We start from the raw sequence: 71,900 nt of genomic DNA on the forward strand, positions 1-71,900 counted from the left end.
GCATCGCAAAGAAAACTCACCATTATTCGTTCCGGCTGCGCCAATTTGTACAATCCGAACAATCAGGTATAACCTTCCGAACACAACTCTTAAACTTCAGTCTACTTAGACGCGCGAGTACTTACGTCCGATTGCCGTCGGTACCTCCACTCAACTGCCAACCAGCAATTCCCGCGCAGTTCATTCGCTCATTCGTGCACCGATTCTCCCAAACTCTCCACTTACACGCTTAACGCTATTTCACCAGTTTGCATCATTTCATAATCAATATAGAAACCTAGAGTAACATGTGGAATGGCCCTACCACATCTCTACACTAATTAGCCAATTTCATAATACAAATTTAATAATAATTAATATTTGAAATGAACAATAGCGTCGGCCATGTCCTTACAAAAATTGTAGTGATAAAAAAAGTTTATATAGTAGTCCATTGAAATGCTGACTTCAATCTGGCATCTCATATAAACTTTAGTCCACCGAAAATGCTTGTTTTTATCATAATTCACTATATAAATCAAATAGCCATCCGACGGATACAAGATGACTAAATGTGCTACAAATTTCGGATTCTTATATAATGGATTTTGATAGAGGCAAACTTTCTTGTGGTCGGTATGATTGAGAGTAAAGTTCTGTGCACTATTTTTGTTGACATTATGAAAAAAAAGAACGCAAGGCATAAGAAGTTTCATTGTTTTAGTAAATGGTAACGGAAATCTGCATTCTGCACATCGGTCAAGCGTAGTGCGAGTATGGGTTAACTACACTCGACTCACTAAAACCAAATCCCTTTGCACTAGTCGGTTTCCTAGCACTCAACCCAGTAATATTTCAGGCGGCAATGATTGATCCATGAGCACTGTGTGCACCTCGCACTTCGAGTGATAGCGTGGCCGAGTGGAAGCTGGTGGACCATTTGCGGCATGCCACCTTTGACACTCGATAGCAGTCAACCTACTGATGCTCGCTGCAGGGAGGGAAAACGCGCACTTGGAGTAAAAATGGTTCTCTACAACGATTTGACAGGCACAAGAAGGCGAGGTGTGCAGCGATCAAGGTGGATCGATCAGGTGGAAGAGGATTTACGAACCCTCCGTAGACTGCGTGACTGGTAACGTACAGCAGTGGACGGAGATGACTGTAATGTACCGTATAGGCCACTCCGGCCTTAGGCTGAAGAAATAATAATAAAACCACATGGGACGCATTACTCGCCTATCGAAGCAGCTAGATTTACACCAGCGATCTTGTGGGAACTTCACAAGAGCCACTTCTGATACTTCGCCATCAAAACAGAATACTCGAGAGTAGAAATTGGAAGTGTAAGTAAGTCTTGTGAGCATTGATCTATTGCAATCTATGCTACATCCATAGCCAATGAGTGAACTGCCTCACTCGGATGTATGCCAAACAACGAGTAGCAGCGATCGTTGCTGTGATAAACAATGAGCAACACCGTCTAACAAGCCAAGCCGTGGTGAGGTATCCATGTAAGCAACGATAAGATAGTCGAGAGAAAGTATCGACGCCTCCCATTCGGTGTACTAGAGTTCCAGACTCATAGATGTCTTCATTTTTAGAATGCTTGAATGGCTTCTGCTATCAGCGCACCGGAACGACGCTCATTGTTGTGTTACCAAGTGATTCGCTTCACTCAATAGGCTTCCATTGGTGAGTGTTAAAAACCATTAAACGGTAAATCATCTAACTCCAATTTCAAAGATCTAAGGAAGCTCATAACTTGCCCCGCGGAAAAGCATCAAGTTGGCTTAGATTAACCCGTTTTTTCTCATGATCTGATTTTTTTCAATGCCTGCTTGAGAGCCTTACAATTACATGTTACCAAACTCTTACCATTACTGTTGAACTGTAGGTAAGCATCCTGGAATCAAAAGGCTCGTTATGCAATTTACACATCAGGAAAATGGAAAAGCCAACAGTGTTCTGATGTTAATCGCTAGATAAATTTGTGTAAATTTTAAACAATAAGATTCTTTGAAATAAAATTGTTGCTTATTTTCTATATGGAAATTCAGCAGAAAGACAGATAAAATGACATTTTCTCGGCGCGTAATGAGCAAAACGACTTGATGGCTAAACAGCGCATTTAGAAAATCGAATGTGCCAATCACTAGCAATTAAACCTACTGGGATTGCTTGTTCCTGGATCACTCAAGCAGTATCGGTTGCATTGTGATGTAAACGGCGGGTTTCGCTTAATAGATGTTGTACTATGTACGGTGTGTACGGTGTGAGTCAGCTTATCGATTAAAAAAAAAATTAGTGAGATGCCAAAAAATACGACATTCTACGGTGGGCTGGTTAGATTAGGGTAGTGTGAATAGGGACAGGGAAAACGTGAATAAAAAGAGTAGAAAAGTTTCAATAGACTTTGTTTGCAATGAGCGGTAATACGAGTGGTAGTTCATTAATTCAGTGGAAGTGCCCACTATTCGTACAGAGCCCATAATACGCATATAAACCCTAATGACATTCACTTTCGGTTTTGTTTATCCTATTAGATATTAATAAAAAGGTTTTAGCTCTAAAAAGTAATAAAAAAATATATATATTCGAGGCTGTTGCCAAAATCGGGAAGAAAATGTTGCCAAAAACGGGTGTTGCCAAAATCGGGATGGGACTGTATAACGCTAAGCGAGAGAATGAATGAGTTGACACCTTAACATTATACACTTACCAATGAATCCCAAGACTTCGGGTCCGAGGAAGGCAGCCAAAGTCTATTAGGGAAGTGTTGGCGGGTCTTGATCTCGAATACATGTCCCTTGTCCACCAATGTTTGAAAGTTGCTGATGTTAGACTTTAGCTGTCGTAATCCCTTAAGAATGTCTTCCTCTTGTTGTGTACCGGTAAACCTCATTCGTATGTCTTCCTCTCGTTGCTGTCTCCCAAAAAACATTTGTCTCGTTACAGAAGTGAAACATCGCCAAGGATTTCAACTGTGTGAACATCAGCATTGTAATTAATTAGGCACCTAAATTCCCTTCCTTTCCTATTGTATAATTGTATTCCCTAACCTCGACCAAACCGCGAGTCTTTCGGTTCCCCAAAACTAACATTAGTGTATAATAATTATGAAAAACTGTATTCCGGCTCCGTAACGCTTCACGGCAAATGAGCCTTCCAAATAAATGATAGTTTAAAAATTAATCCTAAGCAGTAGCTGGTTTTCTACTCACTGCCAGCATTCAGGCGCCGTAGCCACGCAGGTGGTTTTGGTACAAAACCCCCCCCCCCAGAGACAAAATTTTTGGAAGAATTTTTTTTTTTCGAAAAAAAAATGTTCAGAAAACCCCCCCAGACCAATTTTCTGGCTACGCCACTGTTCAGGCGCTATCATATATACTTCGATTAATCGATTAATCGTTGAGATAATCGAATTATTTTGAATGGATTGCTTACCAACGGTTAATCGATTCAATAATCGACAAGAATCGAGAATAATTAATAAGTTACTAATCGATTGATCGGGAATAAACGACATCTCTATTAAGTCGCAAATTAATCGATTATTTCGATTAATCGATTTATCGTTGTGATAATCGATTAATTATAAATCGATTACTACCCAACAATGGATCGATTCAATAATCGACAAGAATAAAGAGTAATCGATTAGTTACTTATCGATTATTCGGGATTTTACGACATCTCTAGGAGCGTCAGATTTGCATTGTGTGAAATGATTGGATGAAGAGAACAAAAAAATAGGATCACGCTGCACTTCTTTTCACATCAACATTCAACAGCGTGGTATCAATCGAGTAACAATCGAGTCTATAATATCATTTGTTGTATTTAAATGGCTGAAAATATTTAGATTTATATCTATTTTTATTGATTTCAAAATATTAGTTTACATTAAATCCATATAAAATAATGTTTGTTGCAAAAATTCAATTTACAATAATAATTGTTAAAATAATAAAATTTATTTTTATTCCAAAAAAGTTTCTTTTTAATTTAACGTGTAGTTACCCTTGGTCACCATGGGCAAAAACCACATGTAACGTTGTATATCTTGGAGTAACACCTCAAGGAAAAACCCAGAATAATGCACCTACCGGTAATGGTGCCTTTCTTGTGTATTATAAAACAAGCAAACACATGACAGTAACTTGAAAATCACATAAGAAAGGTCAAAATTGAACTTTAGGAAGATGGATTCAGTTATTTCCATCAATTCACATTTATTTGCTTTCATTTGAATGCATCGCAGCAGCTCTTGAAAAAAAATTGAAGATGCATTCTACTGTGAGTGATCACAAATTGTTAATTCCTCAAAATAAGACACTCGATACTTCTTTCTTTTATTATAGCCCATATCTGATACCTAACGACTGCATGCATTCTGGACGGCCTACTAGAGTACGTCACAATTCGCTGGGTATTATGTACAGGGGTTGGACAGAATGATCGGGACAGGCAAAATTTTATCGAAATTCAAATGACCATAACTCTGTGAAAAATCAACCGATTTCTTTGGTTCTTACAGTGTTCGACAGGAAAAAAATCAAGTTTTGGAAAACTGCTTAAAATCCATATTCAGCTCCAACTAGAGCTCTTCCTGAGTTGATTGATATATTGATGTCACAGATCGGACACTGGTCAAGCAAGGGTTAACACGAGAGAGCGCAGAGGCAGAAATCTATTGATCCCTGTCTATCACGCGGTGTCAGTTAGCCTGTTTCGCTTTAAGATGCACATAGCAGGAGATAAGAGATAAGGGCAATTTGAGTTTTATCTGATATCTCAGTAGACAGCTGATCCCAATAAATAAATTGTAGTTAGTTACAACCAGACCGCCGGGAAATACACGTCGCTCGTATCCGAATAAAATTTGAAGTTTTTGCACGGAATAAAGTGTCGCGATTCAGTTAAGCGAGTGTTTAATTACAGCTTCTGGAAGTGTCCGAAATCGGATCCGTTTCCCGCGCGAGTACATTTTGGTCCTTAGAGCCGGATTGAGGACGGCCAGGATCGGTTTACGGACACTACGTGAGGACATTATAAGCAGACTTGAAGTGGAGTCATTGGCATTGACCGCACATTTTGATGCGAGAAGTGGACTACGGTCGTGTCATCCGTTCAAAAAGTGAACATTGTGAATTTCACGAAGAAAAGTGCTTGCCGTCGGTGAACAAAGGCCGACGAGAAAAACTGTGCCATAGTGGACGCGATCATTCGCCATCGCGAGTGGAATTGAGTTGCCACAATAGGGCACAAAGGAGAAGGCGCCATCGAAGACCTGCTAAAGGATCAATTCGCCATTGGAGGTTGGCGCCATCAAATTCAACGGAGGCAGAGTGACATAAAGGGAAAGTGATTGCATGTTACGGTGGCTTGATGCATGTGGCCAACTGATGAAAATTCAATAAATTCTTATAAATGCATGTGAGTCTTTATTTCTTGGTAAGGTGCATGAGTCGTGTTCGCTTTTCTGTTGGTCTCGGATTTTTCCCTTGGTTCTGCTGGTTGTTGCTTTCCCGTGGTTGATCTCCCCCTCGCTGCTGTTGATTGGGTTGTACAGTTCTAAATCTGTCTGTTTGAATCGCGTGCGTGGAACGTCGAGTAGATCTGTCACAGTGAGATTAAGAATCGGTGATTGTGATTAATTGCTGTAATTACTTTGACCGGTGCAGTGCAGTGATGAGTGATTTACGTGCTTTGATGAAGCGTGAGCGCATGCTTCAGCAAAAAGTGGCTACGGTGGCAAAGTTCGTCGAAGCTTTCGACAGGGATCGTGACGAGTGTCAAATTGAAGTGCGGTTGAAAAATATAGATGAAGTGTATTCAGATTTCTTTTTGCTGCGTGAGAAAATCGAGCTACTGATGGAGGATGCGAAAGGTACGGAAGAAGACGGAAGCGATTCCAAAAAGGATGAGAAAGAGAAGAAGGATGCTATTTCCCGCGAACAGGAAAATCTACGTGTCGTAGAGGAGTTTGAAAACCGCTACTGCATGGTGAAAGGATCTTTGCTGAAACTGCTTCCGGCAAAAGTTTCGGTTCAGCGAGTTGATGGGAATTCTGGTGGGCAATCCGCACAACACTCCAAGGTGAAATTGCCAGAAATCAGTTTGCCAACGTTCAGCGGCAAACTAGGAGATTGGGTGATGTTTCGGGACACTTTCCGCAGTCTGATCCATCAGAACGGTGAGCTGAACCCGATGGACAAGTTCACATACTTGAGGACGTCACTCAAGGGAGATGCTCTGATGGAAATCAACACCATTGAACTCTCGGCCGTCAACTACGAGGTTGCATGGCAGGTTCTCCAGGAGCGCTATGAGAACAAAAAGCTGATCGTCAAGGCATACTTGGATGCACTTTTTTCGATGGAGCCGCTCAGAAGAGAGTCGTACGACGGACTGAATCAGCTGGTCAGCGAATTTGAAAAGAACCTGCAGATGCTGGAAAAGATTGGTGAACAGACAGCACAGTGGAGCACTATACTGGCATACATGCTTTGTGGTCGGTTGGACACAGCGACACTACGTTTATGGGAGGCTCACCACAATTCCAAGGACGTTCCGAAGTATAAGGACCTGGTGAATTTCCTCCGCAATCAATGTTCAGTGTTGCAGTCAATAGCCCCATTGAAGGCAAGCAGCTTAGATCAACGTCAGTCGAAGGCGTCAATGTGTCATGCTGTGGTGAAGACGTCGAATAAATGCCCATTTTGCGGGGATTCTTGGCACACCCCATTCCATTGCCTCAAGTTCCAGAAAATGAAGATTGCGGAGCGTAACGAAGCGGTTATGAGAGGCAAACTTTGTCGCAACTGCCTGCACCCTGGTCATATCGCCAGAACATGTGACAAAGGTGTCTGCCATCACTGTCAGCAGAAACACCATAGCATGCTGCACGTCATTCCGGTAAGATCCTCCGTTCCACCCGCGTCGAGTAGAAACCAAGAAGCTAGCCCGCCACAACGCCAATTTCATCGGCAACCACATTCCAACCCACAGCAACCGAACCAACAAGCACACACTCAAGCGAACAATGCACCCACCAATACTGCCAACTCACATAGCACAAGACCACCACAGCCACAACCAAGCACAAGTCAAGCCAGCACAAGCCACACGTACATTGCATTACCCAAGACACCTACACAAAACATTCTTTTTGTCAACGGCACTCATTCGAGTTAAAGACCGTTTTGGAAACGTCATGCTAGCTCGAGCATTGTTGGATTCCTGTTCCCAACATTGCTTGATGACTAAGGAGTTCTCGAACAAGCTCAAGTTCCGAGTCTCACCCACATATCTGTCAGTTCATGGTATTGGTTCTGGGCAGTGTGTGTCAACAAAGTTAGTTAGTGCAGGAGTGTCACCGAGGTCACAGAAGATTTCTCCGTTCGAAGAAGAGATGCAGTTTTTCGTCCTTCCGAAGCTGACTTCCTCATTGCCGACCTCCAGCTTCAATCCATCGGAATGGAAACTTCCCAGGACAGCTCTTTTGGCAGATCCAAACTTCTACGAAGCCGGACCAGTAGATGTGATCATCGGAGCGGAACATTATTTGGATTTACTGGCAGATGGACAGTTGAAGGTGATGGATGAAGGGCCGACTTTGCAGAATACTGTGTTTGGATGGATTGTGTCAGGCCGTGTTCCGGATTCTTCACTCACCATACCTCGGTCATTGGCCCATGTGTGTTCTACTGCGGAGCTTCAGGATCAGCTAACCAAGTTCTGGGAAGTTGAAACCTGCCGTACAACCAGCTCACACTCCGTTGAAGAATCTACTTGCGAAGAGATTTTCGGGAAGACCACTGTACGCGACGATTCCGGAAGATTTGTTGTCACTCTTCCGAAGAAGGACTACCTCATCGAGAAGCTTGGCGAATCGAGGTCTACTGCAGTTCGACGACTGTGCAGTTTGCAGCGAAGACTCTCATTGAATCCTGAACTTCGGACCCAGTACTTCGAGTTCATTCAAGAATACCTGGACATGGGGCACATGGTGGAGATTCTCGATGAAAAGTGTGAAGGTACTACGTACTACCTGCCTCATCACGCAGTACTGAAGCCGGAGAGTACAACCACGAAGCTGCGAGTGGTATTTGATGCATCCTGCAAAACATCAACTGGAGTCTCGTTGAACGATGCCCTAATGGTCGGACCCGTCGTACAGGATGAATTGATCAACATCAATCTCCGGTTCCGTCTCCATCGTTACGCTGTCGTTGCGGATGTGGCGAAGATGTATCGCATGATAGCAGTCTCCAGTCCAGATCAGAAACTCCAGAGAATCGTGTGGACGGGCAAGACAGATCAAGACATTCGTACTTTCCAGCTGACTACCGTAACCTACGGAACCGCGTCTGCTCCGTATCTAGCTACCAGATGTTTGATGCAGCTAGCAGAAGAGGGGAAAGAAACCCATCCAACGGCCGCCGCCGTCCTGAAACAAAACTTCTACGTCGATGATATGTTGTCAGGCGTAGATGACATAGAAGAGGGCAAGCAGTTTGTCGAAGAAATGGTAGACTTAATGCAGTCCGGAGGTTTCACGCTAAGAAAGTGGAATTCCAATTGTGGCGAGATTTTGCGTCAGGTTCCAGAGCATTTACGAGACGATCGGTCCATTCTCACCCTTGATTCAGCAGACTCGACTGTTAAAACACTAGGTTTGCAGTGGGAACCACGAAGGGATGTTTATCGCTTCAGTACTCCAAGGTGGACACAATCTGGCGCGATTACCAAGCGCATAGTGTTATCGGACATTTCTCGACTGTTTGATCCGTTGGGCATAATCGGTCCAGTCATCGTTCAGGCTAAGCTGATCGTCCAGGAACTTTGGGAGCGTGAATGCAGCTGGGATGCACCGTTAAGTGAAGACATGACAGAGAAATGGCTAGAGTATCGCAGAAACATGATAGGGTTGGATGGTTTCACGGTTCCACGCTGGGTCGGAGTCACAAATTCAATGAAGTCTGTTCAACTACACGGCTTCTGCGATGCATCAAGGAAAGCATATGGTGCATGCATTTACGTTAGAACCGTGTCAGAGGATGGCGAAGTTGACGTACGGTTGTTCACAGCTAAGTCTCGAGTAGCTCCCCTCGAGAATCTCAAGAAGAAGAAGAAATGTCTCTCCATTCCTCGTCTCGAGCTTTCTTCAGCACTATTACTCGCCCATCTATATGAGAAGGTTGTCGAAAGCATCCATCTTACCGTGGAATCATATTTTTGGACTGATTCTACGATAGTAAAGTTCTGGCTAGCGTCTGTACCGTCAAGATGGAAGGAGTTTGTGAGCAATCGCGTGTCCGAAATCCAGCATGTCACCAAGGGCGGTTTGTGGAACCACGTTGCCGGAATGGAGAATCCGGCCGACATAATTTCGAGGGGAATGGCACCCCCACAGTTGCAGTATGAATCACTTTGGTGGCATGGACCTCCTTGGCTTCTTCAAGAGCCGACAAATTGGCCGATCTTTGAGCCAAGCGCTAACGAGTTACACCCGTCGATACTGGAGGAGAAGGGAGCTGTCGTTGCATTATTGCCAAGCATTGAGCCTGGTGAGATCTTCAGCCTACGGTCGTCATTGACAGAGCTCGTAAAGCTGGTAGCATACGCACAACGTTTCGGCTTCAACGCAAGAGTGCACAACCGCGAACATCGAAAGCACGGATTACTAACGCTCACTGAACGTGATGATGCTCTTCGTCTGCTAGTGCGTCTAGCTCAAAATGAATCGTTTCCGCAAGAATACTTGAGCTATTACATGGTCGTGATGTACAAGCATCCTCTCGAATTGCTGCACTGAACCCAGAAATGGTGGATGGCATTATTTGCGTTGGCGGCCGGTTACGAAACGCTAGAATCCCTACAAGTCGGAAGCATCCGTACATTTTGGACCACCGCCATCCATTCACTATGCTGGTCATGACTGAGTATCATCAGAACCTGTTTCATGCCGGGCAGCAACTATTAGTTTCTTCTGTACGAGGCAGATACTGGCCGACGAATGTTCGTAACCTAGCTCGGAAGGTAATCCACAGCTGCGTTCGCTGTTTCCGTGTCAAGCCGAAAGTTCACGAGCAGTTGATGGCGGATCTTCCTGCGGAGAGAGTTACACCATGCAGTCCCTTCCAACGCGTCGGCATAGATCTATGTGGTCCGTTCCTGGTTAAGTACCCCCAGCGTAAAGCTCGTCCGGTGAAGTGCTTCGTCGTCGTCTTCGTTTGTCTAGTCACCAAAGCCGTTCATTTGGAGTTAGTGGCTGACCAATCGACGCAAGCTTTTTTGGCATCCCTTCGGCGATTCACGTCTCGGCGTGGGAAACCGGAAATCATCATGTGCGACAACGGCAGAAACTTCGTCGGTGCAAACAGGGAATTAGCTGAGTTACGGAAGCTTTTCATCAATCAGCAGTTCCAAGAAAACGTGGTCCGTGAATCTTCAAACGACAGTATTGAATTCCGGTTCATACCAGCGCGCTCTCCAAATTTTGGTGGGCTGTGGGAGAGTGCAGTGAAATCGTTCAAAACACTGCTGAAGAGAACGATAGGAATAAGAAGCTTATTGTACGACGAGTTCCAGACACTCCTCACGCAAATCGAGGCAGTTCTGAATTCGCGACCACTGACACCAATCAGCAATGATCCTAGCGACTACGAAGTGTTAACGCCAGGACATTTTCTTGTACAACGTCCACTGACAGCGATTCCGGAGCCGAATCTGGAGGCTCTCCCGGAGAACCGATTGGCGGCTTGGCAGACAGTGCAACACTTTGTCCAGTACTTGTGGAAAAAGTGGTCAACTCAATACTTGTCTAATCTACAAAACCGTACAAGGTGGACCAAGAAACGAGACAACGTGAATGTTGGAACAATGGTGGTGCTGAAGGACGAGAACCTGCCACCGTTGAATTGGCTGCTTGGTCGGATTACCGACATACATGCTGGAGCAGACGGGAATATTCGGGTAGTTACTGTTCGAACGAAGGATGGCTACTACAAGCGAGCAATCTCAAAAATTTGCATTCTTCCAATCCGTGACAACACAGAGGAGAACTAGGACTCCTCCACCGGCGGAGGTCGAGAGACCTCCGCACACCAGTTAAGTTAGGTATTGTTTTGAAATTCAAAAAGTTAATCGGCTCATTTTTTATTCGTAGCCATACCCTGCCCTCGTTTCAAACCCAAGAAACGATGGAGGCACTATTTCGATCCTGTCTCTCCATTTCTCGAGGTAATCTGTTTTGTTCTGGTGGTGGTCAGTTTGCATGAACGGTGCATGGATGCAGTATGGTTGGGATCAATTCAGCCATTGTCATTTTTTCTGTGGCGCATGTCGCCAAAACAACCCCAAACTCCATTGTTGGAGCCCTCCTAAACACAATTCCACGCTTGGTATTTTGAGGTACTGACGCACTAGTGAACACCGGAGGAAGAAGAGCGCTATTCGTCCTCCAGGACTCCGCAACGAGGTCGTTAACGAGTATGGCCAACTCGGACAACGGTCTCAATACGATGAGAGTTCGATGGGAGTATGTACACCACTTGTCAACTAGTACCAATTATCGCCATCGGGATGTGTAGGATCGTTATCAGCGCCTGGGGCGCCACGGAGGCCAACCGGCCTCCGTCTCAGGCAAGTCTCTGTATGGTTCAATAATTCGGTTTAAAAAGCACCCGTTCATCTATTTTGTAGCACTGTATGCAGGGGCCAGAAGGCCCGTTCGGATTGTACCGCCACTGAGTCACCAACCAGGACAAAAACCACCAATCATCATCATCACCGTAGAACCATTTCAGTCAACCAATAACCAACCGTCTCACCAATGTGGAAGTTTCGATTGGACATCGTCAATGTCATCAGCATCACAAGCATTTTGTCGTAGAACATTCAACCGTACCCTGGAAGAAACAGTCAAGCATTAATTAATCGATCAAGTATGCGGAAAAGCGGCTTGTAGCAGCAAACGTCTTATGTATATCGTCAAGTACAAGAACAGAATCGTCCTCATCGCCGTCGTCAATCGTCCTCATCGCCGCAACAGAAGTCCAATGATTTCATCGTTTTGGAGCAAGGTATCGTCGTCGTCGTTGTCGTCGTCAGGCAAAGCAGCATAAACAGAACGTCTCGCAGTGAATAGCAGCAACCAAATATTTACTTCCGAAACTGGGTCAGCATCCATCCAACTCGATAGTGAAGAAACAATACGTCCAACAGTAATATTTCAATAGAAATTTCATCGGTCAACCGGCTACCGACTGTGCAAATTATATACTTAAGTTGAATATATTGAGCATATAGTTAAGTAAAATCAACAGAGAGTAGAAGTAGGTAGTTATATTGAAATCGCTGAGATTTCAAGGCGGCCGGTATGGTCAAGCAAGGGTTAACACGAGAGAGCGCAGAGGCAGAAATCTATTGATCCCTGTCTATCACGCGGTGTCAGTTAGCCTGTTTCGCTTTAAGATGCACATAGCAGGAGATAAGAGATAAGGGCAATTTGAGTTTTATCTGATATCTCAGTAGACAGCTGATCCCAATAAATAAATTGTAGTTAGTTACAACCAGACCGCCGGGAAATACACGTCGCTCGTATCCGAATAAAATTTGAAGTTTTTGCACGGAATAAAGTGTCGCGATTCAGTTAAGCGAGTGTTTAATTACAGCTTCTGGAAGTGTCCGAAATCGGATCCGTTTCCCGCGCGAGTACAGACACCAAAAACCTGAGATATGGCCGTTTCCGTGAAATTCGTGATACCGGTTCCACCCATTGTCGCATGCACGCTATTGTTCTAGTAGGCAGCGTTCTTGCACCAAATGGTATCCTGTGTTTCTGAGCAAATATTTAAATATCAATTGTCCTGGACTGCCGTCATACGAATATTTGTCCCATGTTTGCTGAGACTTCCTATGTACATGGAACAGTTATGCGTAGAACGGCAGTAGAGGTGAGCGCCGGTCCGAAAACCGTCGGTGGCGACGGCGCACAATGGTTGGATTCGTCAAATTTCACGACATAATTCGATAACTCGAAAACCATCATCGCTAAAGTTTTTACGTTTTCAGACGATAGATAATACAACAAAAGATCTATTTTTGGTGTAAGTTGTCATTAGGGTGGCCTTTTTGTGACAAATTTTGAAAAATGTATTTTAACCCGTAACGCTGGGTAGACACCTTTACATGGTGTGTTACGGGGTAAGATCTACCACGGTTACATTGCCAGCTAAAGGCAAATCCTGACCCAAAGAATACCTTCCTCATTATCCAACTACGTGGTATTTATGAGGGCGTCGCTAAGTCGGTGGCCTTTCGTTAAGTAAGTACCACATCAACACTTTCTTCCTCTCCCTAGTTACGGTGAAGATGGGCGTGGCCAGGAGTAGTAATCATCATGCTTTTGTTATTTTTTTTAAGCTTGAAATCAAGGACCACTTCCCTTCTTGATTTGTAATAGCATTCTAGATAAGGATCTCAAAAATAAAACATGAGTATCACTAGTGTCCAATCTACGAATTACACCGTAACAATGCTAATGCTAATGCAAATTTTGAAAAATGTATTTTTTAATCTTTCAAATTAGGGGGTCGTGCTGTTCTACAAAGTTGTAGAAAATTTAATTCCAAGCATTTTTGCTAAAATAATATTAATTTTATCTCATACAGGTAATGTTCATTCCATGTCGAGCTACCATGCGAGACAGTCATCAGTCTTATGCCTCCAGGTCCTTGTTCGGTTTTTTCCTCGTCGTTCTTTCGAGTTTTTACCGCTTGTGTCAAGTGAAGGATCTCTCTTAGCTGTGACGAGGAAGCGGAGCTTATTTGCGAAGCAATTAAGAATCCGTTAATTGAGTTTTCGCGCGTTTTCTTCAAAAAAAAATCGCGTGTTTGCAAAGCCAGCGTCATCGTGCGCATCAGCCAAGCCAAGCTTCATCGCTTCATCGCACGCCGTCGTCTTCCGTGGTAGGCAGGTAGACAGCAGCAAACGTCGATCGGATCATCGCCACCAGTGCAGCCCAAGCCATCCGTTCGCAGTGTGCGGTTGGTGAGAAGAAGACCAACACATACGCCTCGGGCGTCGTACCACGTGCTATCGTCTAGTGCGTACTGCAGCAATCGTATACAGCCGTCGACGCAGCAGTAGAAAGCTAACTGTTTGAAATTTCCCCTCGTTGTCTCCCTATTCTTCACCATCTTTAACGATAAGTTATTATAGTCTGTAGTTAGTTTTCGTTTCTTCCATTCCCCTCCCTGTTAGATAAATAGTTATTTTTGCGTTATTTTGATAAGTGTGATAAGTGTTCTTTGAATAAGTGTTTTTTTTTCTTCCTAAACAATGGAGGGGGAATCTGCTCGACAGACATCCTGGGTTGACCAGGAAGTGCTGGGTTAGGGGCCACCTCCAATGAGGGAGGCAGGACTGCATCCCCGACCAGCTAAACCGTTTCCATTGCCGCCAAGCCCATCGTCCCTTCGGTACAACCAGAAAGTAATGCTTCAAAGGGGGGGGCAGTGCATAACGCACCCTCGAGGTTAGCTGCGTGTCCTTGCAGCATCGAACATCGTGACTCGCTTTTTTAGAAGAACACCATGGTATCGTGCCAGCGCATTGCCGGCTTTCCAGGTGGCCTTACCACGCCCTATGTCCTCGGAAGGTGGGCAGGGTCGACTTCGCGCCTGCTTCCCTCTGCACGACTGGTATCAAGAATGATGATGCCGCGTGCACCCCAAATTGACCTTTCTGCGATAGGGCCTATTCGCCAGCACACAGAGGGACTTGCCGACGCGGTGCCTACGCCTGCCCCAGCCTTGACGAGGACCCCTTTCCGTCCTCGGGCTCGGAACCCGCCCGGTTGACCGACGCCGCGAAAGCGACGATACCATGTTGTTTTTCACGCGGCCACTTGTTCGATAAAAGGATCGAGTTCGACCACAGGGCATGACCACCGGTATGACCCATGAAGCCGACTCCGAACCCTTGGACCACCTCTTATTTGCGCCTGAACTAGCCATCCCTCGAGTCCACGCGCCACCTTCTGTGTAGCTCCGAGACGATTTGGACGATAGCCGATAAAACGGCGTTCCAGCCAACTTCATCTTTACACATCCTCCGAACTAGGTTGTCCGGGGTAGTGTCCAGACCACATGTGGCAAGCATGTGGTCACGCATTGTGCGAAAAGCGGGACGCTTGGTCTCCGCAATGCACGAAGGCGGTGGGGGTTCGTCTAATTCCCTATCCAATTACCCTTTGTTGCATTCTGGTGTTCCATCCCAGAGTAGAATGGAAATAAGCAACACTACCACCATAAGTCCAGTGAATAATGGTACTTCTCCGCTCACGACCCTCCGCCTCAAGGCCTACCCTCCCGCCTCTAGTGGGCCATATGAGATCTGGAAAAGCGATATTCGTCTGTCATGACCATTGACATGGTCGGGTCCAGTAAGCTCCGTGTCACGGTCAGTGATCGCAAACAGGCCAACGAGATTGCCACCTGTGAGCTTTTCACTCTCGAATATAGAGTTTACTTACCGTCAGCAGCGTGCGAGATCGCGGGGGTGGTGACGGAGGGGAGTATGACATGCGACGATTTGAAACAAGGTTTCGGTCGTTTCAAGAACGTTTCTTTGCCTCCTGTTGCGATACTGGATTGCAAACAAATGTATTCGGTGTCGCAGGAGGGAGAGAAGCGAGTTTATTCTCCGTCTGATTCTTTTTGCGTCACCTTCCCCGGGTTCGCGCTGCCTGACTACGTAGTGATTGGCAAACTTCCACTACCTGTTCAGTGGTATGTACCGAAGGTGATGAATTGTGTTAATTACAATTGTGTTAATTGCAAGCTGGGCCACACCGCTCAGTACTGCTGCAATAAACCTCGCTGTGCATCATGCGGTGAGAAGCATGTGGGTTGCGCGTGCAAGACGTCACTGAAATGTGTCTATTGCAACGAAGGCCTTCCACATGCTCTTGAAGCTTGTCCGACGTACATAAAGCAGCGAATTCACCAGAAACGGTCTCTTAAAAAGCGGTCTCGTCGAAGCTACGCCGAGATGCTGCGGAAGGCCGCTTCGCCGGTTGTTTCTGAAACCATCTACTCGTCTCTTCCTTTAGACGATCAAGGTAGCTCTGACTCTGAAATTGGAATTGGGGTTCCCTTTGTTTTCAATGGCTCAACGAGGAAGAGAATAAAACAGAGCCAGCGACACTCAAAAAAGCCTAGAAAACAGCCTCAAAGTGAGCCCCAATCCAACATGGTCAAATTCAAAGCGGGTGGAAATACTCAAAAACGTTCAACTTTTGTGGTTTCACATCGGGATGATCGAGAGTTTCCACCGCTTCCGGGAACATCTAAAATCCCAGATGCCCCAATTTTTGCGATTTGTCAGACAGAAAGAGAGCATAGAGAGCGAGCACAACAACCTCCGAGCGCTCCAATGTTCACACTTTCTGGCATCGTGGAGCTCATCCTCAACTTCTTCGATACTTCCGACCCCGTGAAGAACATGGTCAAAACTGTTCTTCCTATTCTGACTCCTCTCCTGAAGCAGCTGGCTTCAAAAATGCCCCTCCTCGAGTCATTCGTATCCTTCGATGACTAATTTCGTCGATAAGGCTGATATGATTTCGATTCTACAGTGGAACTGTCGAAGTATTCTTCCAAAATTAGATATTTTTAAATTTTTAGTTAACAAATTACAATGCGATGTTTTTGCTTATGTGAAACATGGCTAACATCAGATGTAAACCTTCATTTTCCTGATTTTAACATCATTCGCCGCGATCGGGCAAATCCATATGGAGGGATGCTTTTAGGGATCAAAAAACAGCACTCCTTCTATAAAGTCGATTTTGCTCCGATGTCAGGCACCGAAGCTGTCGCATGCCAGGTGACTATTCGAGGAAAAGACCTCAGTATCGCCTCGATATATCTTCCTCCAAACACCGCGATATCTCGTAGAGATCTCTCGCACATCTGCTCGGTTATGCCCGAGCCACGGTTGCTCTTGGGAGATTTTAACTCCCAGGGAACAGGCTGGGGGGAACTGTACGACGACAACCGTTCATCAATGATATACGACCTCTGCGACGATTTTAATATGACAATTTTGAATACAGGAGAAGTTACACGAGTGGCTCCTCCAGCAAGAAATAGTCGTCTAGATCTTTCCATTTGTTCGAACTCATTATCGTTGGACTGTACTTGGAAGATGGTCCAAGATCCCCATGGTAGTGATCATTTGCCAATCGAAGTTTTAATTTCCAATGGATCAATGCGCTTCTATCGACCTCTCATATGACCTCACAAAGCACATCGATTGGGGGAAATATGGGGAGGCCATCATTGATGACATACAGTCGATAGAAACACTTCCACCGCGGGAAGAGTACCAGTTTCTATCTCAGTTGGTTATTGACAGCGCTCTCCATGCACAACGCCGGCCGGTGCCAGCAGCTTTGGTTCGTAGGAAACCACATAGTCCGTGGTGGGATACTGCGTGCTCACAGCTCTATGGTGAGAAATCTAACGCGTTTAAGAAATTTCGGAAATACGGATCGATCGTTCTTCACAAACGGTACATCGCGCTCGAGATCCAGTTCAAGAAGCTGGTCAAAGTGAAGAAACGTGGATATTTGCGCACTTTTGTCGAAGGTTTATCGCGCGAGACCTCAATGAAAACTCTGTGGACCGTCGGGAGAAGAATGCGCAACGCGTCGTCCGTAAACGAAGATCGTGAAAGCTCGTCGCGGTGGATACTCGATTTTGCAAAGAAAGTTTGTCCGGATTCGGTGCCGGTGAAGCAAGTGTCACGTGATGCTTTTGCTGACAGGGATGATATGGATCGGCCCTTTTCGATGATTGAATTCTCGCTTGCTCTCCTTTCATGTAACAATTCTGCTCCAGGGATGGATAGAATAAGGTTCAATTTGCTCAAAAACCTCCCAGACGTCGCGAAGAGGCGCCTATTGAGCTTGTTCAACCAGTTACTGGAGTGCAACATTGTTCCGGATGATTGGAGGCAAGTGAGGGTGATAGCCATCCAAAAGCCTGGAAAACACACAGCTGTTGGAGAAGATGATTCTCTTCCGGCTAGACGAATGGATTGAATCGAATGGTTTGTTGTCAGATACACAATTTGGTTTCCGCAGGGGTGAGGGAACGAACGACTGTCTTGCGTTGCTTTCTTCAGAAATTCAGCTTACCTTCGCTAAAAAAGACCAAATTGACTCAGTGTTTTTGGACATTAAGGGGGCTTTTGATTCAGTTTGCGTCGATGTCTTATCCGACAAACTCCACGAGTGTGTACTTTCACCAATTTTGAGCAACTATTTGTACAATTTGTTGTCAGAGAAGCGTATGAGTTATTCTCATGGTGACTCGGCAACTTCACGAATTAGCTACATGGGTCTCCCTCAGGGCTCATGTTTAAGCCCCCTTTTTTACAATTTTTACGTCAGAGACATTGATGAATGTCTCATGCCAAATTGCTCGTTAAGACAGCTTGCAGATGATTGCGTTGTATCCGTTTCGGGGCCAACCGCAGTTGATCTGCAAGGACCATTGCAAGATACTCTCGACAATTTGTCCACTTGGGCTACGAAGCTGGGTATCGAATTCTCTCCGGAGAAAACTGAGATGGTTGTCTTTTCAAAAAACATAAGCCGGCAAAGTTCCCGCTCCAACTGATGGGTACGGCAATCACTCATAGCATATCTTCTAAATACCTCGGGGTCTGGTTCGACTCGAAATGTACCTTTGGGAAACACATTGTGTATCTGACACAAAAATGCCAGGAAAGAATCAACTACATGCGAACGATAACGGGAACTTGGTGGGGAGCGCATCCCGAAGATCTTATCACATTGTACCGAACAACCATTCTGTCGGTCCTCGAATACGGTAGTTTATTTTTTCAGACCGCGGCTAAAACACACATGCTGAAGCTTCAACGGATTCAGTACCGTTGTCTCCGTATCGCGTTAGGCTGTATGAATTCGACTCATACGATGAGCCTGGAAGTACTTGCGGGAGTACTGCCGCTGACAGATCGTTTCGCGGAATTATTACTCCGGTTGCTCATCCGCTGTGAGGTTCTCAATCCATTGGTCATTGACAACTTCTAGAAACTGCTCGGATAAAACCCTCAATCTCGATTCATGAGTATTTACCACTGGTATAGGACGCTGGAGGTAAGCCCATCTTCGGTTGAAACCAATCGTGATATTCTTAGATTCTTACAATTCCTCTGTTACTTTTGATCTGTCCATGAAGCAGGAGGTTCATGGAATACCAGACTTCCTTCGTGCGGAGGTCATACCTCCATTGTTTGCAAGCAAATACGGGCACGCCAGCAAGGAGAGAAGCTTTTACACAGGTGAAGGTGGGTTGAGTACCAAAACAAAGCTTTGAAAGTATTTGTACAATAAAAACTGTCATATACTGTAGTAGTATTGGTGTCGTATTAAAAAAAACAAAGAATATTACTAGGGTGGTTCAAAAAACGACCCAGCACCACCATGCTCACTCGATTCCGTCCCATGCTCCGAGTGTCCTCCAAAAACCGATTTGAACAAAAAGTGGTTGAGCGCATGCCGGTTCAAGTTTGTATGAAAACTAGTATGGAAACTAAACCTTTTATTACACTGGCTACAGTGCCTCCCCTCCATACGCTGGCGAAAAGAGAACCCACATAGCTGAAAGCAACATTCCAGGGACTTTACTGAAAGAAAACCGCACCGCAGGAAAGATCCATTGATTACGTAAACGCAAAAATAGCATTTTATACCCCACTCACCCCCATGTCACACTTTTTGTATGAAGCATCTGCCACTGGTGCGATAGTGTAGACTAGACTAGACTAGCAGTATCTGCCCCTGGTGCGATAGATATCACAGACAAATTCTGGGTATTTTGTTGAATTGCACGTTTCACTGATGCCTTCTGAGAAGCCTAATTATCATGCTAAAGATTCGCAACCTCGATTAAAATCGACTCGCAAGTATTGGAACGACCATTCAATATGGATTGTCTATGGAGCTGAAGCCCTTGAATATTTCATCCAGTCATATGGTCTCCCCCCTGGGGGCAGCAGGGACCATGTCCAAGGGCTTGACGACCCCTCCCCAGCCGTCTGTGAGTCAGGGGGTTCTGCCTAGGAGGTGGTGGGGGTTAACAGGGGCGCCGTTTATTCCCTCCCCAAAACCACATATCCGCCAGCAATCCCTATCAAGCGACCGTGTGCCGCCTAAAGCATACAAGCCCCCAACCCCTGAATCCCAAGGTGTCAGGCGACCCGTGCCGAAGGGATGAATGGCCTGGGGGGTGAAACAATTAGCCAGGTCGTTAACGGAGCCTGTGGAGGTTCCACAGAGTGAGGGCTGCTTCGGCGGCAAGCGGGTGGCAGTGGGTGGTACCCACACACCCCCAAGTGGTGCACATGTGGTGCAAGCGAATGGAAGTTGGGGGTATTACTCGTAATACCCCCACAGAATGAGGGACTGAGTGTATGGGTGAGCACACAAGTAAGTCTCGCATGGTACGCATGGTCGGTAGTGTTAGAATGACTGAAGTCTGGTGAGGCCTGGCAGGAGTGTCGGGGGGCAGATACCTCTGCGGCACCTCAGAAGTAGGGGACACGAAAGTCTCGCTGCGTCTGGCAGGAGTGTCGGGGGGTTGATGCTTCTGCGGCACCTCAGAAATCGGAGACATGTAAGGTAGTGGTGTGACCCTGTCCCAGGATGGGGAGACCACCACATTGGCTGAGGACTACCTGGGCCTCGAAACGTCAATGGGTGGGTGCTACCGGCATAGTACCTTATGGAGTCCTATTGACAGTATCAAAGCCCGGGTAGGTGAGTGTTAGGCACGCTTGACGTGCCGGGTGTTCCACGCCCAAACGATGCACAGCAGGTGCACAGAGTCGATATAAATGGGAGATTGGGGGTATTTCAACCCCCACTGACTGAGTGACTGAATTTCAAGAGAGTGGTGCACAAGTGGTGCAAGCGATTTGGACTGAATGTATGAGCGAGCACACAAGTTAGACTCACATGGTACGTATGGTCAGAGTGGCTGCTTAGGGCAGTAGTGTGATCCGGCTGTCAGGGACGGAATGAGTGAAGTCGCGCTAGGGCTGGCAGGAATGTCGGGGGGCAGATACCGCTGCGGCAAGTCAGAATGGGGGGACACGAAAGTCTCGCTATGACTGGCAGGAGTGTCGGGGGTTGATGCCTCTGCGGCACCTCAGAAATAGGGAGACATGAAAGGGTCTGCCTCGTAGCTGAGGTAGGGAGCGGCATAGGAGCCACCAACCTAGGGTCGCCTCCGGCTTGGTAGACAAGTGGTGCCACCCTGTTGCAGGATGGGGTGAACACCACACTGAGTGAGGACTGCCTATGCTGTGAGATGGCGGCATGGGGTACCCCCCTGCAAGGTACCCGTTATACCCTTGCAGTCATTCAAGCGGCATAGGTAGGTGAGTGTTGGGGCACATGTGGTGCCAGTGTGTCTTGTGCAAATGTGTTGCATGGGGGAGTGTCGAAGAGTTGAGGCGCATACGTGCACTTGTGTACGTCATGGAGGGGCGCAATGCCCAATAGTCATCCCCGAAGTATTGCTTAATTGCGGGCCGGGGGAATGACTGGAGAGGAAGGAGTTGGTTTTAGTGGGTCGGAGTGGTGATCCCATCCCACACACTACCTGGGTTCGCCTCCCCAGGTGTCTGTTTGCAGATTTCCATTACCTTCGTTAAAAAAAAAAAAAAAAAAAAAAAAAAAATATGGTCCCCCCCCCCCCCAGGGCCCAATGACGAAGCACCACAATCAGAATAATGTTACATTCAACCTCGCCATATAAACTGTCATACAAACCTGAAACGACTTGTGCACGGTAAGCCTCTATTCAAACCAGCCCAAACCATCGGATGACACCCAAATTATAAATCACAATCGACTGAGCGTGGCGGAGCAAAATTATTTTTTGAGCCACCCTAATTATTAGTTTGCTGCTGCCGGTGCCGTTGTTTACATTCGCTCCGCGATCAGTTTTTAATCGTTTTTTTCGGGCAAAAATAGCAGTTTATATTAAGTTTTCGGTTTAAACAAGTGACTGATTTCGAAAAGTGATGTTTAATTTGCATTCCATCAACATTTCGGGCTCCTCATGTGCGGAGAAGTGAGTGAAAACTTGATTTTTTCAGTGCCCTTTGAGAAGAAGTGAAGTGCAGTGATAAGCCCACCAAATCGCGAACGGCTAATAAATTGGCACGAAACTGCTGATTTATGATATTATTCGAGCCGAAATGCATAAGACTCTTTGGATAAACATGTTCATTATCACGGGAAGTGAATAAATATGTTGTGAGCAGGTTAGTAAATTGAATATTAAACTTTTGTTCGATGCTGTTCGATGCATTCGAATGTTGGTAGGAGAGGAGTGCGGGAGGTGTGGGGTTGGCCCGTGGAGGGTCCGGTGCCATATTGGCGGCCATCGTGGTACTCTTCCAACTATGTCCTTAAGCTCAAAGAGCCTTGTTCCGTGTATACTGCTGAGCTAGCAGCTATACACTATTCACTCGAGCAAATCGCATCCCTACCTCTTGACCACTTTTTCATCTTCACCGACAGTCTAAGTTCCTTGGAGGCTGTTCGGTCAATGAAATCTGTAAAGCACTCAGCATATCTTCTAACCGGGATACGGATAGCTTTGAGTGCTTTATCAAAACGGTCATTCACGATCACCATGGCTTGGGTCCCTTCTCATTGCTCGATCCCGGGAAATGAGAAAGCGGACTCTTTGGCTAAGGTGGGCGCCGTGGAAGGTGATATTTACAATCGGCAAATCACCTTCGATGAATTTTCTCATTAGTTCGTCAGGAAACCTGGCAGTAGAAATGGACAAACGGGGAGATGGGTAGATGGCTGTATTCAATTCGCCCGCAGGTGTCGAAGCGTCCATGGTTAAAAAAAATGAATATTGGACGAGACTTCATTCGAACCATGTGTCGTCTAATGTCCAATAACTACACTTTAAATGGCCATCTTTTTAGAGTGGGGCTCTCGGAAAGCAATCTCTGTTTTTGCGGCGAGGATTATCAGGACATTGACCATGTCGTGTGGGCGTGCGAGGAGTATCTCGGCCCCAGATTTGCATAAACTGAACATCTCCGGGTCCGAGGAAAACAACCAAAGCCTATTAGAGAAGTGTTAGCGGGCCTCGATCTCGAATACATGTCCCTCGTCCACCAATTTGTGAAAGTTGCTGATGTAAGATTGTGATCTTAGTCTGCCCACCCCCTTGTCTGTCGTACCCCATACCGAATGTCTTCCTCATGTTGTCTATTTCAATGTCTGTCGTTAACCCCTTTCGTATGTCTTCCTCTCATTGTTGTCTCCCAAAAAAATGTTTGTCCCGTTGCAGATGTGGAACATCGCCAAGAATGTCAACTATGTAAACATCAGCATTGTAATTACTTAAGCACCCTAAATTCCCTTTCTTCCCTACTATATTATTGTATTCCCTAACCTCGACCAAACCGCGAGTCTTTCGGTTCCCCAAAAATAACATTATGTATAAGATTTAAGAAATGAATTGTTAAACTTGATTTCGGTTCCGTAACGCTTCACGGTAATTGAGCCTCCAAAATAAACGAAAGATTAAAAAAAAAGTTTCAATACAACTGGCAAATTGGTGGAAAGTTTCTGTGTCGATTGATATATAAATCTCAAAAGTCCATCGAAAAATGAGTCCGCTATTTGAATGTTCAAAATCTTACATGATTTCGTGATTTCGTGTAAATAAATAAATAAAATAAATAAATAAACATCAAGTAACTTTGAAGGCTGGTCGATGTAGTAAACAATCCAGTTTGGCGGCAGTTGTAGAGACAAACAAATGGATTGATTTCTCTAAAATAGTACCAAGACTTCTAAAATACATTTACGAGTGTATATTTTTATCATTTCCAAAGATTTTTACCTGCTTTGGTTAACCGTTGGTCGAATAGTGAAATATAATACCTACTTAACGCTTCTGAGCGAGCATTGTGTCAAAGCCATTCTCTGGAATGCGGTCCTCCTCATACAGCTTGAGGAAGATGTTAAGTGCCACTTTCAGATTCCAAGAAGATTCTTCCAAGCAGCGCATACACCATTTGCGGTTCAGGCGGGTAAGCTCCTGGAACACGATAATCGTATTCTCGCGTTCTTCGCTGTGCGGTACAAATGGATCCTATCAAAATTAAATATGGGTAAGTGAATATATCAAATCAAGACTAACGTACCAACTCTGTTGGTGTTTGCTAACTTACCGCCACTTCGGGTTCGTCATGGTGTTTGAAAACGTTCTCTCGCCCATAAGTGGTCAAATTGTACATATGAAACAGATCATTGTAGATTTTGAATTCAATCGCTTTTTCAAAAATACCAAGCCCTTTAGCACATGGTTGAATGTAAAACGTCCTAGTGAATCCCAGTACAAAGTCATCGCTCAACAAGGAGTTGGCCATTTCCTTGAATGCACCGTGTACCGTGATTACAACGCACTCCGGTCGGAAGATGGGTGTATCCACACGGAACGAATAGAAATCATGTTCCGTCTTGGGGAAGGAAACCAAAACATTGGCAATACGTTCACTACCCACCACCAAGCTGCTAATGGCACGATCAATATTCGCCAGGCGAAGTAGATTACGGCTCTTTCCTTGGTACGCATTCAGACGCACTTGATGGGAGTCCATCGTTTTCGACTGGGTGAAGCTGCTGGTCATGGAGAACTGCGCCTTCGGGTGGTACAGATCTTTTAAACTCGACCGTTGGAACGAATCGTAAATGGAGAAATAGTGCTTGACGAATGATTCGGTGAACTTGTACGCTTCCGGTGTGCAGATGAAATTTTGCGAAAAGTTCACATTTCCATTGTCGAGCAGTGGGATCCCGTCGAGCTTTTCCATTCCTGGGAAAAAGGTGCGTATCTGGCGAATATACTCGATACCGGATTCAGCTGCATTGCAAACCGGATTGTTGTCCAGGAAAATCTCCTTGATTTTATTTTTGATGACACCTTGTAGGTCATCGAAGGATCGGATCTGTGAAAGAGAAAGTGGAAATTGTTAAGACTGCAGTATGTTTGGTGAAAAGGAGATTTTGTTATAAAACATCCATGGCAAAGTTTGTAAAAAATGTCTTAGTTGTATCGTTATATAACAGCAACAGATAGAATAAGTTAGTTCATTCTATCTTGATAAGAAAATTATTTTGAGCTTTTTAGTGGAATGTTTTCACCTGTCATAAGACGAGTTTATACAATCCCATTGAATTCCACCACTTAATTGTATCTTGACAGATACGTATTTCGACCTCAACAGTAAGGCCGTCTTCAGTGTCTCGTACTTGACTCGACTCGCAAGTCGAGTCAAGTACGAGACACTGAAGACGGCCTTACTGTTGAGGTCGAAATACGTATCTGTCAAGATACTATTAAGTGGTGGAATTTAATGGGATTGTATAAACTCGTCTTATGACAGGTCATTCTATCTGTTGAATGTTGATATTATGTAACGATCAGGCTTCGGAATCACAACTATCACGAAAGGCGGAAACTTCTTCTTCAATGGCTCTATATTCCAACTGGAACTTGGCCGGCTTTTCAACTTAGTATTCTATTAGAATTTCTCAGTTATTAAATTGAAAGCTTTTCTATGCCCGCTATTGCATGAGTATGTAACTTGTGTGGCAAGTACAATGGATACACTATGCCCAGGGTGTCAAGAATGTTTCCAACCCGAAATATCCTAGACCGGATCGAGAATCGATCTCTCCGGATTGGCAATCCTACGCCTTTGCTCTCAAGGCTAGTGGCCCACGAACGCTCTTGCAAATGGTGTTAGTCGGCAGCATAAAATTTTGGAGAGTACCTTGTAGGCGGTGTTCAGCAATGTGTTTGCCTGGTGATGTGATTGCAATCCAGCTTATCGCCCTTTTTGTAGATGGGACACACGACACCTTCCATCTACCATATTTAAACAGCTCTCCTGGTAGTTGGTCAACTCCAGGGGCATTGTTGTTTTTTAACCGGCCGATCTCCTGGATTTCCTGAAGATTTCTGAAGATTCGATTTCCTGAAGATTCGGAGCCGGAAGTTGTATGTCCTGCGCGCGTGCTCCCAGGTTCATTACCATACTGCCACCGTTGTCTGCCACATCGCCACTCAGGTGCTCTTCGTAGTGCTGCCGACACCCTTGGATCACTTCACGCTCGTTTGTAAGAAGTTTCCCGTTTTTGTCCTTACAAATATCGGGCTGTGGCACGTGGCCCTTACGTGAACGGTTCAACTTCTCATAGAACTTTTGTGTGGCCTTTTATCCTCAGCTTGCACGTCCTTGCGTTGATTGATTGCCACCCAATCACGCATTGGCGCATCTTGACCAACACTATGAAGCCGGTTCCCAGCTTGTTGGTGGTGCCACAGCTTTGGTAGAAGGTAGCCACTCGATGCCCGCTTTTCCGCACTTTCTGTCCTGTCCTGTAGCGCTACGACGTCGAAGTTGCGGGGATGTAATGCATAGTAGATTATATTGTCGCAACCTGCGGAACCTTGTTCTTGAAACTATGTACATTAGGGTGGTTCAAAAAATCGATTTTGCTCCACAGTGCTCATCTGATTCTTTATCATGTTCTGAGTGTCCTCTGAAAATTTGAGCTTATTTGGATTAAAACTGATTTAGCACGAGCGATTTCAAATTTCCATGCAAATTAGTATGGGGAAATTTATTTTTTCATTATACTGTAAATGACGCTTCCCCATTACGCGCAGATTAAAAGAAAACCTACATAGCTAAAAGAAATACTCAACATCTTTCACTCAGTGAAAACCGCATCTTAATTGATCGTTCCAATAATTAGTAACCGAATTTAATCTATACCATGGTTTTCTGGAGCTAATTGCATAACTCCTCAACAGGCAACATTGCTGCTCGTGGCGCGAAAGATAGCACACACAAATTCAGGCTACTATGTTGTACTGCACATTTCAGTGATGCCCTCAAAGAAGTTTAACGATCATGACTAAAGATTCGCAACCTGTATTAAAATCGATTACTAATTACTGGGGCGATCAATCAACATGCGGTTTTCGTTGGGTGAAAGCTGTTGAGTATTCCTTTTAGCTATGCATGTTTTCTTTTAACCTGCGCTTAATGCGGAAGCGTCATTTACAGTATACTGAAAAAATAAATTTCCCCATACTAATTTGCATGCAAACTTGAAATCGCTTGTGCTAAATCAGTTTTAATCCAAATGAGCTCAAATTTTCAGAGGACACTCAGAACATGATAAAGAATCAGATGAGCACTGTGGAGCAAAATCGATTTTTTGAACCACCCTAATGTACATGTACCATACAATTTCACGTTGAAATTTCGTAAAGCTCATCGTTCATTACGAAAAACTTCGAGGTTCTGAAGGATCTCTCGTTGAAATCCAAAGAATTTCTCTTTAAATAGATTTTTTGAACGGAGAAGAGTGGTTTGGCAGAAAGCCATTTGGCTGAAGGCCACTAGGACGAAAGTTGCTTGGCCGAATATGTCGTTTAATCGAACATACCATTTGGCCAACAGTCCAAAATGTCAGTTGGTCAAACAGTTCCTTTGGCTGAAAAAATGGTTGGCCGAATAGCTCAATTGACCGAAAATTCTCATTGGCCGAAATGGTCGTTTGGCACGAAAGTTTCGTTTGGCTGAATTGATTATTCTGCAAACAAATCGTTCAGTCGAATAGGTAATTGGCAGAAAATGTCGTTTGGTACAAATGGATGTTTTCCAAAAAACTTTTTCGGGCCAAAAAGCTCTTACTGCTAAAAGACCATTTCTCTACATTCAAAGTTAATTGCCTATATGCCGGGTATTAAGCCACCCGGTGTGGAAATTAATTACTATGTCTGAAACTTGATTATGCATATGTACAACATGTGATAGATTTAGTTCGGAAAAGGTATTGGAGGGTAACCGCCCCTTCGGTGGGGTTTGATCCCACGACCCCAGTTCGCATGACAGGTGCTTTCCCTACTAAGCTACGAAGGACCTCCGTCGTCCACCGCAGCTTAGCGGGTACTGATGAAACCAAATTCCCAGCACCAGGTACCAGCCGATCTCTCGCAATACATTTTCAGAACTAACTCTCTCATATGTATTTTTGTACACATGCCAACCACGCCGTGCCGTGGAAGAGGCTTTTGCGCCTTTTAAGAGGGAGACAGCGAGGATTGGACTCACGATCAATACCAGCAAAATGAAGTACATGGTCGCTGGCAATCAACGTGGGTTCATTAGTGGTGGTGGTAGCGAAATAGTGCTGGATGGTGAAAAATTTGAAGTAGTAGAAGAATTTGTGTATCTTGGAACATTAGTGACGTCCGATAATGATGTTACCCGCGAGGTGAAAAGGCGTATTGCAGCTGCAAATAGGGCTTATTACGGACTTCGTAACCAGCTTAAGTCCCGTAGTCTGCAAACGAAAACAAAACTCGCGCTGTATACTACTCTGATTCTTCCGGTGGCTTTATACGGCCATGAGACATGGACGTTAAAGGAGGCTGATCGAAGAGCTTTCGGAGTGTTTGAGCGTAAGGTGCTGCGGACAATACTCGGCGGTAAACAGGAGAACGGTATCTGGCGGCGTCGCATGAGTCACGAATTGTACCAGGTGTATAAAGGGCTGGATATTATTAAGCTTATACAACACGGCAGACTACGGTGGGCTGGTCACGTTGTTTGTATGCCGGAAGAACGTCAAGCGAAGATAAGTAGAGAACCCGGAAGAGGCCGCAGGCTTCGTGGAAGGCCGCGTACACGATGGCTTTTTGCAGTTGAAGAGGACCTGAGGGCGCTCAATGTTCAGGGCGACTGGAAGCGATTGGCCCAGGATCGAGTCCAGTGGAGAAGGATACTCCATTCGGCGTAGGTTCATCGAAGAGCTGTAGCCCATCAAGTAAGTACCAGTTCGGCCGAATATTTCTTTTGGCTGTCGCTTTCGACCACATGACATTTTCGGTAAAACCATTTTTGGCTTAATAACCGTTTCGGTCAAAGATTCAATTCGGCCAAATGGATTTAAGCCAGATGACTTTCGGCTTTAGGGGCAAGCCAGAGTAAACGCGACGAGCGATGCGACGCGACTCACGTGATAACAATTATTATCAACAAGCTGTCAAATTGCACTGTCGCGTCGCGTCAGTAGCCGCTAGGTTGCGAAGGCCGACGGGAGTCCTTCGTAGCTTAGTTGGTTAAAGCACCAGTCTAGCGTACTGAGGGTCGTGGGTTAGAGTCCCATCGAAGGGAAAGTGGTTGCCTCCAATACATTTTTCAAATCAATATCTTCCACATAATGTACATATTTACATATGAGCTTTCAGAACATTGTAAATTAATGTCCAAGTCGGGTGGTTTAATCCCGGAATAAAGGCTATTAACTTTGATTAGAATAAAAACTTCTGTCAAATCCTGCCGTTACCAGAGATGCCATAACATTTTGAAGACATTTTGAAGACTTTTCAAAATATTTGAATTTTTATCTACTTATTTGAAGATACTTAAAGACAATGAATAAACCAGTGAATAAAAAAATACTATTTGATTGCTTATAAATTCTGCGACTTTTATAAGCAAAATTCCAAACATAAAAATACGTTTACACTAGGTTAAAAAAATCCCGATGGCGTCATTCGTTTAAATTTTCTTTGTCGGCGGCGGCGTTTTCGACGTTTCTGTAAAAAGGTATTTCGATCATTACATCAGAACGCAATGACCGATCTAGTTTATTCTAAACGGCAAAAATAGACTGAAATCTTCTATGACTTGATTTAATCTATTCAACCGTTGAGCTAGATCCAGATTTTTTCTAGATTCCTTCTGAATTCATCTGATCTTTTCGTCATTTCCATGTGTCTTTGCTCTGAATACCCGTTGAGAATAGATTTTGAGAAACTCTTTGAATTTCCCGTGGATTTTAAAAAGAATTTTCAGTGTAAAATAAGGAGAATTTCCAATGAAAATTATGAGGAATTTTTCGTCTAAATTCAAAAGAATTGAAAATTGCCTCAATTAATTTCAAAAGACAATTCTTACAAATGTCGACAAGAAATTGAAATTGTTGTGGCCTTAATTGAATATTTCCCAGAATTTCTACGGTAAATTTCTGCAGCAAAATCTTCTTATAAGTAATTCAGAATAATTTCACAAAAAACCGTTAAAACTGAATTTAAGAGTCAGTCGAAAATTAAGAAGGAAACTTGTTACAAACTCTCGTTAAATTATTTCTTGGATTCTTTTGGTAATTCTTCTAGAAATATCTTTGAACATTCTTCCAGGGCAGCAAAGACTATGTTCAAGGGCTAGACGATCCCTCCTCAGGCCATCTGCGAGTTGTAGGGCTTGCCTAGGATGTGGTGGGGTTTGCCAGTGGGCCCTGTTAAATTCCAATAAAAAGCTGCATGTATCCGCAAGTAGGCCCCACCAAAACGACCATGTGCCGCTCAAAGCGCACGAGCCCAAGTCCTGGCGTCAGATGGGACACAAAACAGACCTTACATGACGGCCCTCCGACGAGACAAAAGGTATGCGCAGGCCCAATAAGCCGCCTGGAAAACCAATAATTACGAGCAATATAAGAGATAATACGACTCGATATAATCGGCAAAGACCCAGGCGACGAATAAAGGATCACGATTGGAAGCTTGGAACATGGAACTGTAAGTTGCTAGGTTTCGCAGGCTGCGACAGAATGATCTACGATGAATTACATCCCCGCAACTTCGACGTCGTGGCGCTGCAGGAGATTTGCTGGACAATACAGAAAGTGTGGAAAAGCGGGCATCGAGCGGCTACCTTCTACCAAAGCTACCAACGAGCTGGGAACCGGCTTCATAGTGCTGGGTAAGATGCGCCAACGTGTGATTGGGTGGCAGCCAATCATCGCAAGGATGTGCAAGCTGAGGATAAAAGGCCGTTTCTTCAACTATAGCATCATCAACGTGCACTGCCCACACGAAGGGAGACCCGACGACGAGAAAGAAGCGTTCTATGCACAGCTGGAGCAGACATACGATAGATGCCCACTGCGGGACGTCAAAATCGTCATCGGCGACATGAACGCACAGGTAGGAAGGGAGGAAATGTATAGACCGGTCATCGCACCGAATAGTCTGCACACCGTATCGAATGATAACGGCCAACGATGCATAAACTTCGCAGCCTTCCGCGGAATGGTAATCCAAAGCACCTTCTTTCTCCGCAAAAATATCCACAAGGTCACATGGAGATCATCTAACCATGAAACGGAAAACCAAATCAACCACGTTCTAATCGACAGTAAATTCTTGATTATGCGTATGTACAACATGTGATAGATTTAGTTCGGAAAAGGTATTGGAGGGTAACCGCCCCTTCGCCCCAACTGGGGTCGTGGGATCAAACCCCACCGAAGGGGCGGTTACCCTCCAATACCTTTTCCGAACTAAATCTATCACATGTTGTACATATGCATAATCAAGTTTCAGACATAGTAATTAATTAGGCATATAGGCAATTAACTTTGAATGTACTGAGTAAATTCTTCTCCGACATCACGAACGTCCGCACTTACCGCAGTGCGAATATTGAATCCGACCACTACCTCGTTGCAGTATGCCTGCGCTCAAAACTCTCGACGGTGTACAACACGCGTCGAAGTCGGACGCCGCGGCTTAACATTGGGCGGCTACAAGACGGTAGACTAGCCCAAGGATACGCGCAGCAACTGGAAGTGGCACTCCCAACGGAAGAGCAGCTAGGCGCAGCGTCTCCTGAAGATGGCTCGAGAGATATTCGATCCGCCATTGGTAGCACCGCAACCGCTGCACTTGGCACGGTGCCCCCGGATCAGAAAAACGACTGGTATGACGGCGAATGTGAGCAGTTAGTGGAAGAGAAGAATTGTAACGTTGGACGGATATTTTGAATTAAATTTAAAAGAAATTCAAAAGCTTTAGACGTTTTTATCTTTTTAAGCAAAATAATGCTAGAACTCGTTTAGTCGGCTTGACAATTTAAAGTCCAAAGCGAGACCAAAATACGAGTAGTCTGTGCCTGACTACTTGACTGTCTTGGGAGGTGAAATGTTTCGTACGGTTTGCGTCTCGGCTAAACAAAGTGGTATACTGCTTCAGTGCGTACAGCAATGGCTCCTGAAAGTATAGATCTCGTTTTAAACCATTTGCTTAAATCTAGGAAGGCGCCAAACTGCTATCGCCATTTGAAAATCTGGGAATAATAAACAATTGTCCTTCAAGGTTTCCTGAAGGATAGAACCCTTAAGCTTGTTCATTTTCGCTCGCACAAGAGGAGTAGAAGTATCGCGGTTTTTCAGTTCCGAGTTTTGTGAATATTACTTTCAAAGTGCAACGTGTGCATCTTCAAAGTTTGACGAAGGTAGAAAATTGAGAACAGTGGTTTTAAAAGTGAAATGATGTAAGAGGAATCTTTGGGTGTCTTTCAGATACAGCTTATTTTCCGTCAGTGCGCCTGACGATTACGTGATTCTAATCCATTTGCCAGAGGAATTAGGCCGATACAAATATTAAATTTGTTTTATGTCACCCCCCCCTTCAATTTTTCAAAAATATCGAGGGGGCGAAAAAAAAAATTTTGGCGATTTGATTTTTTTTTAAATTTTCAACATGTGCATCACTGTTTTTATCTTGGTACGGAATATGTCATTTAAAGACCATACATTTGTCACCAAGAGTATTTCAAATGAAAATAACAGCATATATATCAATCGGCATAAATATTCTATATCCTATCATGTAACGCATATTAAGGGGACTCTTGCTTACAGATTCCGTCTAAGCTCCCTTGAAATATGTGGCTCACCCATTTCCACCAATGTTCTTGAACATCTACATATTGTTATCGGAATTTGATGGCTTTTATGTTGCTCGGCACACGAAATCCAGCTGAATGGTCGTCTGAATTGTAAATTTTAAAAATCATCTGCGATATATTTGCCTCTATACTCAACAGGTTTCAAGATCGAGTGGTACACTCGAACGGTCACGGTCAGGAAGTCCACCCATGCCCGCCTGTTCTGTCTACAGAAGCGCCAAACTCCCAAAGGAATACATACCGTTGACGGACTCTACTTTATTTCTATGATTCTTCACTTTCCTCACCGTTTCCTTCTCAACGCTCCTCAATTTTCCGTCGGGTTACATCTGTAATACATTCTTTTCGCTGAGTGAGCAGCTCACTCAAGTTTTCACAGCTGGACCTTCTGGACGGTCTATTTTGATTTGTCGCCCGAGCCTCTCCTGACATCGCTGAATCCGAGCAATGCGTTGTCGCCAATTAGAAGATGATAGTTAAAAGCGATGTCAGCGCTGCGTTTATTACGGACTCAAGAAGGTATCGTCTCCGTTTTCAGCTGATCCATTTCCAGAGGAACTAAATACTAGTCCTGCCAACTAAAATCTGGTCTGGGAAGTAAGTCAAATGCTGCTGCCTGCAGACATGAGAAGCGGGCGCATGAGGACTCCCCGGCCGACGATGGTAGGAAACCCGCAACAACCGGCGATATTCATTTCCTCTTCGATACTTCACGACGCCTGAATGGAGCAAGGACAAATCCGTGGATGATAGATAAAGACGCGACTTGTCGGTCACTCATCGATCCAGCTGATCAGCTAAAACGTTGGCTCGACAACTTACAACAACTTCTTCAAGTTACGACAACCTCTCCTAATTCAGATATAGAGAAAGGTTGACAATTCTCCGACGGCAGCAGGCAGGATTCCGCCTCGGACGATCATGTGAGAACTATTCTGTCACGCTTTGCATCATGCTGGAGCAGGTCATTTAATTTCAAGAGCCTTTCCATTTGGTACTTATTAACCACGGAATCGTGAGTGACTACAAGAGTGAGACAAGGGTGCATTTATTATACCTTTGTTGATATTTCCCATCCTAGTCGACCAAATCATGGACCTCTCTAGCAGTCTACTCCATAGAGCAATCGAACGAGATGATGATACTGTTCTACTAACGCCACAGCGCTCTACCAAGTAAAGTAAACTGAATGACCTGGTCGTATGCTCCCACTCAACAAACTCCAACTCAACGGTAACCGCAACCGCTGCACTAGGCACGGTGGCCCCGGATCAGAGAAATGACTGGTATGACGGCGAATGTGAGCAGTTAGTTGAGGAGAAGAATGCAGCATGGGCGAGATTGCTGCAACACCGCACGAGGGCGAACGAGGCACGATACAAACGGGTGCGGAACAGACAAAACTCGATTTTCCGGAGGAAAAAGCGCCAGCAGGAAGATCGAGACCGTGAAGAGACGGAAGAACTGTACCGCGCTAATAACGCACGAAAGTTCTATGAAAAGTTGAACCGTTCACGTAAGGGCCACGTGCCACAGCCCGATATGTGTAAGGACATAAACGGGAACCTTTTTACAAACGAGCGTGAGGTGATCCAAAGGTGGCGGCAGCACTACGAAGAGCACCTGAATGGCGATATGACAGACAACGGAGGCGGTATGGTAACGAACCTAGGAGCACGCGCACAGGACATGCGAAATCCGGATTCGAATCTCCAGGAAATCCAGGAGGAGATCGGCCGGCTGAAAAACAACAAAGCCCTAGGAGTTGACCAACTATTTAACCAACTGTTTAAACACGGTGGGGAGGCACTGACCAGAGCGCTGCACTGGGTGATTACCAAGATTTGGGAGGATGAGGCTCTGCCGCAGGAGTGGAGGGAAGATGTCGTGTGTCCCATCTACAAAAAGGGCGATAAGCTGGACTGTGACTGTGAACTACTGCGCAATCCTTTGCTGAACGGCGCCTACAAGGTACTCTCCCAAATGTTATGCTGTCGACTAACACCAATTGCAAGGGAGTTCGTGGGGCAGTATCAGGCGGGTTTTATGGGCGAACGCTTTACCACAGACCAGTTGTTCGCCGTACGTCAGGTATTGCAGAAATGCCGCGAATACAACGTTCCCACACATCATCTATTTATCGACTTCAAAGCCGCATATGATACAATCGATCGGGACCAGCTATGGCAGCTAATGCACGAAAACGGCCGGATAAACTGATACGGTTGATCAAGGCGACGATGGATCGGGTGATGTGCGTAGTTCGAGTTTCAGGGGCATTCTCGAGCCCCTTCAAAACTCGCAGAGGGTTACGGCAAGGTGATGATCCTTCGTGTCTGCTATTCAACATAGCTTTGAAGGGAGTAATACGAAGGTAGGGATTGACACGAGTGGTACGATTTCCACGAGATCCGTCCAGTTATTTGATTTCGCCGACGACATTGATATCATGACACGTAACTTTGAGAGGATGGAGGAAGTCTACATCAGACTGAAAACAGAAGCTCAACGGATTGGGCTAGTCATCAACACGTCGAAGACGAATTACATGATAGGAAGGCTATCTACAAAACACTTATTAGACCGATAGTTCTCTACGTCGTTCACACCGCGAAAATCGAAAGACTGCGATGGGCCGGGCACGTAGCCAGAATGTCGGAAAATAATCCGGTGAAAATGGTTTTCGACAACGATCCGACGGGAACAAGAAGGCGAGGTGCACAGCGGGATCATGTAAGGATTGGGAAGCGCCCAGGCAGCAATCGCCGTACATGAGCCGAAATGGCCTCCTTACGACTATACAGAAACTTCCGTAGCTGATCCACGCATAATTCTTGAATGAGTAAGTTCAACGTCTATTGCATTCTCTCTACGGGTTCATCCGAGGCCGTATCAATGCCGCTAACAAGTAGCATGGCATTTCAATAACTTTTGGAACGTGAGCATGATATGACGTGCTTCACCGATTCTACTTCAGATTTCACCTATCAATACCGTATAGTCCGGGAAGTCTGCAATTCCAAACCTTCATACAACATCCATGTTCAGACAACACACAGCCAATTTGAGCTTCATACTTAACTTAAACAAAAGATTATAATTCTAGCCAGCCGTACTTTAAAAATGTTGGTGTTATGGATTCAACAGTTTAGAGTCTATCAGCAAAAACTTTCCCAAAACGAAAATTTCTAAGGAAATACATAAGTTCCAGTATTTTTTTTAAATAATATAAAGTTTGTGCTAAGGTCATTACTGCATAAATATATTACAAATATTCATATTCTTCGATTTCTCTAAACATTCTTTGCTATCAATTTCCATTGAAATTCTAAATTTTTCATGCAATTATTCCCATTTTTGACTTTTTTTCGACTCCTTGTTATTTTTTTTATTCCCCCCCCCCCCCTCGTGTTTTCCAAAAGCTGTCGGACATAAAATAAATTTAATATTTGTACCGGCCTTATTTGAAAAAAAAAACAAATTAATCTACATAGCGGTGATGATGCCTTTCTCGTGCGATAAAAAAAATAGTATTTTGGGCATTACTTCTGAGCACATCGTCCGATCCGGCCAATTTTCAATAGGAAACAATGAGACAAGATTATGCGTAGAATGCAACCTGTTGCGAGGAAATCGGTTGAGGGTTAGTGCACTAAAAGTGAGCTAGACTTTTTTAACTTCCAAGCCCATTGGCCGATCCGGCCAATTTTCAATAGGAAACTGCGTCGAATGCAACCTGTTGCGAAGAAAGGGTAGGGTAAGTACAAAAAAGTGAGCTAGACTTTTTGCTCTTTTGGTGCGCACACACACACAGACATCGCCTCAACTCGTGGAGCTGAGTTGATTGATATTTAACACTATGGGCTCCGAGCCTTCTATAAAAAGTTTGTTTTTGGAGCGAGCATATAGCCTTTAGGTATACTTTGTATACGAGAAAGGCAAAAATAGGTAATTCGTGTAAATAGATTTTAATTAGTTTTTGACTAACATTCGCCATTCGCGTTGGACTTCCAGCGCATAGGCGCTTTTTTTGTACGGGCTGGAAATTTGAAAGCGACCAGCGGAGTCAATTCGGGGTTCCCGTCAGATTTTCGTTGTGGTTCGCAGAGCGACCATTCTAGCTCGTGTGTCCGCTAAAGCCCGCCTTTCGAGGTAGCTAAACGGAGAGGAGTGAAGTTCGCCAGTCAGTCGAGCGAAACTGGCCCGACAGTCGCCAAAAACTGTCGCAGGACCACCCGTACGCTACAACCCCCGGTGGTCAGGTTCCGAGAGCACGGTCCCGGTACGTCTCTAATTATCGTACGCTGGACGGAACCTGAACAAAGAGTTAGTAGCTTCCTTTTAGTCCTCGCCCGGTGAATCGGAAAGGTACGTAAAGCCGGGTTGCAAGAGAAAGTGGGCTACTAGCTCGAGGGAACGGTATTCCGGACGCTCTCGAGGATCGAAAATAGGAAGTCTTCCGTCCAGCCGCCACTCCCTCCGCACCTTTAATTTTGCGCACGAGCTCACACCGCCATCTTGTGAAGCAGCGATCGCCCACTGGCAAGCCGCCGGTAACTCGACGCTACGGAGACACCGACGTCACCAGCACGGTCGAACGAATCGTCATCGATCCCGTAGGACAGTTCAGCGTCTTCGGCACCCCGCTGGAAAGTTCCCCATTTTCGGCACATAGCCGGAAAAGTCGGCGTCTTCGGCACCCCGCCGGAAAACCATCCGTCTTCGGCACCCCGCCGGAAAGCATTCGGTCTTCGGCACCCGCCGGAATCCCGCCATCGCTACGAAAATCCTGTGCAGGTACGTGGAAACATTATAATCATGGCCATGAATAGTTTCCCAGGTTAGCATAAGCCCATTTAGTTTTCCGTCCAACCCGAATAAAGTACTTATAAATAAAAGTTGAATTAGAAGATATTGATGCCAATTGAGTTTATTTGTAGCATTTCCGTTTTAGAACACACTGTTCTAGTGCGTTTCAGTCATTCCGTTGGTAGATTGGTTATTTCAGACTTCAATTCCTCTTCGGTCAGTGAATATTGGGTTGAGCGAGCTTAGTTAGTACGAGGAGCAATAAGGGATAAGCAGAGCGAGTTTGGGTTTCCGTTGGTTTGGCAAGTGGTTTGGAAGATTCAGCCAGCAACCGTTCGAGGATTTCCCCTGAGGTATTATCTCAAGAAAGTCGAGCAAATCAACAGACTGGTGGTCTCTCACACGTGAGAGTGGCGGTACAAGCCACCAAAGTTATCGAAAACCTCATACGATTTTGCGAACGGTTACAGAATGCAGCATGGGCGAGATAGCTGCAACACCGCATGAGGGCGAACGAGGCACGATATAAACGGGCGCGGAACAGACAAAACTCGATTTTCCGGAGAAAAAAGCGCCAGCAGGGAAGATCGAGACCGTGGAGAGACGGAGCGACTGTACCGCGCTAATAACACACAAAAGTTCTATGAGAAGTTGAACCGTTCACGTAAGGGCCACGTGCCACAGCCTGATATGTGTAAGGACATAAACGGGAACCTTCTTACGAACGAGCGTGAGGTGATCCAAAGATAGCGGCAGCACTACGAAGAACACCTGAATGGCGATGTGGCAGACGAAGGTGGCGGTATGGTGTTGGACCTGGGAGAACGCGCGCAGGACATAATTTTACCGGCTCCGGATCTCCAGGAAATCCAGGAGGAGATTGGCCGGCTGAAGAACAACAAAGCCCCTGGGGTTGACCAACTACCAGGAGAGCTATTTAAACACGGTGGTGAGGCACTGGCTAGAGCTCTGCACTGGTTCATTACCAAGATTTGGGAGGAGGAGGTTTTGCCGCAGGAGTGGATGGTGTCGTGTGTCCCATCTACAAAATGGACGATACGCTGGATTGTAGCAACTACCGCGCAATCACATTACGCCTACAAGGTACTCTCCCAAATTATATGCCGTCGACTAGCACCAATTGCAAGGAAGTTCGTGGGGCAGTACCAGGCGGGTTTTATGGGCGAACGCTGCACCACGGACCAGGTGTTCGCCATTCACCAAGTTCTGCAGAAATGCCGCGAATACAACGTGCCCACACATCATCTATTCATCGATTTCAAAGCCGCAAATGATACAATCTATCGGGACCAGCTATGGCAGCTAATGCACGAACACGGATTTCCGGATAAACTGACACGGTTGATCAAAGCGACGATGGATCGGGTGATGTGCGTATTTCGAGTTTCAGGGGCATTCTCGAGTCCCTTCGAAACGCGCAGAGGGTTACGGCAAGGTGATGGGCTTTCATGTCTGCTTCAACATCGCATTGGAATGGGTAATACGAAGGTAGGGATTAACACCAGTGGTACAATTTTCAATAGGTCCGTCCAGCTATTTGGCTTCGCCGACGACAGATATTACACATTCGACCTATTTCTAAATTACTCGAGGGTCGATTTTTTTTTAAATTAGTGGAAAATGATCAGTCTGCTGTGCCGAAGATATGTGCAAAATTTCATCCCAATTAAAGACGATCATGTTAAAATTTCGTTATTTATGTGTCATTCTGCGTGGAATGCGTCATGTGCGATTGTCCGGGCAGGCGCAGGTGCGCATGTTACTGCGTTTGTTTCGACTTTATCGATTACACATAATGCGCAGAGTAGATAAGGTGTCGTATCCCTAATCATAATTATACCTCCCTAATTTTCTCCACAAAAGCAATAAAAACTTCTGCAATTCAGACTGTCTTAAGTGCTTAGTTAAACTGATTCATATGATAATTTAAAGGTTATTCGAATGCCATGTGTTTAGATCTAAACGGACTGCTTATATTTGAAGAACCCACACAATAATTGAAATGTTTTTATAAAATTAAATTTAGATAGGTACTCAAGAAACGCTACTACGCGTTAACATGGAGCGCTCAATCGAATCGTTTTATTGTACCGGCACTTCATAAAAGTACAAAAAAAAAGTTAGATGACGAAAAACAAATGCTACTGACTATGCTATGTACGAAAAGCACTAAAACAAACAAACCCCAAAGGTGCCAGAAGCAGTTGAGTAAACAAAACGAAGTATCTACGTCGATCGAAATAATTTGCGAAGACCAGGTCGAATTTCGTAGTTGATATCAGTTGAGATTGATTCGGAAGATGAACTACTTGTCGCTTCTATTGATAGTAACGTTGGCCACATCAGCTACCGAAGGTAGATTTCAAAACGCAATAAATTGTATCGTTCTGACTGAGCAGTTCCTCAATTTCAGCTGATGATTCCACAACTATTCCCTCGGACATTGAAAAGCTATTCAACGAAACTACTCTACCATGTACGCCACATGAAGTAGTTAATCATGTAAGTGAATGATAAATTTTTAATTTAACAACTTGTTCACCATATTTTCCTATTACAGGCGTGCTACTTTTGCAAGTGCAACTTCCACGGCAATCGCCAGCACTGTATCTACACGTGTGATCCGACAACCGGGCGCTCTGTGCTTCCTGGCTCGAAAATATGTACCGAAAATGATAAATTCAGATCAGGGTGCAAACGATGCCGTTGCAGCAAGGGGCAACTGTTCTTCAATTGCTTTATGGCAGACCGATGCCGACAATTTTCCTAAACAATTTCATTTTATGTGTACAAGTTGTCTAAATAAGTTAATGTACTTACATCATTGAACCGCAAATCGAGTGCAATTAATTTCGGGTAGGAAATCAACGATGACAATGCTTCCAGCGTTCGAATTTTGTTGTTGCGCAGACGAAGAATCAAGCAGGCAACCCCAAACTTCCGTGCAGCTAAAGTGAGAATCGACGACAGCGTGCGGGTGCTCTTGACGCTGAAATCTACGAACTTAATTCGGTCCAAATGCTGTTGGAAGTTACACAAATCAAGACATCGATCATTAAATCGATCCTGAAGTGCAAAGTTCAATTTCTCCTCCACCACGACCTGTCCGTCTTTGAATTCCGCCATATCCATTTTGAGTACAATAGAAATGTATTCGTTGCTGCTCTTGATTTTGACCGCCAGCTTGGACTGCACCAAATGTGCTAGAGCTTCGTAGCAATTGATGACGAAAAACTCGTCCTGCTTGGAGTAGGTTTTGTAGTAGCACGGATAAAAGTCGTAGCTATCCAACATGGTGAAAAGGTTGTCCAAAATTTCGCCTTTATCGTAGCGACCATCGTGCGAAACAATCACCTGATGCCATTTAGTGTTGAATTTGTACTTTTTAAAGTCACTCGCATTGCGAACCACTCCGTTCAAACAGGCAAACACTTCCCCAGCAGTGGATGTGACTTCTACTTCGTCATCGCCACCAACGCGGTTTGCAGCTGCCACTACTTTCTGTTGCTTCCTAGGTTTGGCTCCAAGGAATGTACTGTCCTGAAATATACATAAATGCGATTCGAGTTATTACGTGATTTCGGGGTAGGGGAACAGACGGCTTTGGCAGGTTTTGTTCTATTATTGGCAGGGGGGTTTTTGTCGTCCGAATTTTATGAAATTTGGCCACAATATTCTTTGATATGCAAAGAATGTTTGGGCCAAATTTGAGCATAATCAGTCATAAAAAAACCCCCTGCCAATAATAGAACAAAACCTGCCAAAGCCGTCATCACCCCTATATAGTGAAAAAAAATTCAAGTAATTTATGGCAAACAAAAATTAACGTTGACTATATCCAATTCAATATTTTTCTTTCCACTAATTATTTTGTTCTAAATAGTCGATTTATCACTCATTTTATCATCAGTCAGACTTTAATAATAGTCGAATATTTTAAATGGTAGAACGCTGTATTTACAAATAAAAAAATATATAAAAGGAAGAAAATCTCTTCAATTTTTTCCCACTCAGCACAAAAATCAGAAAAATAATACTTACGATTTTTATCATGTTTGGGAAATATTCCTTCAGTACATCCATATACCCAGGAACATCGACAATCCCATTTCCTTCAATATATAGCTCGTTGATGCTGCAACCTTTCAGTGGTCTCAAAGAAGCCGGATGCTTAATCCGGTTGAAACGCAAATCTAGCGTTTGGATGGGTAGATCTTTAATCGCTACTAGTGGTGAAATATGCGCAATACTGTTGTTTGTTAGTTTGATCGCATTGATCTTGGCGCGCACTTCGTCCAATCGATTAATGGAGCTGCAAACCAACTCCAGATGAGCGCGGTTTCCCAAAAATACGCAAAGTTCCTCGAAATCGCCGTGGTTCCGGAAATTATCTAAATTCAACATGTTTGAGAAGCCATACAGCCCGGCATTGTCGCACCGTTCAGCCACTGCCGAAAAGATCTTTCCATTCGGAAATAGCTGTCCCTGCATATACTTGGCAATATTCAATTTGACCGTAAGCTTCAGTGGATCCGACGAGCCCGGCATTGGTAATTTCAAATTTTTATCGAACAACTTTACTAGCGCTTTGCTGCACAACCGTACTAAAAAGTAATCGATGTTCGTATGTTGCCGATAGGCCACCGGGTAGAAATCATCCGTGCTGATCACCGTAAACAGTGCTTCCAATATCTCCTCTTTCTGATACTTCCCGTCGTGATGCACCATAATCTGATGCCAAACATCCGCGCGATTCAGTGACGCCCTGTCGTAGGTAGTATTGAAGCAAGTATAAACAAGGGCCTTCTCCGGTTCCAATGTGATATCCATCTCGCCGCTTCGCATTGCCAGCACCTTCCGGTTCATATCATTCGGATTCAACTCCGAGATGGGTGCATCAAGATTGGTATCCATTCGCTCATCTGGTTCCATGTTTTCCATTGTACGAGAGCCGCCAGCTAGGGCCACTGGATTTTTCATCCGACGATTGTTCCGACGGTCAGCTTCCGCCATCGCTCTTACGTCTCGCATCGGATCGTCATCGTCGTCGTCGTCGTGATGAAAACCAAGCTGGCGAATATCCGGTTTTTGCTCCAGCTCCTCCATGAAAGTGTTGTATTGATCGTCGAGGCTGGACATCTTTATTGATTTCACTGTAATAAACACTATGTTCACTATTTATTTTCCACCGGTAAATTAAAAGCTACCTTCACCCGACAAAAAGACGCTTAAAATGCTTTTTATGTTTATGACAGTTTGCTACTAATCTCTGTCACCTTGAGGGATCATTCATGAACGATGCACACATCGTTTCGGGGTAGGCAATTGGATTTGTTCGACGAATGTACAATCTCGTCGAAATCTGCACGGTAAAATTAGGTACTTTTTTCTAACCGTGTACGGTGATTTTGAGGATTTTGACTTTTGCTATACCCCTGCAATATATTGCAATTTGCAACGAAAATTAGCATTGCAGACAACCTGCAAGCAACTTGCACAGGAACGAGCTGTCAAAACGCATGCTGATGTGTCTATTTTAAGCGTGTTATTCATCGGATTTACGTTAGTTTTGGTTCGATGTGTACATCGGGGCAGTGGTGCTAAAACGTTTTTTTTTTTTTTTTGGTACTGTTATCAAACAATTCCACTTATTTTTGCTTTATTAGTTTCATCATGCTTCTCCAAGAAAAATAAACTCTCTATCACAATATATTAAATGTAGAGTAAAGCCTCATTGTATTTTGCTTAAAATAGCATTGCATATTATTACACCTTTGATTATAATATAATCTTCTTGAATGATAAAATGTACAGCAACACTGTATGCAAGATCCTTTGCAAGTTTGTTGCATCTTCATGCAAAAACACTCAGAGATTGAGTGAAATTTTATTGCCGTCTCTTTTTTTTCCCACGGAAAAGTTACTCAATTTTCGTAAAAAGTGGAACTACTCAAAATTTGAGTAGTTCCACTTTTAACGAAAAATGAGTAAGAATTCCGTGAGAAAAAAACAATTTCACTCAGTCTCTGAGTGTTTTGAAACTGGCGTGTATCCCTGGTTTGATATCAATTCTCGCTTAACTTTTCAAAAGGACCTAAGTAACATTTTTTTCATGATTTAATTTGAATAGCGTAAACAACAGGAAAACATGAAAGCTTTTGATTGCAGTACTCAAATTAATTCATGAAAAAAATGTTACTTAGGACCTTTTGAAAAGTTAAGCGAGAATTAGGGTCTCACCCCAGAGGGGGGACATGTTGCAACGGATTTTTTTTCATACAAGGAGAACGGAAACAACTCAAAATTGAGTCTTTTTCACTCAACTTGACAGCAAAGTGCAACCACTCAAAATTGAGTTATTCACTAAGTACTGAATTTTGAGTTATTTTAATAAAACTTTGGTTGAGTGATTTTTACTTATAGTCAATGAGTCGACTCTGAGTGAAAATGACTGAAAATCGGGTTATCACGGTACCAAATTTTAGGCGGAATGAGGATTTGTTTCGTATACTAAAATCTATAAATATCATCATGTTTATAATTTTTTTATTCAGACTATATTAAAAATAGAAAAACATACATAGTAATAACATTTTGATTATGAATGACTTTAATGATCCTGCGGAATGTATGCCGTGTCCTCTGCTGTCATGATCAGAAATTTGATGGAAACAACGTTTGGAATCTGCAAAAAAAAAGAAAATTTGCTGAATTACTCATAAAAAGAGCCATGAAGGAAATTGGAGGTAAATTTGGCTACGCCACTGAATGCAGGAGACTTTGTGGTTTGAGGTTAGATCCCATCACCGCAAACATTAATTAGCAATAGTTTAACTGGGATATCAGGTATTTACATGAAAAAATTAGTTCTTATAACGTCGTACTTACCTTGCGGGATATGTGATAAAATCAGAGAGGTAGTTTCCGAGGTGATTTCTTGGTGATTGCCGGTAAAATCATTATTCCTTCCTAAAACTGTACACAGAATAAATAAGTTTTTGCCTTTCTCGTATACTAAGTATACGGTAAAGGCTATATGATCGCTCCAAAAACAAACTTTTTATAGAAGGCCCGGAGACCCATAGTGTTATAAACCAATCGACTCAGCTCGACGAATCGAGGTGATGTCTGTGTGTGTGTGTGTGTGTGTGTGTGTGTGTGTATGTGTGTGTGTGTGTGTGTGTGCGCAAAACTACTCAAAAAATGTCACTCATTTTTCGGGCACTTATCCTCAACCGATTTGCTCGCAACAAGTTGCATTCGACGCAGAATCCTGTCCCATTGTTTCCTATTTGAAATTGGCCAGATCGGACTATGGGATCAGAAGTTATGGCCAAAATACAAATTCATACGAAAAAATCGCGTAAAATATGTCACTCATTTTTCGGGCACTTATCCTCAACCGATTTGCTCGCAACAAGTTGCATTCGACGCAGAATCCTGTCCCATTGTTTCCTATTTGAAATTGGTCAGATCGGACTATGGGATCAGAAGTTATGGCCAAAATACAAATTCATACGAAAAAATCTCGTAAAAAATGTCACTCATTTTTCGGGCACTTATCCTCAACCGATTTGCTCGCAACAAATTGCATTCGACGCAGAATCCTGTCTCATTGTTTCCTATTTGAAATTGGTCAGATCGGACTATGGGATCAGAAGTTATGGCCAAAATACAAATTCATACGAAAAAATCGCGTAAAAAATGTCACTCATTTTTCGGGCACTTATCCTCAACCGATTTGCTCGCAGCAAATTGCATTCGACGCAGAATCCTGTCTCATTGTTTCCTATGTGAAATTGGTCAGATCGGATCATGGGATCAGAAGTTATGGCCAAAATACAAATTCATACGAAAACATCGCGTAAAAAAATGTCACTCATTTTCAGGGCACTTATCCTCAACCGATTTGCTCGCAACAAGTTGCATTCGACGCAGAATCCTGTCCCATTGTTTCCTATTTGAAATTGACCAGATCGAACTATGGGATCAGAAGTTATGGCCAAAATACAAATTCATACGAAAAAATCGCGTAAAAAATGTCACTCATTTTTCGGGCACTTAGCCTCAACCGATTTGCTCGCAACAAATTGCATTCGACGCAGAATCCTGTCCCATTATTTCCTATTTGAAATTGGCCAGATCGAACTATGGGATCGAAAGTTATGGCCAAAATACAAATTCATACGAAAAAATCGCGTAAAAAATGTCACTCATTTTCCGGGCACTTATCCTCAATCGATTTGCTCACAACAAGTTGCATTCGACGTAGAATCCTGTCTCGTTGTTTCCTATTGAAAATTGGCCATATCGGACTATGGGATCGAAAATTATACCATTTTTGCCTTTCTCGTATACTAAGTATACGGTAAAGGCTATATGATCGCTCCAAAAACAAACTTTTTATAGAAGGCCCGGAGACCCATAGTGTTATACCCAAGTAACACCAAGCATTACAAAATTGCACATATATCAATCACAAATCGGCATGCTAAATGCTAATTGCATTAGATCTGTTTTAACGATGTGTTGTTGCATTTATCTATCAACTGTCAGACAACGATACTCTAAATCAGCAGTACGAATGCAGCGATGCATTACTGGTGCTTTATTTCAACATGCCAAAGTAATGAACCATTAATTCGATCTTATAATTGCCCTTTTCCACTTTAAGTCAACTTTTAGTGCTGTGTTTTTTACATGCATATATAGCTTCATGGTTACTTGGGTATACCAATCGACTCAGTTCGACGAATTGAGGTGATGTCTGTGTGTGTGTGTGTGTGTGTGTGTGTGTGTATGTGTGTGTGTGTGTATGTGTGTGTGTGTGTGCGCAAAACTACTCAAAAAATGTCACTCATTTTTCGGGCACTTATCCTCAACCGATTTGCTCGCAACCAATTGCATTCGACGCAGAATCCTGTCCCATTGTTTCCTATTTGAAATTGGCCAGATCGGACTATGAGATCGAGAGTTATGGCCAAAATACAAAATCATACGAAAAAATCGCGTAAAAAATGTCACTCATTTTTCGGGCACTTATCCTCAACCGATTTGCTCGCAACAAGTTGCATTCGACGCAGAATCCTGTCCCATTGTTTCCTATTTGAAATTGGCTAGATCGGACTATGGGATCGAGAATTATGGCCAAAATACAAATTCATACAAAAAAATCGCGTAAAAAATGTCACTCATTTTTCGGGCACTTATCCTCAACCGTTTTTCTCGCAACAAGTTGCATTCGACGCAGAATCCTGTCCCATTGTTTCCTATTTGAAATTGGCCAAATCGAACTATGGGATCGAAAGTTATGGCCAAAGTACAAATTCATACGAAAAAATCGCGTAAAAAATGTCACTCATTTTTCGGGCACTTATCCTCAACCGATTTGCTCGCAACAAGTTGCATTCGACGCAAAATCCTGTCCCATTGTTTCCTATTTTAAATTGGCCAGATCGGACTATGGGATCGAGAGTTATGGCCAAAATACAAATTCATACGAAAAAATAGCGTAAAAAATGTCACTCATTTTTCAGGCACTTATCCTAAACCGATTTGCTCACAACAAGTTGCATTCGACGTAGAATCCTGTCCCGTTGTTTCCTATTGAAAATTGGCCATATCGGACTATGGGATCGAAAATTATACCATTTTTTATGGAAAAATCGCTAAAAAAATGTCACTTATTTTTCATGCACTCTTCCTCAACCGATTAGCTCGCATTAAATTTCATTCGACGCAGAATGTCTCATATTTTCTTATTGAAAATTGTCCAGATCAGACTATGGGCTTAGATGCTCTGGTCAAATTACTATTTATTGTGAAAAAGAGTTAAAAAAAAGTCTAGCTCACTTTTTTAGCACTTAGACTTCATCTACTCCCCAAGCAACACAAGTTCAACAAATCTGGTTGCAGTAACCATATAGTGACTGAATCCGGTCATATATAAGTTACTGTGATTGATGTACAATATGTGTGCTTCTCAGGTCGCTCGCAACAGATTGCATTCGACGCAGAATCTTGTCCCATTGTTTCCTATAGAAACTTGGACGGATCGTACATTTGGGTCAAAAGTTATGGCGAAAATACTAATTTTAAAACCACAAAATAAAATGTCATTTTTTGCTCTTATGCTAATCCGATTTGTTTGCAACAAATTGCGTTTGGCGAGAATTTTTTTATGCATATAAACAAATATGAAAAATAAGACCAATCCACATATTGGAGTTATTTTAGATTTTTCCAAACCTTTTGAACGAACGAGAAAGGCACCATCACCGCTAGGTGGATTAATCTGGGTTTTTTTATGAAAAAATCGCGTAAAAAATGTCACTCATTTTTCAGGCACTTTTCCTCAACCGATTTGCTCGCATTTGCATTCGACGCAGAATGTCTCATATTTTCTTATTGAAAATTAGCCAGATTGGACTATGGGCTTAGATGTTATGGTCAAATTACTATTTATTGTGAAAAAGAGTTCAAAAAAGTCTAGCTCACTTTCTTAGCACTTATACTTCATCTATTCCCCAAGCAACACAATTTCAACAAATCTGGTTGCAGTAACCATATTGTGACGGAATCCGGTCATATATAAGTTACTGTGATTGATGTGCAATATGTGTGCTTCTCAGGTCGCTCGCAACAGATTTTATTCGACGCAGAATCTTGTCCCATTGTTTCCTATAGAAACTTGGCCGGATCGTACAATTGGGTCAAAAGTTATGGCGAAAATACTAATTTTAAAACTACTAAATAAAATGCCATTTTTTGCTCTTATGCTCATCCGATTTGTTTGCAACAAATTGCGTTCGGCGAGAATTTTTTTAGGCCTATAAACAAATATGAAAAATAAGACCAATCCACATATTGGTGTTATTTGAGATTTTTCCAAACCTTTTGAACGAACGAGGAAGGCACCATCACCGCTAGGTGGATTAATCTGGGTTTTTATATATTGATAAGAAACTAATTGTAACTCACCCGTAGTAAAGTACCTTCCTCGGAACTTTGCATTTCGTTCCATTTTGCCTAAATTTTCACACAATAATCAATTTAAGTTGAAATTTAAGTTCGTAGCTTCATAAAACAACCCGAATAAAAAATACAGTAGAATAACAATACAATTTATTGTAACACTACTATTAATAACATTAAATTGGCAATTGATTGTATTGTAAATGAAACCATAGAAATACATTAGAATGCATTGTTATGAACCATTTACTCAAATGTAAATGAAGATTTCGCAATAGAATGTACGGGTTGTTAAGTATCGTAACTATACAAAATCTTAGATTTTTCCATACATTTTTTTCGTCACACAATAGAGTGTATGGTTAATATATTGTTGAAATATCCGAACAAAACTGTTCAAAATACAATGGATTATATTGTATTTGTATAGTAAAACAATACGATTTTTGATTTCTCAGTTGTGACAGCTTTACTGTTCAACAATGCAATTTAAAGGGAAAAATGCATATTTGCCGCTTTGAGGAAAATATTGTTATATAGTTTATATGCAATGTAAAGACACGTTTCAAAAGTTATCAATGTATGAATCTTATGTACGAAATTTTTTAAAAAACAATTGCAAGTCTTGTTACATTAGTGAAATATGTTGATGTATTGTATCCTCAGTCTGGATACAATCTGTGCAACCATCAAGAAACAATATATCCTATTGTATACCGTACATTGTATGGTAATTAAATTGTTTACACACTTGAACCAATACCCAAGTAACACCAAGCATTACAAAATTGCACATATATCAATCACAAATCGGCATGCTAAATGCTAATTGCATTAGATCTGTTTTAACGATGTGTTGTTGCATTTATCTATCAACTGTCAGACAACGATACTCTACACGAAAAAAAATCTTCATAACGAATATATTTGGCAAAACACATACATTTTTGCCATTGCATTTTCTTCATAAATTATATACCGTTTCACAATGAAGGTTATGTGGCATGTCATAAGATAATCATAACATTATATTAATACATATCATGTCATTCGCGAACACCTAATATTAAATGAAAAAATGACATCCGTACGATTGTGGAATAAACTTCATAAGTAAATAATAATAAAACAATTAGGTTTGTTTATACTTTTCATTATTATGATTCAATGGTTCATACACCTTATTTTCTTTACATTAAAAAAGAAGTCGTAAGACGAGGTGAGATTTGATATAATACAAGCTTTTTATTTTTATTTTGTTTGTGTCTTTGCTCTGTACCTTGCATGTTTGATTTTCAGACATTTAACTGCTGGCAAACTGCTCATATCACATTGTCCAGGTTAATTTTGTCGTGATCGTAGCCGGAGTTAACGTTGGAGCCTGAAATTATCCTTCTGCTGACGGTCAATACTCCGACGAAAAGGGAGGCGCGCCACCCGTCGAACCACCCGTCATCGTCAGAGCAGAATAGTTCACCAGGGATTATGCTGTTGCTATTGAACACAGTCACCATCGGATCTCTGCTTTGCTAATGTGATTGCACCAGGCTCAATCGGAGAGCTCTGACGCCACTGCTACTTGTCGTGTCATGCTGCTACCGTTCAATTCCGTTGACAATTTGATTTCGGCAGTTCGATTCCGCTCCGATTCAGTCTCATTCAGGCAACAGGATTGGTAGAGAAAAAAGTTCCGCTGGGGTTGATGTCCATAGAAGCAACATAATCACCGTGATGTGATCACGGGACATTAGAAAAAATGTGTACTGGAAAAAAGGAATTTGTATCATTGTAATTTTAATCCTAATAAATCTTATTGCCATACCTTTTTATGCTCATAAAGGGATATAATTAAGTAAATCGACCGGAAAACTAGAGTACATCCGTAAAGTTTCTCTGTAATAAAAAAGTATAAAAAACATCAGGATTAATAGCTAGTAGATATTGAATTATATTATACAAATCACAAGGTATAGTTACCAAAATTAGCGCGGCATCCAGCTCACATCTTGAAATCGCCATGTTCGTTTTCAATTCCATTACTAATTGAAAGTATAAGTTAAACTATATACTTTTTTGCCATAAAGCTAAACTTATACTTTTCATTGCGGAATGAAATACAATACATAAACACACTAAATAAATTGCATGCAAATATATTATGAAGGCTATTGCTCATCTAATGAAATTTATATTTGTACAGGTTATGAGAAATATGAATCAAATTGAATGAATATAATAATTACTTTTTTTTACGTGTAAATCAGCAGTACGAATGCAGCGATGCATTACTGGTGCTTTATTTCAACATGCCAAAGTAATGAACCATTAATTCGATCTTATAATTGCCCTTTTCCACTTTAAGTCAACTTTTAGTGCTGTGTTTTTTACATGCATATATAGCTTCATGGTTACTTGGGTAGTACATTTTTATCCGGGAAATTGAGCGTCGGTTAATATGGTTGTAAGCAAATTTTCAGCCAAAACCATGTTAAGTGCCAAAACTTAATTTTGGATACTTACATATAAATAAAATAACTCAGTGGAAAGTGTTGGGGGTAAACTTCGTAATTAAGTATAAATCACTCAACAACCAAAATAAAAATATACACTAATAAAAATCCACACATTTTTAATGGCAAAAATCTAAAGAAATTTCCAAATAAATTTTATGTGTGCGTTAATAACCACTATAGATAGTGGAATATATACACTCCAAATAATCTAAACGTTGTTTCCACCTGAATTTTCATTTACATTTTACGTGCACACGTAGCTTCAAATGCTTCAGAAAATTCAGGTGAAACTTACGTGTCCGGTGAATTCTATCCAAAACTCAGGTAGAACTTTCCTGATTTTCACGTAGAATGAAAGTTCTATCGGAAAATCAGGTAAAAGTTACGTGAATTTCAGGTGGAAAAAATCTACGTATTTTTTCAGGTGGAAAGAACGTGCAGATTTTTTTGGGTGTAGATGAGCGAAGATAAATCCTCTGTCTCCAAACGAACTGTCAAACGTGTCTCCAAACGGGCATGACGTCACGATTTCAATGGAATCGTTAAGGGCTGTGACGTCATATGCGCGTGTGCACGGGCAAAAAAATCGACTCAGCCATGCTTTCGCTCATCTATAGATTCTACTATAGATAGTGGAATATATAGATGAGCGAAGATAAATCCTCTGTCTCCAAACGAACTGTCAAACGTGTCTCCAAACGAGCATGACGTCACGATTTCAATGTAAATGTTAAGGGCTGTGACGTCATATGCGCGTGTGCACGGTCAAAAAAATCAACTCAGCCATGCTTTCGCTCATCTATAGATTCTACTATCTATAGATTCTACTATCTATAATAACCACCCGCTATAGGAGAATCCACAAAGGTTATTAGGTAATAATGGTTATGTGTGTTTCCACATATATGCTATGCGAATTCATATAGCCGTTATGTGGTAAATGCTATATATAGCTGCAGTGTATCCAAAATGTGTATCCAAAATGGGAGTGTTGGCAGATTTCTCAATTTTGAGTATTGTGGATTTAGTCGAAGGATGGATTCCAACGAAATTTTGCCTTGGGTTGTTTCAAATCACCGTTCAAATCTAGGGAGAATGTCCTTGCATTCGACTAATGCAGATGCTATTACAAATATTTTGATTATTGTTTGAAATGAAGCTATGTAATTGTAAATGCATAATACCTGGCACAATGCATGTGCAATATGTATTTAAATCTCAGTAGATCACATTTTCCGTCTATCGAAACTGTTTATAAATATTTCAAACTTTCTTGCAAATTTTTTCACTTGCAAAACCTTCGTACTCTACCCTTCGACACGTCGCGACGCCCAGCCGAGCTCAGAGTCGGCAGCAAAAGCACGTGGGACAGCTGTCAAAATTAATCAAAACAAACAGCGATGAAAGTGCGGGAACAGTGCAAGGATCTTCCATATGCTTTACGCCGATGCGAGCAGTGAATAGAAAGTGTCAATTCAAAGGGCATGCCGTGTAGCTCTCTCACTCTTTCATCGACCGACAATAGGCGAATTCGAGAAGGATCCAGTGGTAGAGTGCGCTGCGAGAGTTTGGGAGAAAAGTCGTCAGAAGCGATTATTTACATTCAAAATCAAATTTTCTCAATCAAATTTACTTCACTTTTTGGTATATAGTCTCATGTTTTCCACTGGTAATGGCTTTTTAAAGTCTTGTTGCAGCTGTTGATAACAAATCCCACCCAAATAAGCCGCGAATTAAAAATCCGGGAATTCATAACCAAGATTGTGCGGTGGAGGCACTGCAAGAGATGTGCTGTTTAATCGGAAAAATCATATGCAAGCACACACCGGATGGAAGCTCATCCCAAAGAAAACAAAATTTTCTTCCAATTTGCGACTATTTCAGCTTTCATAAATGATTGGATTAATCAGAAAACGCGAAAACCGTACTCCCTCCGTATGCTGCCAATGCACTTTTTTGGCCAACGACACTTTTTTCGTGGTTCTTGTGACGACCACCAGATGTCGAAATGATCGATGAGCTTTACTCAAATTCGCCTATTTCAACGTCGATTAGATGGACCGGCGATTTCAAACCGTCGGGTCCAGTCCTCAATTCAACGTACAATACCCAAGTAACCATGAAGCTATATATGCATGTAAAAAACACAGCACTAAAAGTTGACTTAAAGTGGAAAAGGGCAATTATAAGATCGAATTAATGGTTCATTACTTTGGCATGTTGAAATAAAGCACCAGTAATGCATCGCTGCATTCGTACTGCTGATTTAGAGTATCGTTGTCTGACAGTTGATAAATAAATGCAACAACACATCGTTAAAACAGATCTAATGCAATAAGCATTTAGCATGCCGATTTGTGATTGATATATGTGCAATATTGTAATGCTTGGTGTTACTTGGGTAGTTTCACACTTGATTTTGGATAGTTTCGAATTTCAGTGTATGGAGTTTGGCAAGTATGGTCCAATGCACCGAGTTCATCATTGACGTTTGAGACGGGCGCTGTTTACTAGGAATGAATACTTTTTCATTCATCGAGTTCATGCAAGTGTTCATTTTTAGTAAACAGCGCCCGTCTCAAACGTCATTGAGTTCATTCGGTGCATTGGACCATGACAGTACCCTCTTTTTTGGCGCATAAATTTATACTCCAATGTCAAAATGCTCATATACTACACGCTAACCTGAACCTACCCAGAATTATGTCAAAGTCACCCAGATTCAGTAAAACCGTGGTTATTGTCGATACAGATGAAATCAAGAACATGTATGAACTTGTCTCAACTACGTCGCTCGACTGAAACGTCGCTGGTCGCTGGTGACCCTTTCCAGTAAGTGCTCCAGCGACGCAGGCAAATTTAATGCGTCGCCGCAGCACCAAACTGGAAAGCGCTCGCTGGTTGAGCGACGCGACGGCTCAGCGACGTTCCAGCGATGACTCGCATAGACAATACTCTAATTTGGGTTCGGGTACTTGAACTCAAATCTGGGTAACAGTACAAGCGAAAAAATCTGGGTAACCGGTACTCAGCTTTTTTCGCTCCAAAAAATTATTGTTGTGTAAAAAATGTTAAATAAAACGATTTCCCCAACGCAACACATTTGTCGGCTGGGCCGACAATGCTCCGCCATGATAAATTCAACTATTCTTACCTGTTTCTTGCCGCATTCCGCTAAAAACCCCAACATTAATTCCAACATGCGACTTTGACGCTGGTCGACGCCATGTTGATATATCCGAAAATGTTTAAGTCCTCGTTTACCCAAATTTCGGGTTCGGCTGACTCATATCCATTTTGTTGACATACCCAGATTTTGACAACTGCTAACGTCGAAAAAATCCGGGTACAAATGACCCGGCCACTGGGTTGTTTCAGATTAGCGTGTATTATAAATTGTGGTGGTATTTGTAAAAATTTGTATTGTTTACCGTTTTTACCTGTTTTTACAAGAGAGAGTGGTGTCGAAAGCACATATTAAATTAAAGATCGCAACGAACAAAAATACACCAAATCCGTAAATATGTAGTGTTTTCACTTTATTCCTTACGCGAAATATGCAGATAAATAATTATGTTAGGATCTGTCTCAATTGGATAATTAAACTGAAATTAAACTTAAAAGTGACATTTCAATAATTATCAAATAACCCTGCTCGCAGAGCAAGATTACTTTTGACCTGAGAGAGAGAAGCCAGCTCACTGACAGATCGTTTATTTACTATGTCTTCTTCTTCTTTATTTGTTTCGAAAACGTGGAAACTCAACAAATCAAAGTAACATTTCATAACGTCGGAAGCAACATTTTTCACTCCAATAAAAACTTGTTCGAATTAGCTAATTTTAATGGTTATGAACTTCCCAACGTGGAACAAACCCGATTTCTCATAATACGGGATCATTCACTTGGATAATTACGGGTTCAATTCACTGTAGCAGATGTAAGAAAAGTTGCGAACATAAATTGCCAAATAAATAATTCTGGTTACGACCATTTGAAGTTGCATCGCAGTGTTTACGTTTGCGGTTCGCAGTGACTGGATCGCGGTGACATTAGGATGAACAGGGATGAACGTAAATAAAGCGAGCTGTCTTCTCTCTCTCAGCTTTTGACAGAATATCGAAACATTTTCCATCGATGTCATATTGGAATTGCTGGGTAGCACCAGCCATTCTTATAACGGGGTGCTTTTTAATTTTCGAACTGTCACTTTTAAGTTTAATTCTCCAAACACGGAGAAAAACCAGCTTAGTTTGAAACAACCAAAATGTTGGTTGATTTTCAAACTATAAAAACAATTTGTTTTTAAACAAAAGTTGTTTGTATTTATAAAAGCATGAAGGTTGAATCTAGCTGTTTTGTTAAGTTGTTTCAAACCAAAATTTCAGTTTGTTTCAACATGCATTATTGTAGTTCTAAATTAATATTTTTGTTGTTGTTACCAAAAGATCAGACTGTTTCTACCAGATATTAGGTTGCTCGTTTATGTTTGTGATAACAACCAGATCAGGATATTTTTTTTCATCTTGCTTTTCCGGCATTTGCAGATGCCGTTTGTCTGAAAACATCTCATTTTCTACAATTGTGCGTATCTTATGTTGCCAAAAAAGCTTATTTCTTTATCGTAATCAACGAGGCAATCATTAATTATGCTATTCACAGGTAAGCATATATATTATAAAATAGAAAATATGTTATCTCCAATGTGTTTTTATTAAAATTAGGAAAACGGCCATCGAAAAGAAGAATTGATCCATCGAAATCTATAGCTGAGAACATATGTGAAAAATGCAAATGAAGGCGGCTAGTATGATGACCCCAAAGGCCAGAAGCGGAAAAATACTACGAAATATATAATGTTACGAATATGTGGAATAATCCGACGGAATTTATAGATATTTGTCATACCAGATAACTGGTATGACAAATATGCATAGAGAATTTCTCTCGGATTATCTCGGTATCTCTTAGCTCTGTTGCTCAAAAGCAATGTCAAATATACATTATAAAATAATACGAATAAGTTTTTCATTCTTCCCGATTATTTTTAGATTAAATGATTTTTTGGTGACCATACATTGTAATAACAACCATTTATAGATTGAATCAACCAATAATTTCGTTTGTTACAATCTACATTTTGTTTATTTTTAACTACTTTTCTTAGTTTAAAACAACCATAATTCTAGGTTGTTTCATAAACGTCAAACAAACAAACCAACAATATGGTTGATTCAAACATATGTTTAGTTGAATTCGTCTAAGAATTGGCGAAATGTATAACGCAATAATTTAGTTTGTTTCAACTTAACGACTAGGTTATTTCAAACTAAAGCATAGCTTGTGCCAAATTCAACCTAAGATTTTGGTTAAATTAACCTCAGTTTTGGTTGTTTCTACCATTTATTTTTCTCCGTGAATGAGACAGACCTTAGTATTGTCGGCGTAGCACCAAGTTAGAATTCGGAAGTCGGGACTTCCGAACCGAACTTTCTTCCGAAGTTTTATTTGTCAAACTAATTGATGCGTTGTTTAGCGCATCTTTAGGCGAATCCAGCGCACTACATACTTCCGAAGTTGGTAAAGTTGTCTGTATCTGGAGAAAAATCCAACTTCGGTATAAAAAGCGGTATAAATTTATTCCGGATACACAATATAGAAGAAACTCTGTGCTGAGCCAGTTGTTTCTTGTAAATAAATATTGTCGGGCCGCCACCAAACCGGACCGCGCGATTGAGCACTCGCGCTGCGACGCGGGTCGCGACAATTTGAAATATTTCATTAGTAGTGCGCATCATGCACGCATGGATGTACTATCATGCGCACTAATCAGAAATGAGTTGCGACGTCTGATAACTGCAGATATTTCATTTTACTGAAAACAAATTTTCGATTTTCTACTATACACGGAATATTATCCTGAGAATATTATCCAAACTTTGTGCGTCGTCAGAACCAAGATGAATACACAGCTAGGTGTTGCAGTCTGCCCAATTTATGGACGAGAAGAGGGCGGGGGTGGAAAATTAATTTTCGGTGCAAAACATAAACAAACCGGCTGGCTCTCCCATACTAAAATCCAAGATGGCTGAATCGTGAATTTGGCAGATTGGAACACCTAGTGGTGTATAAGGCATTTTATGAGACAGATCGAAACAGCTGTTTTTCTAATGTTTATCTACTTTGACAATTAGTGGGAGCCCGTTTGTTTGGTAATTTCGCGCCGAACATTCCGATGGGTCCCATCATCAATTGTGTCTGTTTTACTTTTCGTCTACCAGGGTTTTAGAACATAGTTTTTCATATGATTCTTAAAATGTATCGTTAGATAATTCATACCATTGCATTCTAAGCATGAAATGCTGAAGAAAACACGAATGAAAAGTAAAACTTTACAAACATTATTTTGTGTTCGGACCTAACAGAATGTTCACGCAGAATCATACCAAAACAAAACATTAGAAGTAAATAAACGGGCCACCGCGAAACGTCTCATAAAATGCCTTATTCATCTTGGTCAGAACATGGTCCAATGCACCGAGTTCATCATTGACGTTTGAGACGGGCGCTGTTTACTAAGAATGAATACTTTTTCATTCATCGAGTTCATGCAAGTGTTCATTTTTAGTAAACAGCGCCCGTCTCAAACGTCATTGTGTTCATTCGGTGCATTAGGTTCTGCAGCATGACGTCACGAATGAATTCGGTCCTCGTCAAATGAACTTTTTTGACAGTTCAGTAGTACTATCCACTGACTCCGACAAGATTCGACTTCGTGATTGGTTGGCGGCCCCCGAGTCCAACGCGAAGTACTACTAATCTGTCATCAGTTTGAGGTTACGTACGGACGCTGCAGAACCTAATTGGACCATTCTCACTCACTGCAGTGTTTATTTTTCATAGACTACGGCTTGGTGTTAGTGCTGTCGGCATTCGCTCGATTCACGGACAGATAAATCAACCCAAACTTTGAGTTCAATATACGCACTAATGAGAATATCGCAGAAAAAATTTACCCAAAATTGGGTAGTTTTCCCTTTCTCTCCCATGATTGCTATCAAAACTACACTGAAAATAATGTTGTAGTAATACTAACTATGGAGCAGCGCTTAAAATCACTATTTCAGTTTGTAGTTGATATAAACGATGCATATTTAAAATAACAACAACACGCTTGTAAATTTTACCACACGCATGGTCCAAAGAACAACAATGTGTGGTGAAGAAAATTCACAAAGTAAACAACATTTTCGGGCCAACATCAAAAATACTGCGAGTGGCAAATTAATTTCGCTGAAGTTATTTTGGCATTAATCGGTTCAATTTAATACTGGTCATGATGGTAAGGCCGGTCCCAATGCTGAAGTTGCAGTTTCAGTTTGGTACTGCTTGATGTTATAAAATTTATAACTGTCAAAATAGAACTACAACTTGGTGCCCGCAACGCAGAGTTGTAAACGAAATGCAACTTGGTTTTATTTTTTCATTAAACAAAAATAAAACAAACTAACATTTTTCGCGGTAGTTTTTACCTCGCATACGAACAACAATGAGTTTGTCCATCATCTCAAACAAACAAACAAATCAGGTTTTATTTGCAACAAACCAGTCGAGCAGTTGCAAATCAGTTTCAAAAAGTGCTCGAAAAATAAAACTACAACTCTGCGTTGCGAACTGGTAGTTTCAGTTTCAGTTTGATTTCCAAACACGCCATACAAAACCCAACAGCATTGCGACCGGCCTAAGGCCGGTCCCAATGCTGAAGTTGCAGTTTCAGTTTGGTACTGCTTGATGTTATAAAATTTATAACTGTCAAAATAGAACTACAACTTGGTGCCCGCAACGCAGAGTTGTAAACGAAATGCAACTTGGTTTTATTTTTTCATAAAACAAAAATAAAACAAACTAACATTTTTCGCGGTAGTTTTTACCTCGCATACGAACAACAATGAGTTTGTCCATCATCTCAAACAAACAAACACAATTAAATAAATTTGAAACTCAGTTTCATTCAAGTTTCAAATCAGGTTTTATTTGCAACAAACCAGTCGAGCAGTTGCAAATCAGTTTCAAAAAGTGCTCGAAAAATAAAACTGCAACTCTGCGTTGCGAACTGCTAGTTTCAGTTCTAGTTTGATTTCCAAACACGCCATACAAAACCCAACAGCATTGCGACCGGCCTAAGTATTTAATATTTTATATTTAAACAATGAAAAAGAATTCGTGGGTGATATAGATACGCATTTTCGTCTTACAGACCATCGTTTTATACGTCGGCCACCATGCCAGCTGCAGATTATTTGCAATCTTGAAGTGGTTCGCATCGTTTTACCCTTTACCCGGTATTTTCGCCATAGGCTCTGCAGTGCAACCGGTATAACAGACCTCAAGAAAGCGACCATCAAAGTGATCTGGCGTTGGTGGCTCACTAGCAAACGTACATGCTGTTGCTGCAGAAAACGACGGAGAACCGGTGGAATGACGACCAGGGATTTTTTTATTTATCACCAATATATTTTCCAGTGCGCAAATGCTCTATGTAATTCGAATAAATACCAATAAATGCCGATAATATGAATAACCATATGTATATACATTGTTAATACTACTATGGATCGAAAACGGGCATGGTAAAATCAACTGCAGTGTTTACTGCTGCACATAGTAGTTTCAACTGAAATTATAGTACAACTCGACAAGAAGTGTCAAAAAGACTCCATAGTAAAATCAACCGCAGTCATGGTTGATTTAAGTATGAGATGTAGTCTGCACAAATCAAGTGGTAAAATGTTTTTAATTTTACCCTCGATTCGGTAGATATTACCATGCCGCTTCTTTCAGTGTAGAGCAAGATGCAAACACCTCACCGAGGTTGCTCAGCCCAATAACCCAAATTTGAGTAAATTCAATATTCTCTATTTTGGGTTGATTAAGGTCCGCTTTGGATGAATTAAACTCAGCTTTGGGTAAATTGTTTACATGGGATTAAAGGCAAACTACCTAGTGCCAGAAAAGTCATTTTACTCAAATTTGGGTTATTGGCCCAAACCACGGTTTTGAGTGCAAACAACCCACTTTTGGGTAGTTTTGGTTTTCAGTGTTGGTGGCAACAAAAATTTGCAGGCGGGTGCTAAGTTGTCTATAGAAAAAATGTACAACAAAAATAAAATTATCTGTAACATTATTTTATAAATTTGTCCACAGATGAAGTAAAAATGTTCGCTTCAAAACCAGTCTTTATGTTGTTTAAATACCTCAGAACCATTCAACGTACCACGCACCTGACCTACGTAAACCTCCAGCAGGCAAAGGAAGTGTTGAAAATCGTGGATCCATACTCAAAAATCAAAATTCGTTGTAACTGCGCCCTCAAGATAGTGCCCTATGACTTGCTTGATTGCCCCGATTCAAACCTCCTCAAGGCATCGCTCAGCAGCGCCCAGGATCACCAGCTGAACGTGGAGGTGAATGGCAACGAAGTGTCCATCACCGACAGCAGCCCTTCAGTCACTTCGGCAAGCTGTATCTTGGAAGTTCCTATAAAAGCGGATCTTGAAGTACTAAACAATGGCAGCACGGCAGTTTCCGATTTATACAGTGACGAAATCCGGGTGGAGTCTGGTGGCAATGTGGATGCCAAAAACTTGCGCAGCACATTGATCGATCTCAGGAGTTCAGATGGAAATATTTCCTGTGCGGGGATAACGTTGGCTCAAATCGTCAAAGTGGTAACTACCGGAAAGGGTAACGTGGTGCTGGATAAACTCCAAGGTGGTGAAGTGGAAGTCGAAACGAATGCGGGGGACATCACTGTCAACTCTAGTTATTCCAACAATTGCAGCTTCAGAACTGGCCAGGGCAATTTGCTTTTAAAAAGCATCCACAAAAACTGCCAGGTGGTGTCAAGTGGGTCAGGAAACTTGATAATGAGTAAGTACCTATAGGCATTAGGTATATGTTAGCATCCCGAGTAACCAAAAGTTCCTTTTAAAAGTAAATTTTACTTTTGAAGGAACTTTTTGTTACTTGGCACGGTAGACTTCCATTCATAATTTACGGTTCGAATATCAGATTTTATATTTGACCTAAAGTATAGAATATAGATATTTCTGTAATTATTTTATAAAACGATAGCGCCGCAATTCTTTCACGTTTTTGTCACCGTTGGAAGAATAACTTACAAGCCGCGATTCGCACAAGAGTCTCATGTCGATTTTGAACGATTATGATTTTCTTTCGAAAACAAGGCTAAAGCCTATTCATATATTTGGAGGGTATCTTGATGCCAAAATTCAGTCATCTTACTTTCATTTCATGATGGCCCTCATAGGTTCCACTACACGGTGAAAAGAAGCGCATGTGAAGTGGAATGAGCAATGTCTTATTACGTATTGCACATGTGACAAAAACTGCCCTAGTATGGGCCGATGCCCACGTAGCGATTTTTCAACGCTGCGTGCACGTGGCGTTGAAAAAACGCAGGTGTGCATCGGCGACGCTGCGTTACCGGTTTTTCCCGATGCACACATGCGTCCTTTTAACGCCGTGTGCACGCAGCGTTGAAAAGACGCTACATGGGCATCGGGCCTATGGCTTCCAGTCCACCTCTATATTCGCTTCAGAGAGTTCATTTTATTCGCTTCACTTTATGTGGAAACGGTAATACCTAGCCCTAGGACAACAAATGTGAAGTGATCGTTAGGCGGAGTTAAGGTAAAAAAGAATGTGGAATCCGTAATAATCAGGATAGGCTAAATTGGGCCTTATTCTGGATTCCTCATTCACCTCTATCACACATCCCCACTTCATCGAACGCAATTGGTGATGAAGCTGTGTGTGGATGCCAGACATATTTAAGTACTATATCCTACTCGGTTGGCATTGCACAAAACAATGCGTGTGAAAGATTTTTTTTTTTTTTTTTTTTTTTCAAATAGATTGCGAGAGTTCGGCTATGTGCCTGGTGTTGGAAATTTGATAGAAAAAATGTTTTTGAACTAAATCTTTCACATGTTGTGCAATTGCACAAATCGAGTTTTAGACAAAAGAGTTTGAAAGTTTGAAAAATTAAACAGCAAGTTTTAGATAACTGATATGCGACTCTTATATTGCGACTGCTTATTGCTTGTATAAAATATTGCTTTCATTCATTATCGTTAATTATTACAGATGGTTTTTATGGAACACTAAATGCAAACGTTGCAAGTCGAGAGGTAACGCTGCAGCTATCGGAAACCATTGGTGAATGTTTTGTAACAGCCCGGTCAGCGACGAACGTGGATCTGGCTATCAGCGATACGGTGCTAGAGAGTACTGATGTGCACATAAAATGTGAACAACTTGAGGTTGATCCTGAATTTCCGAAAGACCTATCCGCTCATCTGAACGAAACGGGTCAGGTAAGTTTTGGTATGAAAGGTTCAGACAATAAACTGACTGTAGAAACTACAGGAAAAGTAACGATGAAGAAAATGTCCTGGGCAGATTCATTGGGATTTGCATTTAAATTAGACGAATGAGATACATATTTATTGTTAATTGTTTAGCTAATTAAAGATATTAAAAATTGAAGTATGTGTGTATTATCATCATGATCCGAATTTCCATTCATACGAAAACGTTAATTGTGGTTGAACACGATAATACTATTAATTGCACATTATTCGGCATCTCGGCCGTACGAAAATCATTTTTTGTCAATATCTTGGCTGTGCATCCACGTGTCTTGGAGGGATTCTTTTTCGCAAATTTCATATCAATTTGTCCATTTCGAAACATGTGCTGTGCATATGCACAGCCAAGATATTTAGCACACAAATAACGATAATACTTTTATGCCCAGGGACCTTGACCGGACCGAGAATCAAACTCAGCCACCTTCAGCATGGTCTTGCATTGTAGCCGCGCATTTTACCGTATGGCTAAGGAAGACCCCATGTTAGTCAGCTGGGTCAGGCAAAAAAGATAACGAACTTCATAAAAGAGATCAACCCAATATTCAACTACATAGTTGAATATGTGCAAAATTTTGATTTGTATGATAGTTCAAATACACCCAGGTTTTTTTACGCGGTTGGAATACATTAATTTCTTGGTTAAACAAAACTTTCACAGCTTTTCAAATATCGGAGACGAGCCAGCCTCGGGCTGAAAGTCTCCTTAATAAAGACACAAAAAAATCAGGAGGGTTATGTACAAGACACAACCGCCCAACGTAAACTACGTAAGGCAGTTTTGTTCATTGAGGATTGTTGGACGCATAAATGTCACATGTTACATTTTAACATTTTTGAGGTTTTGATGTCTAACGTCATAATATGATACGTATTTTCGAAATATTTTGTCAAAACAGAGGTTTTATTCTAGAAAACTCGAAAAAAATCTGAAGTCAATTTGTCACATTCGAACAAATGGACGCATATTTGTCACACCGGGATAAATGGACGCATATTTGTCACACTAAAAAAAAGAGATATAACAATCACACAAAAAGACACATAGCACTGCTTGATGTGTCCTGGGGACCATGCTTTCAGGGTCATCTACAATCCACGTGGATAGTTTAGAAGGGTGGCTGGTAAGCATGCAAGGTCATTTCCTCCTCTCAGAATTTATATGGACGGTTGTCCATGAAAGAAGAGGAGAGGTATTATATTATCTAGAACCTCTCCAAGTATAACGTGAACGGCCTCTTGGGAAAAGATGATATGAAACTGTGACATAATCAAAATCTTCAAGGCCTGTAAAAAAGTGATAAAAAGGAACCCTATTTATGTTGTGACATGTTGAGGCGATAAAATTTATTCAAAGCATGAAACGAGTACAAAGATTAATCAGAAGCTTCTTGCTTCATCACAAGATCAATGAAAAACGATTTTTCCTCTTCGGTAACAACAGGTTGAACCACTTTCATTAGAGAAGTATTCTTTTCTTCTTCAATTCCTTGAGGAGCATTTTGCCAACGTTCATTTGTATCAAAAGAGGATGAATTCTTTACAACTAACTTAAATTGCTTCTTGGAAAACAACTTGCAGTATTTAAGGTCTTTACTGTTGATATTGTTTGCGTATCCAAGTTCATAACGGCCTTTTTGCATGGAATCCACACACGGGCGTGGCTTGCAGTGGTTTATCGTATACTCCAAAACGGTGAGCATTGAAGAAGTCAGTTGCTTACATATCAAGTACGCACATTGTTCTTTGCATTGCCAACCACGCACTTGAACTGACGACATGTTCATGGCGCATTTTGGAGTCAAACGCCGCATGGAGAAAGAGTCATCGGCCATTAACGTATCCGATTGAAAGTTCTCCCAGCTGGCAAGGTGGATAGATCAGGTGCAGGACGATTTGCGGACCCTCTGCAGACTGCGTCGTTGGCGAAGTGCAGCCATGGACCGAGCTAAATGGAGAAGACTTTTATGTGCAGCACAGGCCACTCCGGCCTTAGTCTGATAATAAATAAATAAAATTGAAAGTTCTGTTCTGTTAACAGTATGCGCTCGACCTGAATTTCATTACTGTTTATCAGTAAATTCCAGTTCTTATTTTGCGAACAACAATTATCCAATCAAAAGATAATTGTCTTCAGGTCAGCGTACTTCATAATAACTTTGAAAAAAAAACGGCTAAGGATTTCGTTGGCTGTACGACCCTTAACTGACTCGGACCAAATGCACGCAGACAATGGGAATGCTCGTATGTAAGGACAAACAGGCGCAAAGCTCTCATTAAAGACCAGCAGCCTTTACGTTATTGCTCTTGAACCAATTCAACCGTGGAAGCCATATGACCTAGAATATAATCAGAGCCGTAGCGTGGACTTCTGGCGCCCTTGGCGAAACCTTTACTGGGCGCCCCTTTCTTGCAGATGTTCAAAAAACATTTATTGGCGTGGTACACCTAATTATGTCTTCATGATTTTAGCCTCTATAACCTTCAAATGTTCCAATATAGAGGTAGGAAATAAGGATTACTAAAAGTCATAAATTCCTAAAAATTGACTAAAAAGTTCAAACTCGCTTGATGCGAATTCACGCACGAGTGGATCTAGCTGGGACAGAAATTTGTGCTGGTCGATGATTGGAGCGGTCTCGGACCTAGACGAACAAAAAACTTACTTTGGAGTGGATTGGATGACCTTCAGAATCACCAACTTCAACTCTGGAGTGAATTTTGGTAGGGGAACGGTTCGCCACTTCATCTCATAGCTTCTATTTTCATCCCATCAAAAACAAAGCAATGGAAAGGATTGTTTCTTATTTTTGTGATTTTTTTCAGCAGTGAGCACGCGTGTTGACAACAAGAAGCGACGAATTTGGTGCCGTATTTCTTTGTTTAGCGATGAGGTGGATATATGTACAGTGAGATGGAGATCGGAACATTTCCCCTATATGGTCGTAATAACAATTGGACCTAGTCGTATCAAGAAAAACCCAAGTCTGGAGTGGATTGTTTAATGGCAAGAAAAGTATTCAGTCTGTCGGTAGTATAGTGGCACTGTTGGATTTGCTTGAACCAATGCCATCATTATTGGAATCTGTTGATGCAAATCTGTATTCTGTACATGTGCTGTAAGATGAGTGACGTCATTTCAAATACTCATCTTCGTAAAATAAGTTAATACAGTACCAAGAGAAAAAATCACATCGAACATTCAGCATCTTGCTTTGTCTTACAAGATTCTGGTTTTAAGGTGGTTATACAACAAAGCCACAAATCGGCCATCTTGGAAACCACGTGCTTTTTCTAGTGATTTTTCAAGAGCACGAATTGAGAGAACCACAATGCCCATTGGGATAAAAAAAATCGTAGATCATTTACTTACTTATGCTGAACAATCGACTTGAATTTCAGCATTGTACGAAAATTATTACGCTACATTTGAACTTTTGATAATAGGAGTAGAAAACCGTGTGGTGAATTTAAAATTCACCACTTGGCTTGATTGTATAATCACCTTAATAGTATCGGAATGTCACTGGATCAAATGCGAAAACTCCGATTTTCGTTTTTTTTCTCAAACTCACGCAAAATCCGTGTATACGTTTTTTTACAGTCTACTTTGTGTACTGTACTGTACTGTGTACTACTTTAACGTATTGAAAATTGACCCTTCTAGGACTTCCTCCCCAGAATTATGTCCCGTACTCCTTGCCATTTGCATTTTCTCTTCTATATTTTTTCTTCTTTTCCTAATCCGTCAAATTAATTATGTAAAGGACAGTTGGTTGAGGCGATGGCACAAATCTCCTAAATTAAGAGAAACGTGCCCCCTGAGCCGACGTTCTGACACCTGTATCAGTTATTCACGGAAAAGGGCTCTCCGGATACTAGTCGAACAGTTGATTGCGGAATCGTTCATTATCGAGGAAATAGTCTGATTGCTTAAATCTGAATCAATTTGAACCAATGAGTTTGAGAATATTTTGTGATCATTTCCCATAGCGACATTCTTGATTTTGGCGTTCCCCCTAAGGCCTGGCGCCCTTGGCGGGGGCCAACCTGGCCAACCACACGCTACGGCGCTGAATATAATATATAAATAATTGAGAGCTTTTTGCAAATCCACAGAAAAAACTGTTTCATCTGGTAGAACTTTGTCACCATCATCTCGATAAGACAGTCGTGATTCCTTTGGACGTTGAGGATGTTGTGTATGTCCTTGTCTCGGGCAAGGAAACTACGCCACTGCTGTTAAGAACCAGTTGGTCAATATTTGGGACCGGTAATGGAACGTTTGCCGGCTCCGCAAACAAAACACCATCACCTGTGTCATTCTTTAAATCGAACCCGAGGAAGTCCTCTTCCGATTCCGCCCCATTGGATTGTCTGTATTGGATATTCCATTTCCGGTTCCACTTCTACCGACAGCGAAAAATCACACCAAAAAAATACAATCGTCGCTGGCTAAATGTAAAAACAAATTAACAACAACTATCTCTCAGTTCACGGTGTGACAAATATGCGTACATTTTTCGCCTGGCCAGTGAATTTCGCGGCATAAGTGTCACATTCGGGTTTTGATTGAAAAACGTGGGAATAATAGTTGTTTTTGGCAATATTTGAGTCCGGCCCAACCAGAGTGTATGTAATTAAGAGTGGCGACACTGTCAGAATTGGAACAAAATTTATCTGTCATTCGCATACAAAATCGCGTTCCAAACGAGCAGGAGACCTGTCAAATGCGGCACATGTCGCCACTCTTAATTACATACACTCTGGGCCCAACGAATATGAATATTCTTCAATAGTTTATTGGGTTAAAGTCAATAAAAAAGCAAAATTTTGCGATAATAAGATGAATGCATTTTGAAACTTCAAATGCGTTTTTCTCATTTTTCTCGTTTGTAACATGTGACATTTATGCGTCCGACGGCGTAGTGCCATCATGCATGAATATTTTTAGAAAATTCATTTGATTACTTATGTCACTGGTTTCGAACAAAACTAGCGTATCTTAGGATATGAAAATTGTTGGATACGACAATTGTTTAAAAATCATAAGGGTTGTGTGCATGACACGACCGCCCGACGTAAACTACGTAAAACCGTTTGGTGAAATGAAGAACCTAGCAAGTCTCATCATTCATGAATATTACAAAGTTGTTCTGCTGGAATAACAAAACCGAATAAGAATTTCACTGCAACTGAAGCCATCTCCCTCCTATGCGCGCTCGTGATTCTGCTACGGACGGCAGGCAACTTTATGGCGTCGTCAAGCGGTTTATTCTCACTTTTTAAAAAAATTCGCCTCGCCTCAACCTTCCTTTGTGTGGAATGGTGGCCCTGAGAAGAACCGATTAATTTCAAATACAGTGAACGTTCGCTAATTGGGTTTTTTCTAGTTGGGGCGCTTTTTAGTTGGGGGTTCGCTAATTGGGGCAAAACCCAATTGAAAAGCAGCTAAACGTCAAAGTATGATGTCAAAAACGCGTTGACATTTTGTTTCCGTGTTTGGCGGGATCGATATTTTCTGGCGCGTAAAATTTTCCTTTGTTCAATACAAAAAGTAAACAACATTGACGCTTTTCAAAACGCCCCAATTAGCGAACGGCATTCGCTAGTTGGGGTGAGGTTATACCCCAATTAGCGAACGATCACTGTATATCGACGACGACCACATGATCCACGACACAAGTTGGAACTCGCTCGGCAACTCTGCCGATGCTGGAAATTAATGTCGAATTCGTTTTTAAACCTGGGTCAGTGCCAACCCGAACCCTGAATAAAAAAACATTTTCAGGTCCATCTGTCATTGGATATGTTGGTGTGCGTAGCATCGTGTTTGTTGTGATTTGAAACATATGATCCAGGACATCCAGTGCACTAGCAGTGCATTGGCCTTGACGGCCTTGACTAATCAGATCATGATAAATAAAAATGTTCAAGTGCGTGAACTGTTTTTGCGGATAATGGAATTTACTTTTGGGCGGCGGATATATGTATTTAATTATTTATATTCTATAATGCCGTGCACATTCTTATACAAAGAATTCCGTATAGAATTCATGTAAAGGGGATTTTCTATTCTACAAAAATTTATCTAATAAATCATATTGAAATTCCAATCACTATTTCTGCAAAAAAAATTTTTTTTGAAGTCACTCAGAAGCATGTAATAAACATTCTCCAGGATACGCTAATTTTTTTTCCTCGCCACCCTTCCTGATAAAGGTAGCCTCACACCTTGTGAATATTTTCCGCGGGATTTTCAATGGGGCCGGGATTTTGATTTTCCGTGCCCAAATCCTGAAAACATATGTAAAAATACAGGGGGAAAATCCGTGGACCAAATTCCCGAGTTGTGAAGCTACCTTAATGCTAGGATTTCCTTCTGAAATTCTTCTTATTCCTTCTGATTTCCTTCTGACTATCTTTCAATAGTCCAACATAGAAAACATAACAACGTTTTGCTCCGGAAGTTCCTTCAGGAATTCCCCCGCAGGTTTCATCTCTACATGGTCCTTGAGGAAATCTTACGAAAGTTCCTTGTGAATTTTTTCCGGAAGTTCCATGAAGGATTCCTCAGAAAGTTCCTTGGAGGATTCATCCGAAGGTTTCTTCAGGATTGTCTCCAGAAGTTCCTTCGGGATTTCCTCCGGAAGTTCCTCCAGGAATTCCTCATAAGTTCCTCCGGAAGCTCCACCAGGAACTCCTCCGGAAGTTCCTTTAGGAATTCATCCGAAAGTTCATTACGAGTTCCTCCACTAATTCATCCAGGAATTTCTTCGTAAAACTTCCTGCTTCCTGAAGGAGTTTCGGTAAGAATTTCTGTTTTAGCTTCCGGTGAAACTCGTGAAGGACTTCCGGGGGAATTCCTGAAGGATTTTGCGGAAGATTTCTTGGAAGAACTTCCGGCAGAACTCCTCAAAGAACTTTCAGAGGAATTCCTCCAAATTAATTCCTGGAGCAACTTTCAAAGAAAATCCTGGAACAGTATTCAAAGATATTCCTAGAAGATTTTCAAAGGAATTCATCTCGAAGGAATTTCTTGGAAAAAAAATATGGAGGAATGCCTGAAAGATATCGCCAATGAATGCATACAAGAATTCAAGAAATAACTACTGGAATTAAATTCTGAAACGCACGAAAGAGTTTTTGGAATAATTTCAAAAGAAATTCTGCATATTATTTAAGAAAGAATTCTATTCGGTATTCCTCAGATATATTTGTCTGACAATTCTTAGCGGATTTTGTGAACGGGTTTCAAAGGGAATTTCCAAACTAATTCCATCCACCGACCTAATTTAGGACACAATCTGTGAGGAAACCCCTACATGAACGTATAAATATCCTCCCTAACAATTATTTTTGAAACTGAATCTAGACTACAGTACCGGGTTCATTTAATTTAAAACTACAATAACAAGTATAACGTAATTCCTGAAAAAAAAATCAACGCGCATTTAGACAGTTTCGTTTTTCCCTTCTGCTTGTTTATTCCACCCAGTCCCACCCACTCATATGGTTTTGACAGTTGAAGTACAGTTGTATTGGTGAACCCGGTGCGAAACCGTGAAACAACACAGTGCGAACCCGACAGCTTTGGGGTTGGAACTAGTGCGAACCTAGTTCCAACCTGAGCGAATAAAAAAACACTTTGACAGCACTTAGGTTGGAACCAGTTCCAACCTAGGTTGGAACTTTTTAAAAACGAATTCGACTTAAATGAAATGCCTCGCGCGCGCGGGAGAGTAGTTTTCTTATAATCAATAAAGATGGCTCATTAGTCCCGCCTCTTTGTTGTCCGGTATAGCTGCAAATATTGTGTAACCGTCACACACTCACCAAAGGGGTGTGGCTACAGGTTCAACTTTATTGATTACAAGAAAGCAGCTCTTTCGCGCGCGCGAGCCATTTCGTTCGAGATGTCGCGAAGAGACCATTGGCATCGGCGGAGCACCTACCGGAAATTTTATTCCCGGCGATGGTGTGGATCGCGCGTTCGTCGTCATTAACATTAGCAGCGCTCAGTTTAAATTTTCTTGTATTAAGTAGGGGGAATGACGGCTTTGGCAGGTTTTCTTTTATTATTGTCGACGGGGGTTTTTGTTGACCAAATTTTATGAAATTTGGCCACAATATTCTTTGATATGCTATGATATGATATGATATTTGATATGAAGTACTAACGATCGGCTACCATCAATGAATGTGGCTCTTGGGAGCGTCCACAAATTACGCTTAGGGGGTGGAGGGGGTTGGGCGAAGTGTGACGACCCATACATAATTTTTAGATGCTTCATACAAAAAGTGTGTCATAGGGGGGAGGGGGATTGAAAATGCCCAATTTTTGCGTTACGTAATTAAAGGATCTTCCCTTAAGGTGAATCGGGGAGGTACTACACTGAAAGCAATCTACACGCTCATGCTACTGTTTTCACACGTGAATTCTCACTACTTGATAAGCATACTAAAGTAACGTGTAAATCCAGTCCCAAACGTCACAAAATGGAACGTTCAATGTTATAGATTTCAATGAAGAATCGAAATGAAAAACACGTTAAATATTTATGGAATGCTTTTGTGCAAAATAGCAGAATGCGTCTCGTGTACTTTTTATCGATTATTAAAAAAAAATAATAGTTCGATGATATCAATAAAAGACTTTGAAACTGCCGATTAAAATAATGTTGTAATTTATTTCCAAAATCATAATTTTTGTCTATACATTTCACTCATCTTCTAATTTACGTTTAAGCAATTTTCTGGTAGTTTATTGAGTTAATTTGATTCCGGCTAGCCAATAATTTTGCGAGTTGTTACTGTTGATGTTGTTCATATAGCGTTCAGGCGTTGGCGAATTGCTTATCAGCTAAACATTCCGATTATGAAGTATGAGGTAATCTGAAAATTTAATTATGGCATGCAAAGAACTTTGTATGAAACTAATATAATAATTTACATTACCTGCATATTAGACAATGAAACTTGGTAAACTCAGAACTATTAGAAAATATCTATTACAAAAAAAAACTGTGTTTTAATTAAGCTTGCGGTTCTATGCTGACACTTTTCTGTCGACGTCATGTGATTTACATTCACCATAATTCATGCTATATGGAATGATGTGCAAAACACGTTTTAATGACTAGTATTTTCCAGTGGTATGAATTCATTTTCATTGTGTGTAACTTTAACGTGGATCGCCAGTGAAAGTGTCGGTTGATAAAAC

The 71,900-nt window shown here is 42.0% G+C and overlaps 6 protein-coding genes across 10 annotated transcripts; 5 read left to right on the top strand and 1 right to left on the bottom strand.

Moving 5' to 3' along the window:
- Positions 1-5,445: 5,445 nt before the first annotated feature.
- On the bottom strand, positions 5,446-43,088 carry LOC134226637 (nuclear RNA export factor 2-like). 3 transcript variants are annotated; one of them, XM_062707530.1, is made up of 5 exons: positions 41,779-42,996; positions 40,558-41,277; positions 24,301-25,077; positions 24,015-24,221; positions 5,446-5,601 (listed from the first exon to the last, which is right to left on the bottom strand). In XM_062707530.1, the coding sequence occupies exons 1-4, from the start codon at positions 42,874-42,876 to the stop codon at positions 24,015-24,017; spliced, it is 2,802 nt and encodes a 933-aa protein (XP_062563514.1). In that variant the 5' UTR covers positions 42,877-42,996; the 3' UTR covers positions 5,446-5,601. The 3 variants fall into 3 exon arrangements, with proteins under 3 accessions (XP_062563514.1, XP_062563513.1, XP_062563512.1); XM_062707529.1 differs by lacking the exon at positions 5,446-5,601 and having other exon boundaries at positions 23,926-24,221; positions 41,779-42,890; positions 42,945-43,088; XM_062707528.1 differs by lacking the exon at positions 5,446-5,601 and having other exon boundaries at positions 23,926-24,221.
- On the top strand, positions 5,674-7,179 carry LOC134221724 (uncharacterized). The gene has a single exon (XM_062700911.1). The coding sequence runs from the start codon at positions 5,674-5,676 to the stop codon at positions 7,177-7,179; it is 1,506 nt and encodes a 501-aa protein (XP_062556895.1).
- On the top strand, positions 7,244-9,802 carry LOC134221725 (uncharacterized). The gene has a single exon (XM_062700913.1). The coding sequence runs from the start codon at positions 7,244-7,246 to the stop codon at positions 9,800-9,802; it is 2,559 nt and encodes an 852-aa protein (XP_062556897.1).
- LOC134221726 (uncharacterized) lies at positions 9,811-11,055 on the top strand. The gene has a single exon (XM_062700914.1). The coding sequence runs from the start codon at positions 9,811-9,813 to the stop codon at positions 11,053-11,055; it is 1,245 nt and encodes a 414-aa protein (XP_062556898.1).
- On the top strand, positions 39,785-40,517 carry LOC134227536 (uncharacterized). Its single transcript, XM_062709101.1, has 3 exons — positions 39,785-40,092; positions 40,151-40,239; positions 40,298-40,517. Exons 1-3 carry the CDS (start codon positions 40,038-40,040, stop codon positions 40,505-40,507), a joined length of 354 nt encoding a protein of 117 aa, XP_062565085.1. The 5' UTR covers positions 39,785-40,037; the 3' UTR covers positions 40,508-40,517.
- Positions 43,089-60,307: 17,219 nt separating the features above from the next.
- On the top strand, positions 60,308-62,795 carry LOC134227694 (uncharacterized). 3 transcript variants are annotated; one of them, XM_062709352.1, is made up of 3 exons: positions 60,308-60,347; positions 60,429-61,154; positions 62,394-62,795. In XM_062709352.1, exons 2-3 carry the CDS (start codon positions 60,440-60,442, stop codon positions 62,741-62,743), a joined length of 1,065 nt encoding a protein of 354 aa, XP_062565336.1. In that variant the 5' UTR covers positions 60,308-60,347; positions 60,429-60,439; the 3' UTR covers positions 62,744-62,795. The 3 variants fall into 3 exon arrangements, with proteins under 3 accessions (XP_062565336.1, XP_062565334.1, XP_062565335.1); XM_062709350.1 differs by having other exon boundaries at positions 60,334-60,358; XM_062709351.1 differs by having other exon boundaries at positions 60,335-60,351.
- The last annotated feature ends 9,105 nt before the right edge of the window (positions 62,796-71,900 follow it).

The sequence above is a fragment of the Armigeres subalbatus genome, chromosome 3, assembly GCF_024139115.2.
Source record: "Armigeres subalbatus isolate Guangzhou_Male chromosome 3, GZ_Asu_2, whole genome shotgun sequence".
Classification (NCBI taxonomy): Eukaryota; Metazoa; Arthropoda; class Insecta; order Diptera; family Culicidae; genus Armigeres; species Armigeres subalbatus.

Coding starts and splice junctions, on each gene's coding strand:
- LOC134221726 (XM_062700914.1), top strand. CDS start 9,811: ATGGTGGATGGCATTATTTGCGTTGGCGGCCGGTTACGAAACGCTAGA.
- LOC134227536 (XM_062709101.1), top strand. CDS start 40,038: ATGAACTACTTGTCGCTTCTATTGATAGTAACGTTGGCCACATCAGCT. Junction 40,093..40,150: donor GGCCACATCAGCTACCGAAG/GTAGATTTCAAA, acceptor CCTCAATTTCAG/CTGATGATTCCACAACTATT. Junction 40,240..40,297: donor CACATGAAGTAGTTAATCAT/GTAAGTGAATGA, acceptor TTCCTATTACAG/GCGTGCTACTTTTGCAAGTG.
- LOC134227694 (XM_062709352.1), top strand. CDS start 60,440: ATGTTCGCTTCAAAACCAGTCTTTATGTTGTTTAAATACCTCAGAACC. Junction 61,155..62,393: donor GTCAGGAAACTTGATAATGA/GTAAGTACCTAT, acceptor TAATTATTACAG/ATGGTTTTTATGGAACACTA.
- LOC134226637 (XM_062707530.1), bottom strand. CDS start 42,876: ATGTCCAGCCTCGACGATCAATACAACACTTTCATGGAGGAGCTGGAG. Junction 41,278..41,778: donor TCCCAAACATGATAAAAATC/GTAAGTATTATT, acceptor TGTATATTTCAG/GACAGTACATTCCTTGGAGC. Junction 25,078..40,557: donor TCGATTTGCGGTTCAATGAT/GTAAGTACATTA, acceptor TCTCTTTCACAG/ATCCGATCCTTCGATGACCT.
- LOC134221724 (XM_062700911.1), top strand. CDS start 5,674: ATGAGTGATTTACGTGCTTTGATGAAGCGTGAGCGCATGCTTCAGCAA.
- LOC134221725 (XM_062700913.1), top strand. CDS start 7,244: ATGACTAAGGAGTTCTCGAACAAGCTCAAGTTCCGAGTCTCACCCACA.